The sequence below is a fragment of the Berghia stephanieae genome, chromosome 1 (assembly GCF_034508935.2).
Source record: "Berghia stephanieae isolate SIO BIC M18660-M18661 chromosome 1, UCSD_Bste_1.3, whole genome shotgun sequence".
In the NCBI taxonomy this organism is placed as follows: domain Eukaryota; kingdom Metazoa; phylum Mollusca; class Gastropoda; order Nudibranchia; family Aeolidiidae; genus Berghia; species Berghia stephanieae.
In genome coordinates, this window is record NC_088360.1 from 31,236,176 (window position 1) to 31,308,264 (window position 72,089).

The 72,089-nt window shown below is 37.4% G+C and overlaps 4 protein-coding genes and 1 long non-coding RNA gene across 8 annotated transcripts in view; 3 read left to right on the top strand and 2 right to left on the bottom strand.

Annotated features, from left to right (window-relative positions):
- The window catches only part of LOC144971724 (uncharacterized), an 11,719-nt gene extending 6,001 nt beyond the window's left edge, over positions 1-5,718 (top strand). For both annotated transcript variants that reach the window (XM_078912799.1, XM_078912805.1), the window contains 3 exons: positions 317-908; positions 3,467-3,697; positions 5,012-5,718. In XM_078912799.1, the coding sequence (XP_078768925.1) occupies positions 317-908; positions 3,467-3,697; positions 5,012-5,489 (1,301 nt within the window). In that variant the 3' untranslated portion in view covers positions 5,490-5,718. The remainder of the gene's footprint in view (positions 1-316; positions 909-3,466; positions 3,698-5,011) is intronic.
- Positions 5,719-12,533: 6,815 nt separating this feature from the next.
- Positions 12,534-17,608, top strand: LOC144963765 (uncharacterized). Its single transcript, XR_013643703.1, has 4 exons — positions 12,534-12,637; positions 14,806-15,399; positions 15,656-15,886; positions 16,792-17,608. It is a non-coding gene; the product is annotated as an uncharacterized LOC144963765 (long non-coding RNA).
- A 2,078-nt stretch (positions 17,609-19,686) lies between these two features.
- LOC144971736 (abscission/NoCut checkpoint regulator-like) lies at positions 19,687-37,983 on the top strand. Its single transcript, XM_078912812.1, has 11 exons — positions 19,687-19,842; positions 23,853-23,977; positions 24,318-24,374; positions 24,763-24,923; positions 26,277-26,353; positions 28,116-28,269; positions 29,967-30,086; positions 32,255-32,446; positions 33,767-33,981; positions 35,190-35,353; positions 37,212-37,983. Exons 1-11 carry the CDS (start codon positions 19,789-19,791, stop codon positions 37,282-37,284), a joined length of 1,392 nt encoding a protein of 463 aa, XP_078768938.1. The 5' UTR covers positions 19,687-19,788; the 3' UTR covers positions 37,285-37,983.
- Positions 37,984-52,542: 14,559 nt separating this feature from the next.
- Positions 52,543-61,389, bottom strand: LOC144971742 (uncharacterized). Of its 2 annotated transcripts, none has more exons than XM_078912818.1 (4): positions 61,221-61,389; positions 57,131-57,322; positions 55,594-55,799; positions 52,543-54,026 (listed from the first exon to the last, which is right to left on the bottom strand). In XM_078912818.1, exons 2-4 carry the CDS (start codon positions 57,307-57,309, stop codon positions 52,621-52,623), a joined length of 1,791 nt encoding a protein of 596 aa, XP_078768944.1. In that variant the 5' UTR covers positions 57,310-57,322; positions 61,221-61,389; the 3' UTR covers positions 52,543-52,620. The 2 variants fall into 2 exon arrangements, with proteins under 2 accessions (XP_078768944.1, XP_078768947.1); XM_078912821.1 differs by having other exon boundaries at positions 52,543-54,023; positions 61,221-61,376.
- Positions 61,390-66,536: 5,147 nt separating this feature from the next.
- LOC144971750 (uncharacterized) overlaps positions 66,537-72,089 on the bottom strand; it is a 17,368-nt gene continuing 11,815 nt past the window's right edge. Inside the window, exons 7-10 of one of the 2 annotated variants that reach the window (XM_078912832.1) lie at positions 71,383-71,479; positions 69,248-70,121; positions 68,524-69,062; positions 66,537-68,352 (exon numbers count right to left, since the gene is read on the bottom strand). In XM_078912832.1, coding sequence (XP_078768958.1) covers positions 69,469-70,121; positions 71,383-71,479 — 750 coding nt within the window. In that variant the 3' untranslated portion in view covers positions 66,537-68,352; positions 68,524-69,062; positions 69,248-69,468. Of the gene's footprint in view, positions 68,353-68,523; positions 69,080-69,247; positions 70,122-71,382; positions 71,480-72,089 lie in introns of both variants that reach the window. The other variant, XM_078912826.1, reaches the window with a different exon arrangement.

The window sequence follows — 72,089 nt, forward strand, 5'->3', positions numbered from 1 at the left end:
GAATTTAGTAATGTATTTACGTCTTTATTGTTTTTTCTTGTTGGCTGAAGAATGGGTTTGAGCCCAAAACGTTCCGTGCTTGGTATTTTGTTCTTTTATGAAGCTGTTATATTCATTTTTGTTTATCACTTTTTACAGTCCATAGCTTCTAGCAGCCTAGTATCACTTTGACTTGTACTAAATCTTTATGTTATACAGCCTATTTTACCGACACCAAAAAAAAAAAAAGATAGTCTATCGATGTTTTAAATAATAGATGTCATCTTTATAAAACCCTTTAAAATGTTAACAAATACCCTCTTTTTTATTGTTCCAGCAAACTCTTCTTCTGTACAAGGGCCATTTCCAAACGAGATATTCCAGCTGGAAGCAAAACCAATGTCATCGAGTAGTGTACTAGTCACGTGGGATTTGGTCGGTTACGTCACTAGGGAATGGTATTTCGACGTCTTCGCAGGAGAGCAGCGCATCTTTACCGCCAGAATTGACGCCAAAACCAAGAAACACATGATTTTGAATCTGAAACCAGGAACCAGTTATTATGTTCAACTTGAAAGTCTGACCATGAACGGTCACATGATCAGGGCCAATCCACTGAGTTTCACAACCTTACCCGATTCTACCAGACGGGGTCGATCCAGAACAAGGACTGACATTCTAATACATTCGACAACTGTCTCAAGTGCCGAGGCCACTGTGCTCACTGGGTCTACACGAAAAATTACAAATGGCAGCAATCAATACCAGCCGATGGAAACGGAACCGGAAACGAGTGAAGAATCTCACAATGGAATGTTGAAATACATTCTGATTGGCTGTGGGAGTTTTGTGGGTGCTGTCCTCTTGATCTTCTTGGTGATCGCCGTTTTCCATCGGATGCAAAAACACTCTGACCGCTTCATACTGCAGTGAGTAATTGTCATGATCCCACTTCACCTACACGGGTGCTTCAGACAGGTGACTGCTACATCCTGCTGTACTTTGCCAAATTACAATTTTATTAGAAAACCGGATGCTTGCGGGATATGAATATTTTCTGCATTGCTACCTTTTCTTGTTTACAAAGGATAAAAGGGATGGCTCAGACTTTTATTAATTTATTTATCAATTCATTCATTTTTATTTATTTATATAATTATTTAATTTGTTTGTTTTTTAATTATATATTTTTGATTAAGTTGAGCTTTTATATAACGCAATATCCCCTAAACGTGCTCAAAGCGCTTTGCAAGGGGGCCCTTCAAAAAGCAAACATTTAAATGTAGGACGAGACATGACAATACTCGATGATATTTGAAATATAATATTTTTCGTACAGAGATAGCGCTGTTAACGTCCAAGTAGATACTCATTTTACACCTGAGTATAAAATGTGAGTAAAGAGCCTTTTTCAAGGACTCCAATATCCAACGCTCATAGCGGGCCTCGAACCCAGGACCTTCCGATCCGAAGGCTATGATCATAGCACTAGACTACATTACAGCAACACATGGGGTGTTATAGACATTTTTTATTAAAGCCCTTTTGTTTGAGGCTAACCAGATGTGACAATATTATAAGACATCTCAATAGCGAAGAAAAGTGTGATGTCAAAAAACTGCTTCCCATTTCATTGGAAATGTAAAACCACTCTACCGGAGGACTGGATACAGCCCTAGTGTATTTCATCTTCTGGTTTCAGAGTGATGGCATCTTATTTTCTAGCCTAAATATATGCTGGTCGTCAATAAATATAATTCATCCTCACTTTTTACGTCCCGTAATCCCAAGAATCTGCCTATAATATCCTGCTAGTAATGAAAGAGTTATGCCGCCTTTATACAATAATATTAGTAATACAATTGCAAAGGGCAATAACTCAATAATAATAATAATAATAATAATAATAATAATAATAATAATAATAATAATAATAATAATAATAATAATAATAATAATAATAATAATAATACACCATAACAAAACCTAATCATTATCAGGACTCCGAATGACTGGTTACACAAACACACTCCCAAGGATTTAGGAACCAAAAGAGTGGAGGGTGTGACGTCACGACTTATCGTCCCCATTATCCTTTGTAAAAAAAAAAACAAAACAAAAAAAAAAAACCCAACAAAACAACAACAACAACAACAACAACAACAACAAAGTAGGCGTTCAGGAACCATTTTTTCCCCCACACGCATCCGTGTTGTTAAATATAAATTGACGCAAAACGAGATCTTTCCACAATAGGGAATGAGATTAGCGGAAGTGTAGCGTCCCTTGATTGGACATCACCTTACAGAGAGAACGTCAACATGGTTTTGTGCATGCGTCTCTCTGGTCCTCGCTTTCGGTGTAGTGTCTCGGAAGCGAGGACTAGAGAGGCATGCGCACAACCAACATGACGTTCTCTCTCTCTCTCTCTAATAACTTTTCCGCCGGTGACGTCCAATCAAGGGACGCTACTCTTCCGCTAATCTCATTCCCTATAAGAATTGGATTCAGTAGTCTGATGTCACGCAGCCCGGCAACGGCGGCCATCTTGGTTCTAAACAAAGAAAATCATTACTTTTTATTCTTCATGCTGGCTAGAACTTTTCATTCCCTTTTCATATGTCTTTTGATCAGAATGTGTAAAAGTCAAAACATGATCAAATGTATGTGTTTTTTTTCCTCTGGAAACGTTTTTATGCTCGCCGGAGAAATATTTCATACGGGCGTCCGCCATTGTTCCGATAGTTTAGCGCCAGTGTTACTAAGCTACCATGCGTCATTAGGAAGGAAGTGACGTTACGACGATTGAATCCTATTCTTAAGGTCAAATAGCTAAAGAACAATTTTCGTGGGAAAGATTTTAAATAAGACTTTGATAGAAAATAAAATTTCCTTTATGCATCCCATCTTGGAAATTTGTCTTTTGGGTCTAATCCAAGGAAAGGAAAGACTCGAAGAACCAAGGCGTCATCCGCAGAACTCGACGCAAACTGCGTGACTTGCTCGAGGCCACACAGCGCAGCGGGTATTCGAACTCGGTACCTTTGGCTTACGAAGCAAAGACCGTACCACTGAACCATGCTTGAGGCCACTGGATGGGTGAAAGGATAGAGAGCTCTCGTGTGTTTGAAATGCTGAAATCGTTCCCAGTCGTGGTCCCAGGGTTGTGTAGCGACAATGGGAAATTGTTTGAAACCCCAAACGTTGAAGTATATCATTGAATGCGTCTGCTCCGACGTGCACTTATTCGGAGGTCTGATAACCCAGTTTATTATCGTCTCATGCATTGTGACGTGTAATTATTTTCATATATGTACGGGTCGGCACAATGTTGCAATTGAAATCTCCAACAACAACAAAAAAATGTTGCAAAATATTGTCTATTACAACAATGTTAAACTAAGCCCCTAAAGCGTTCGGATATCAGACCTGCATGTGTGTACACGTTGACCCGTACTTTTTCATTATTTTTAAAATTACTTTTCAGACGTAACATGAAGAGAACAAGTTTGAAAAAACTTACGACGAACCAGGAGCAGGACAATGACCAGGAGATGGAAAGAGTGACGGAAGGAAATAAGAAAGAAGAAAAAGAAACCACAACACAGGCTGACACGAGCAGACCACGCCCACCAGCTTTCCTCGCCGTGTCGCCAGGAAACGTCAGGGGCGACGTTTGCAGTGGGGTCAGCTGGGGGTCAGAGTTCGATGTTCTCGAGTAAGACTTATTACTTATATTGATTCCAGCATGTAGTTATTAATTAGTGGGGGGGGGGGGGGGGGGAGTGGCCGAGGCGGTTAGGGGATCCTGAAGATCCCGGGTTCAAGCTCCGTTTCAGGCACTTCCTTTTTCTTTTCGTCGGGCAAAATTATGAAGGCGGACATTTAAAAAAATAGTAATTAATTAGTTTAAAAATCAAATTATCTACTCCCTAGTCATGTCCGCATGAAGGCTATGTGGTCTTGTGGTATGACACTCGCTTTTGGATCGGAAGGTCCTGGGTTCAAGCCTCGCTCAGCGTATAGTTGAGTCCTTGGAAAAGTCTCTTTAATTACATTCTCTCATCGTACTCAGGTGTAAAATGTGTATCTTGCCGTTAACAGCGTTGTCTTTGTCGGAAAAAAAATGTAATATCGCCTAACAGACGTCATGTTGATCAGGGACCCTTTGTAAAGCGCTTTAAGCATGTTTAGGGGAGATTGTAGTAAATATATATCATAAATGCTCTATTTTTCCAATGGTTTTACGGCGTTTGCAACACTTTAAGGTCATGTCAACACCAGTTGAAAGGGAGATAATAGAATAGTCAAAGATTTAGACCAAACTAGTGAGCCCCTGTGAGAAAAGGAAGACAAGGTGACACTGCTAGCTGAGATCAAAGGTGGATCCGAGAGCAATCTATCATTGTCTCAAATCATTTTCAAGTAAAAGTCCCACACTGACGCTACAACGCGATCTCCAATAAGAGGTAGACACCCGAATTGATACATAGTATATTATGTAGTCCTTCAGAGCCACTGGGATCATTGGCAAAGAACCTAACACCGTAGATGTAGCAGTAGTGGCTCTTTATAAAAGTAGTGGATTGTTTGGGTAGACAAGGCTGTGAGTTCATGTCGACATAAATAGAAAAATACTTTGCATCGAGGCATACCAAGCATTGTGAAATGTCTTTACTGTTGACATTCTTCAATTTCTTCACTGGACGCAGAAGTGATCGATAGAGCATCACATCTATAATCACTGACGGATAGAGATATTATACAATCCCCCCCTCCCCCCCCCCCCCCCCCCCCCCCCCCCACCCTTCCACCAAGGGTTAGCTTGAATTGTAGGAACTGTGGACTCAGGGCTGTATGACCTGTTGGGTGAACAAACAAATCCTCGCGGAGCCACTAAAATGTACTCTCAAAATGTTTACAATTATTATTTACATAGATCGTTATGAATTTCATCGATATTATCACCATCGTCTTTATCATTATTTGCTTCTGTATAAATGTTCTTGTTTTGTTTTGTTTTTTATTCCAGACATGGAGACAATATTTACGGCAATCAGGTTTGCCCTCCAACCCATTCCCTGCATCGATCTCCAACAAATCCCCCACCATCCGTGTCAAGAATGGACAGCACACCCACACCAGATCAACACCAGGATGCGATATACGGCAATACGAGCATCACAACAACTCCATCCTCACCAACACCCACCCCACAACGGATTAATCACAGTTCGTCGTTGAGAAGCGTACCCCGGTCCCCACCATTGCATGCCATGACGTCTCATACCCTTCCCCAAAATTACGCCAACCAAAACTCGTCCACAAATTCCTCCTTTGCGTGGAATACGAGGCAGGGTTTGAACATGGTAATCAAACCTCAGACCAGTGTCACGGAGCAACCACCGACCTACAGTAACGTTATTGCGCATGACCAGGATGACTTGTATGTGAACTCTCAAGACATATCACGTGCTACACACGGACCTCCTCCTATTCCAAGAAGATGATCCAAGGACACGTGACTTGTTGAGATTTATAACGAATGGAATATTATAGAAACTGTCAACAACTGTTATGTACATTGATGTTATTTTAATGTTTTAAATTATGCATTTCTTTCTTTTCTGTTTTTTTATATATGTATTGATAATAATAATAATAATAATAATAATAATAATAATAATAATAATAATAATAATAATAATAATAATAATAGAAATATTTATAATTATAATAATAGCCTAATAATAATAATAATAATAATAATAATAATAATAATAATAATAATAATAATAATAATAATAATAATAATAATATAATAATAATAATAATCATAATAATAATATAATAATAATAATAATAATAATAATAATAATAATAATAATATAATAATAATAATAATAATAATAATAATAATAATAATAATAATAATGATAATAATAATAATAATAATAATAATAATAATAATAATAATAATAATAATAATAATGAAAAATGATAATTATAAGGATAATAATAGTAATGTTGTTGATGATGATGATGATAATGATGATGATGATGATGATGATGATGATGATGATGATGATGATGATGGTGATGATGATGATGATGATGATGATGATGATGATGATGATGATGATGATGATGATGATGATGATGATGATGATGATGATGATGATGATGATGATAACAATTGTGATGATGAGTCACATGGTTGGGTGGTAAATCATTAATTACACAGAAGACTTAAAAGACTGAATCTTTCAAACATTTTTATTAGAGATTTTATTGATTGCTGAGTTTGATGTAAGCACGTCTTTTGTATCGAATGAACTTGAACCTGGCCAGGGAGAGAGAGAGAGAGAGAGAGAGAGAGAGAGAGAGAGAGAGAGAGAGAGAGAGAGAGAGAGAGAGAGAGAAAAGAGAGAGAGAGAGAAGAGAGAGAGAGAGAGAAGAGAGAGAGAGAGAGAGAGAAGAGAGAGAGAGAAGAAGAGAGAAAAGAGAGAGAGAGAGAGAGAGAGAGAGAGAGAGAGAGAGAGAGAGAGAGAGAGAGAGAGAGAGAGCTCTATTTATATATTTAAAAAAAATTAATACTGTTTAGGTGACCAGGAGTTTTCAATTGCGAAAGTACTGACTGGATAATAAATTATTTTTAACTACAGTGGTCGTTTGTTTGGAATGCCAGATGGTTTCAGTTTATTAAGAATTTAGGGAGCAGGCACTGGTGAAAGATAACGATCTGAATAAGTGTGTATGAAAGGTGTCACCTTTCATGCACAGTTTTTCGGTTCTTTATCTTTCAATTAGCGCAATATCCTCTAAAGAGTCCATGACCAACAGCAACACGTACCATGAGACATGACGCCTGTTAGGGGATATTACTACTTTTTTCGACAGACAACGCTGTTGACGGCATGTATACTCATTTTACACCTGAGTACAGTGAGCGAATGTGAGTAAAGAGTCTTTTCCAATGACTCAACTATGCGCTGAGCGAGGCGCGAACCCAGGGCCTTCCGATCCGATGCGAGTGTCATACCACAAGACCACATAGCCGTTACTAATTATTATGAACCTCTCAGAATATTTTCTGCACTTTTGTCCATTCCGTCCCCTTGATTATTTATTTCCAGTCAACGGAAAGGCCTGGCAAACGTTCCTTAATAGTGTAGATAAGTCGTGACGTTACACCCTCCTCTCTTCAGGTTAAAAACTCATTGGAAGTGTGTAACCAGTCACCAGAGTGAATAGTGAAGAATGAATTGGTTACATATTGAATCGTAAGGTGGCATTACTATTTTAGTAGTAGAGTGTATCTATAGGCAACTTCTCATTAATACCGTGCGAAAAAAAAGGGAGGATAGATGATCGTTTTGTCCACCAGCATTTATTTAGGCTAGAAAATAAGATGCCATCACTCTGAAACCAGAGGATCAGCTGTACATACAATGACAACAATACGTGTATCCAGTCGTCTGGGAGATTGTGTTTGCACTTCCAATTAGATTTATACAGTATTTTGGCATCACTGTTTTGTTCCTTATTCCATAGCTACCTTTAGCACATGCTTAACAGACAAATACAGGCCAATCCCACAGTTAGTGAGTATTTATCACAATGTGCTTACTTATTTACTTACTTGTGACCCACAGTCTCAAAACGGTATATTGTCGGGAAGCCCCAGACGCTAAAAAGTCAGTTTAAAGTCAAACGGATTAAAAAATGTGACATTTTGGGTTTTTGGTCATTAAAATAATAGATTCATTCTCAACAAAACATGTAAATTCCCTCCAAATCTGTTATGTTTTGGATGTAAATTCAATTTTCAGCATCTTGGTCATCTCGACATAATACCGTTTAGAGGCGACAGGTCATATAATTTATCTAACCTAGCGACCAGCTGAGCTCTCGCCCTTCGGTCACGTGCCATGACGTAGAAGTTAGACGTTTTTTGTAGTTGTTCCAGGTGACTATACAGTGTGTTACTGATGCTTGGATTTGGTGGGAGGAATGTGCATCTCAGGTCTTCAAGAGGTTGACACTCAAGCAAGTGGTGTGTTACTGTTTCATTGGGGGGGGGGGGGTTGACAAAAGGGGCAGGAAGGGGGTGTATCTTTTGTAATTTTGCTTAAATGGCTGTTGAGCGGTATGTGTTGTGATCTTTGTTGAAAGATGATGTTTTGCTGGTGTCTTCCCAATATTACGACACACCGATGAAGAAATTGCATCACTACACATGATGACAATTAATTATGCATTTCGTTTTTCATTTGTCTGCGTTATATCTGTTAGTGATGCTTAGAATCTGTGAGATGTTTGCTTTGAGTAATTGGAAAGTACATAATTTAAGTGGCTATTAGTATTAGTATTAGTCATCCTTGACGATTATCATTTGACATACGGTCTAAATATTATATCTTACTTCAAATATTCGAGCCAAAAACAAAGCCACGGAAATATTTGTTCGGCTATTCTTAAAAGAAATGAGCTTTTATATAGCGCAATATACACTACACATGCTCAAAGCGCTTTAAAGGGTTTCCTGGCCAAAAACAACGCTTACCATGTAAGACGCGACATGACGCCTGATAGGCGATATTATTACATTTTTATTATCCGTGGGATGCCATTTTCCCTCTGTAGTTTATCCATATTTTGGGGCTGGTATGAGTACAGCTGTATTGGTTTTGGCCATAAGGATTGGGTGTTGGTCAGAAAACAAACGAGAATTTTGTATCCAGTGTCAATTTCAACTGCCGATTATCGGTACATTCATGTCGCTAAAAAGGGTTTTTTTTTTAAAACTAAAATGTTTGTCGCAATAATCTCCCAAAACAAACTATACATTTGACTGTTTCCCTTCCAGCCAGGGTATCCGGCCAGGGCCAGGAACCCCACCCAGGTAGTTGTATTACAAGAACACCATACATGTCAGTCTTGGATTACAAGGACACCATACATGTCAGTAGTTGTATTACAAGGACACCATACATGTCAGTAGTTGTATTACAAGGACACCATACATGTCAGTAGTTGTACTACAAGGACACCATACATGTCAGTAGTTGTATTACAAGGACACCATACATGTCAGTAGTTGTATTACAGGGACACCATACATGTCAGTAGTTGTATTACAGGGACACCATACAGTTCAGTAGTTGTATTACAGGGACATCATACATGTCAGTAGTTGTATTACAGGGACACCATACATGTCAGTAGTTGTATTACAGGGACACCATACATGTCAGTAGTTGTATTACAGGGACACCATACATGTCAGTAGTTGTATTACAAGGACACCATACATGTCAGTAGTTGTATTACAGGGACATCATACACGTCAGTAGTTGTATTACAAGGACATCATACATGTCAGTAGTTGTATTACAAGGACACCATACATGTCAGTAGTTGTATTACAGGGACACTATACATGTCAGTAGTTGTATTACAAGGACACTATACATGTCAGTAGTTGTTTTACAGGGACACAATACATGTCAGTAGTTGTATTACAGGGACACCATACATGTCAGTAGTTGCATTACAGGGACACCATACATGTCGGTAGTTGTATTACAAGGACACCATACATGTCAGTAGTTGTATTACAGGGACACCATACATGTCAGTAGTTGTATTACAAGAACACCATACACGTCAGTAGTTGTATTACAAGGACACCATACATGTCAGTAGTTGTACTACAAGGACACCATACATGTCAGTAGTTGTATTACAAGGACACCATACATGTCAGTAGTTGTATTACAGGGACACCATACATGTCAGTAGTTGTATTACAGGGACACCATACAGTCAGTAGTTGTATTACAGGGACACCATACATGTCAGTAGTTGTATTACAGGGACACCATACATGTCAGTAGTTGTATTACAAGGTCACCATACATGTCAGTAGTTGTATTACAAGGACACCATACATGTCAGTAGTTGTATTACAGGGACATCATACACGTCAGTAGTTGTATTACAAGGACATCATACATGTCAGTAGTTGTATTACAAGGTCACCATACATGTCAGTAGTTGTATTACAGGGACACCATACATGTCAGTAGTTGTATTACAAGGACACCATACATGTCAGTAGTTGTATTACAGGGACACCATACAAGTTACAGTTTCAAAGGTGTCATTTATTTGGATGACCCGCAAAGAGGAAAAAAACGCAAAAATATGGGACGCTTTTTCGGCATTTTTTTTCGACCTTTGGTTGTATCTTGCGTAATAAGTGGATTAAAAGATTGAAACTTGAAGAGCAAATTAGGATGGTGTTTTGTAAAATACGGGAAAAGTACTCGTCATATTCATATGAAATTTTACAACCAAAAAGAAGAAATGTTCATGTATTACCTTGTCAGCGACAAAACCTCCACGCCCGGTAGTTTTAGAAATATTCTACTCCAAAGAGTAAAATCTATTTTTAACGGTCTTCTGGTAATTGCACGAGTTTTGTCGCTTGAGATAATCTAAAATGACCTTTTTTCTAACTGTGTGCCAACTTTCAGTTATATTCATCGATAAACAGCGTCGTAATTAATTTTTAAAATAGCATATACGAAACGGCTTCGTCCCATATTTTGACGCGAATTCGGGCACTTCGTGAGCGAAAAAGAGGCCCAAAGATTTGTGCACGATAGTCATTGCTATGTAATGGTTTACGAATTACACCCAAAAAAAAACCCAACAAAGACATACACACTCACACACATGTACAAACACACACGTACATCATACAAATCATAGATAATAACAGATAACATTAATCATGCGTAACACACCCAAAAAAAAAATATATATATATATAAGAATATTCAAAATGAATTGAGTCACACAAGCCTGAAGGTATAATGAATGTTTATACTGGTTGGGATCAAGTAAGCCTAAAGGTAGAATGAATGTTTAACTGGTCGGGATCAAGTAATCCTAAAGGTAGAATGAATGTTTATACTGGTTGGGATCAAGTAAGCCTGAAGGTATAATGAATGTTTATACTAGTTGGGATCAAGTAAGCCTGAAGGTATAATGAATGTTTATACTGGTTGGGATCAAGTAATCCTAAAGATAGAATGAATGTTTAACTGGTTGGGATCAAGTAAGCCTGAAGGTATAATGAATGGTTATACTGTTGGGATCAAGTAATCCTAGTTCTATAATGTAATCCTAGTTCTATAATGAATGTTTATACTGGTTGGGATCAAGTAAGCCTAAAGGCATAATGAATGTTTATAATGGTTGGGATCAAGTAAGCCTAAAGTTAGAATGAATGTTTATACTAGTCGGGATCAAGTAAGCCTAAAGGTATAATGAATTTTTAACTGGTTGAGATCAAGTAATCCTAAAGGTATAATGAATGTTTATACTGGTTGGGATCAAGTAAGCCTAAAGGTATAATGAATGTTTATACTGATTGAGATCAAGTAAGCCTGAAAATAGAATGAATGTTTATACTGGTTGGGATCAAGTAAGTCTAAAGGTTAAATGAATGTTTACTCTTATAAAACCATTTGGAGATTGGATAAGACTCGCCACATATTTCTCTGCTTTCTTTTGGGATTTGAAGTGATGTAAATTATATGTTTTTCTTGTTTTGGTTATTAGCTGAAGAACGGTTTTGAGACCAAAACATTTCATGTTTAGTTTTTTTTTCTCTCTATCAAAACTGTTAGTATGTTCAATTTTGTTAATTTATTTTGTCCAAAACATTCAACAGACAGCAGTGAGGATATTCCAGTTCACCTTAGACATCTCAGCAAACCAGACAGGGATATAGCAGTCAGACTTGAACGCTTGAAGGAATCGAATAAGCCTAAAGGTATAGTAATGTAAAGGAATCGAATAAGCCTAAAGGTATAGTAATGTTTATACTGGATGGAATCAAATAATTATCATTCATCTGTATAGCTCTAAACTTTCACCGAGGTGTGCAGAAGCACTTTACATTGTAATGGTCTACGAATTACACCCAAAATAACCCAACAAAGACACACACACACACACACACACACAAACACACACACACACACACACACACACACACACACAAACATTCTCAAATCATACAGTCATAGATAACAACAGATAACAATAATCATGCATAACACTAAAAAATAGATATAAGAATTTTCAAAATGAATTGAGTCACACAAGCCTAAAGGTAGAATGAATGTTTACACTGGTTGGGATCAAGTAAGCCTGAAGGTAGAATAAATGTTTATACTGATTGAGGTCAAGTAAGCCTGAAAATAGAATAAATGTTTATACTGGTTGAGATCAAGTAATCCTAAAGGTAAAAGAATGATAACTCAGGTAAAACCATTTGGAGATTGAACAAGACTCGCCACATATTTCTGTGCTTTCTGTTTGGATTTGAAGTGATGTTAACATGTTTTTCTTGTTTTGGGTACTGGCTGAAGAAAGGTTTCGAGACCAAAACATTCCATGTTTAGTTTTTTTTTCTCTCTATCAAAACTGTTAGTATGTTCAATTTTGTTAATTTTATTTTGTCCAAAACATTCAACAGACAGCAGTGATGAGATTCCAGCTCACCTTAGACATCTCAGCAAACCAGACAGGGATATAGCAGTCAGACTTGAACGCTTGAAGGAATCGAATAAGCCTAAAGGTATAGTAATCTTTATACTGGATCAAATCAAATAATTATCATTCATCTGTATAGCTCTAAACTTCCACCAAGGTGTGCAGAGGTGATTTACATTGTAACACACATACACACACGCACACACACACACACACACACACACACATATATATATATATTTATATATATAACACATACACACTCACACACATACACATACACATCATACAAATCATAGATAATAACAGATAACAATAATCATGCGTAACACACTCAAAAAATATATATATAAGAGTATTCAAAATTAATTGAGTCACACAAACCTAAAGGTATAATGAATGTTTATACTTGTTGGGATCAAGTAAGCCTAAAGGTAATGAATGTTTATACTGATTGTGATCAAGTAATCCTAAAGGTAGAATGAATGTTTATACTGGTTGAGATCAAGTAATCCTAAAGGTAGAATGAATGTTTATACTGGTTGGGATCAAGTAATCCTAAAGGTAGATTGAATGTTTATACTAGTTGAGATCAAGTAATCCTAAAGGTAGAATGAATGTTTATACTGGTTGGGATCAAGTAATCCTAAAGGTAGAATGAATGTTTATACTGGTTAGGATCAAGTAATCCTAAAGGTAGAATGAATGTTTATACTGGTTGGTTTCAAATAATCCTAGAGGAAGAATGAATGATTACTCTTATAAAACCATTTGAAGATTGGACAAGACGCGCCACATATTTCTGTGCTGTCTGTTTGGATTTGAAGTGATGTAAAAATGTTTTTATCGTTTTGGTTATTGGCTGAAGAACGGTTTTGAGACCAAAACATTCCATGTTTATTATTTTTACTCATTATCAATGCTGTTATTATATTCAATTTTGTTCATTATATTTTAGAGTCCATCGCATTTAGCAGCTTTTTTCCATAGGTTTTAGCAATTAGTGTGTACGCTGAATGTTTAAACTTTGTACTTTTTATTTAAAGAGATTAAGCATATGTAATGTAAGCAATAATCTCATGGTTAAGAATTTTAATAGAGGCAAGCGTATTTCTTTCATATCAAAGACATACAGCGATTTCAAAATCTTGAAGACATCCTATTTTTGATGGGACTTATGGCTTTCCATACATCAGCTTCACATCAGCTGATATAGTTTTTGTTAACGAGGACAAGAAAAAGAATTAATGACTTACCTATTTTTTTGTAAATTGATTGTTCCAATTGATGGTTCCTCCGTGACCCCTTGTTGCTACGCCTGTCAAGCTTAAGATGGATGCCTTTTCTTTTACTATAACCATTTAGTATGAGTATCGGGTTATTCAATCAACATACAATGCTTACACTATTAAAAATTATGTCAATTATCGTGCATTCTATTAATATGTCTAGTTGAATACACATTTCAGTGGTTTTATTTTTGACAAGATATTTAAAGTTAAGTATATTTTGCCCCTGATATCAACCTATAATCGTAAACAAATGACCTGAAGCCACCTTGAGTACTTACCTTTCAACCGAAGCAAACAACCCACATATCCTGATCATCACTCACAAATTTAAGAGATGATTGGAAAAATGCATAGTGTCATCAGGTGTTGCGATGCAATTCATTCATCAATGTGTAACAACAGTGTGGTGAATACTCACTAACTGTGGAACTGACTTATGTTCCTCTGTTTTGCATATGGTTTGCCATGTGTTTTTGTTGACTAGAATACATAGTCAAATGGACAGAATGGCTAAATGGCAGGAAATATTCTGATCAGTTAGTGCTTAGGAACGATCTAGTCATCAATTCAGTGTGTAAAAGACATCTGATTGATAATTATAAATAATCTTTTGGTGCTCATGAATACAAATCAACGTTTTTAGTTTTGGGTCAAATTTATTGTCATTCAAAAATTTGGAGAAAGATACAAATTGTGGTGAATAGAAATACTAATACCATACCATTTTTTCCCCCAAATATCTAATAATCCTACATGGAGGGGTGGAATTTCATTTCTTTGTATTTATTAAACTCTTTATATTTTTATCGTGCAATTACACATACTGGCAAACTCGTTGTGTTATTGGGCACAATAAAAATAACTCGCTTAATAAATACAAAGAGATGAAAGAATCGGATATTAGTCATGTTTGTAAATCCCTTTGAAATTTTAACTAATACCCTCTTTTTTATTGTTCCAGCAAATGCTTCTTCTATAACAGGGCCATTTCCAAACGAGATATTCCAGCTGAAAGTAAAACCAGTTTCATCCACTAGTGTACTAGTCACGTGGGATTTGGTCGGTTACGTCACGAGGGAATGGTATTTCGACATTTTCGCAGAAGATTAGCGCATCTTTACCGCCAAAATTGACGCCAAAACCAAGAAACACATGCTTATGGATCTGAAACCAGGAACCAGTTATTATGTTCAACTTAAAAGTCTGACAGTGGACGGTCACATGATCAGGGCCAATCCACTGAGTTTCACAACCTTACCCGATTCTCCCAGACTGGGTCCAATCAGAACAACGACTGACATTCTAATACATTCGACAACTCTCTCAAGTGCCAAAGCCATTGTTATGTTCACTGGGTCTACACAAAAAATTACAAATGGCAGCAATCAATACCAGCTGATAGAATCGGAACCGGACACGGGTGAAGAATTTCACAATGGAATGTTGAAATATATTTTGATTGGCTTTGGAAGTTTTGTGGGTGCTGTCCTTTGGTCTTCTTGGTGATCGCCGTATTCCATCGGATACAAAAGCACTCTGACCGCTTCATACTGCAGTGAGTAATTGTCATGATCCCACTTTATCTACACGGGTGCTTCAGATATTTTCCTCAATAATAATTCTTAAGGTCAAAAAGTTCAGAAACAATTTTTGTGGGAAAGATTTTAAATAAGATAGATTTTGATATGAAATAAAATTTCCTTTATGCATCCCATTGTAGAAATGTGTCTTTAGTGTCTATTCCAAGGAAAGACTCAAATAACCCAGGCGTTGACCCGTACTTTTTAATTATTAAAAAAAATACTTTTCAGACGGAACATGAAGAGAACAAGTTTGAAAAAACTTTCGACGAACCAGGAGCAGGGCAATGACCAAGAGATGGAAAGAGTGACGGAAGGAAATAAGAAAGAATAAAAAGAAACCACAACACAGGCTGACACGAGCAGACCACGCCCACCAGCTTTCCTCGCCGTGTCGCCAGGAAACGCCAGGGGCGACGTCTGCAGTGGGGTCAGCTGGGGGTCAGAGTTCGATGTTCTCGAGTAAGACTTGTTACTTATATTGATTCCAGCATGTAGTAATCAATTAGGGGGGGGGGGGGGGGGGGGGGGGGGAGTGGCCGAGTGGTTGGGGGATTAGGAAGGTCCTAGGTTCGAAACCCATTTCAGACACTTCCTTTTTATTCCTTGGGCAAGATTATGAACCCCCAATTTGTTCACTTTGGACAACATGGGTGATTCCTGTTGACATCAGACGCCCCGTTTGATGGATTATCTATAACTATATTCCTTCATGGAATGCCCAGGCGTCAGTATGTTATGATACTGCGGTGGAAAGGCAGACATTTATTTTTAATAGTAATTAATTAGTTTAAAAATCAAATTATCTACTCCCTAGTCATGTCCGCATGGAGTCTATGTGGTCTTGTGGTCTGACACTCGCTTTCAGATCGGAAGGTCCTGGGTTCAAGCCTCGCTCTGCACATAGTTGAGTCCTTGGAAAAGGCTCTTTATTCGCATTCTCTCATCGTACTCATCGTACATAAGAGTTAAAACAGAAAAATACTTTCTATCAAGGCATACCAAGCATTGTGAAATGTCTTTACTGTTGACATTCTTCAATTTCTTCACTGGACGCAGAAGTGATCTATAGAGCATCAAATCTATAATCACTGACGGATAGCGATATTATACAACCCCCCCCCTTCCCCCCCCCCCACCCCTCCACCAAGGGTTAACTTGAATTGTAGGAACTGTGGACTCAGGGCTGTATGACCTGTTGGGTGAACAAACAAATCCTCGCGGAGCCACTAAAATGCACTCTCAAAATGTTTACAATTATTATTTACATAGATCGTTATGAATTTCCTTGATATTATCACCATCGTCTTTATCATTATTTGCTTCTGTATAAATGTTCTTGTTTTGTTTTGTTTTTTTTATTCCAGACAAGGAGACAATATTTACGGCAATCAGGTTTGCCCTCCAACCCATTCCCTGCATTGATCTCAGACAAATCCCCCACCATCCGTGTCACGAATGGCCAGCACCCACACCAGATCAACACCAGGATGCGATATACGGCAATATGAGCATCACAACTCCATCCTCACCAACACCCACCCCACAACGGATTAATCACAGTTCGTCGTTGAGAAGCGTACCCCGGTCTCCTCCACCATTGCAGAGAGAGAGAGAGAGAGAGAGAGAGAGAGAGAGAGAGAGAGAGAGAGAGAGAGAGAGAGAGAGAGAGAGAGAGAGAGAGAGAGAGAGAGAGAGAGAGAGAGAGAGAGAGAGAGAGAGCGGGAGCTCTATTTATATATTTTTTATTTAAAAATTCATACTGTTTAGGTGACCAGGAGTTTTCAATTGCGAAAGTACTGACTGAATAATAAATTATTTTTAACAACAGTGGTCGTTTGTTTGGAATGGCAGATGGTTTCCATTTATTAAGAATTTAGGGAGCAGGCACTGATGAAAGATAAAGATCTGAATAAGTGTGTATGAAAGATGTCAGTGTCAGGCAAATCTTTGTCAACTTTGTCACCTTTATACACACCTTTTCAGCTCTTTATCTTTCAATTTATTGTTTGATATGATTATTGATATATAGCATTTCCACGGATTTACCACACTCAAGGCATTTCACAATGACGCATTTAATCCTCCAGCAGACCATAGGGAGCCATTTTCCCATTTCCACCCCTCCTTTTAGATTTAATTTCAGCCTTCGATATTGTAGACCACACGATTCCCTTTGGCTGAATAAAGGATACATTTGGCAATCACTGCTATGGCATACCAGAGCATACTCAATGTCTCAATCATTTCTGTGTTACATGTTTGTGTTGAAAATATTAGCTGTTAAGTTTAAATGCTGGCGAACAAACTTCGGTGCGTTTGTGTGTGTTAAACCCATGACCTCAAGAAGTCGAGGACAGTGGCTCAAGATGGACATAGAGTTTGAAACGACTTTTTTTGGGGTCCAGATCTCCCCGGCCAGACGGAGTTGTCGTACCAGTAAGGTCGCAGGTTCATTTCCCCCGTCGCCATTGTGAAGTTTTTATTCTCTGTAATCTTCTGGCACTTTCCTTCTCACTTCATTTCGTGTTATGGCAGTCAAGTGGTTGTCTAATCATTTGAAGATCCTTACTCAATAAAATGCTCATAAATGGAGGATCTTCAATCCAGACACTCTTAATTTCAGCGTGCCACAGGGATCAGTTTTGTGTCCGTTCCTGTGTAATGTCTACACCACTCATCTCACCAGCATCATTCAGTCTTACAACATGTTGCCATTTATATGCTGATGTTACTGATACTCATCTAATATTCCCCAACTTATTCCTACATCTTGGCTTCAACGAAGACTGATCAAAAACAGTTTTAGAGATTTTTCTTTCAAAGTATTATGACCTGAGTGAGCGACATTGAATGTGACCTGTACGAAGTGATTTTAAATAATCTGGCGCAATGTGACCTTTTTTGCAGGTCTGATTACCCAAATTATTATGGGCTCATTGTTGTATTAGAAATCTTATACTTAATAGGATGATAAGACTTAAGTGATATATATATTATATATATATTTTTAAATTTAAAAGGAAAGGGCATAATATTAACAGAAGACCTCACGATTTGTGCCACTGTCATTTGTTGGTCTTTATTGTAAATAACCTTGGGTTTTATTCGTATTTTGATGGGTTTATGACTATGCAACATCAAATATACAACAAAACTGTCTATAGTTGAATTCTATATTAAGAATCATGACATAATACTGTTTGGAGGTGATGGGTAACACTTATCCGAACCAGCGACAAGATGAGCTCTAGCCCTTCGGTCTTGTGCCATGACGTAAAAGTTAGACGTCTTTTATCGTTGTTCCCTGAGGTGACTATACAGTGTAATACTGATGCTTGGATTGGGTGGGAGGAATGTGCATCTCAGGTCTTCAAGAGGTTGACACTCAAGCAAGTGGTGTGTTACTGTTTCATTGGGGTGTTGAAATAAAGGACAGGAAGGGGACGTGTCTTCTGTTATTTTATGTAGATGGCTGTTTTTAATTCAGAAAAGTGAGTGGAGCAGGAACTTATGTTGATAAGAAATGAAGTGAGTAGGAAAGTGCCAGAAAACAACAGAGAATAAAAACTTCGCGGCGGCGATGGGGGCTCGAACCCGCGGGCACTTTCCTACTCACTTCTCTTGTTCTTAGATGGCTGTTGAGCGGTATGTGTTGTGTTCTTTGTTGAAAGATGATGTTTTGCTGTTGTCTTCCCAATATTACGACTCACCGATGAAGGAATATGCATCACTAGACATGATGACAATTAATTATGCATTTCGTTTTTCTTTCGTCTGCGTTAAATTTGTTAGTGATGCTTAGAATCTGTGGGATGATAACTTCTACTAATTGGAAAGGACTTAAAGTGGCTATTAGTATTAGTCATAACTTCATGGTTATCGGTTGATGTACGGGTCAAAATAGGATCTTCAAATTTTCTAATTTATAATAACGAAAAAGAAAGAAAGAAAACCTCAACGCATTTTTTCTCCATTTTAACAAACTGTAAACTTTTTTTCTTCTATCTCTTGACATACAAAAAAAATACATAAAACAAAATAATAGGTTTATAGCTTAATGAATAAACAATATAAATAGATTTCTGAATAAATTTAAAAAAAAGAGAGAAATAAATAAATGAAATAAAACAATATGTTATAGCTAAATGAATAAATTCATAAATTTATAAATAAATAAAAAAATAATTAAATAAATAAATAAATAAATTCCGTTATTACGGCCCTTGAACATTATATTTTTATCGGCTTACTCATTCTTTATGTGTAACCCCGTAGTTAGTAAGGGGACGTTACTGTGACAAATAAAACCATGTAAACAAGTAAACACCAGTACCTTGGAAGGATTTCTACGTTTGATAAAAATGCCTGGCCAATGTTACAGTTGTGGCACGGAATTTGGTGTGTTTAAAAAAGAGGTAAATGATAAAATAATATGAGTTGGGAATCATCGCAATTCAAGATCTGAACCTCAATTCTACATAATAGCCCTAGTAGTCTAGGTCTAGTCAAAGTCAAGTTAGAGTTCTTCCACTTCCACTTCCTATCTACTCTTCCACATCTCTCATAATCATACTCATTCGTCCTAAAGTGTTTCAGTCATCGTGTTTGTTGGGAAAGGAAAAATCCGAAACGTCCACATTATCTATAATCTTCGTTTTGAAGCTTCCATTTCATTTCCTATTGTGTTTCTTCCAGCTTCATCAGGTTCAAGTTCAAGCAGCAACATTTTCAAATTTTCATACTTCCCTTACTCATCATCATAATCGTACCTAACTCATAAATCTCTCTCAACCGAAACTGTACCTATTCGAAGGTCTGATAACCCAAATTATTATATGGACTCATTTATTTACTGGAAATACTTGCGCCTAAACTAACTCTCAACCCAATGTCCACTGTTGTGAAAACTGTTCACTATTATTTTATCCATCTTTTACTTTTATTGGGAGGCCTTCCATAAGCTCCCAGTGCCAAGGAAAACAACCCAAATATTCCTTTAAATAACCCGATAGTACCTTAACTAACCCTTTTAGGAAAAACAAACACCCTAGCATCTTTACTAAGACTTATAACTAACTCAAACTCTAATATATAAAAAAATCCTCCAACCTCGAGATAACCCTAATTTAATAATTTAAATAATTTAATAATTTAAACCCTAATTTTAATAGAAAAAAAAATCCCCTAGGACTGCTTTTCACTACTTTTCAATACTTCAATGACAAAATGGCGATAGAGAACCAAAACAATAATCATGTTAGGAAATTTTAAACTTTCACTAATCAAATCTCTCAAGGTTTGTTCTAGAGTTGTTTTTGTTAACGCAGTGGCTATTTTTACAGTCCCGTAAAGATGGTTCTCGGGGCTATTTTTACAGTCCCGTAAAGATGGTTCTCTGGGCTATATTTACAGTCCCGTAAAGACGGTTCTCATGGCTATTTTTACGGCGTTGATGCGATTCTGTTCAATTATCCGCATAGTTATAGATTATCATCTTTTTGCAGTATTCACAAAACATATATCATTTCTCCCGATATTTAGATGTACAGATCTAGAGGCGGTGAATGAAAGCAAAATTAATTTCATTTAACATATTTAGATCTAAAGCTAAAACTAAAATTAACAAACAATTAATGTAAAGTCAATTCTCTTAGCGATTTTTACGGTACTGTCATTTTTATTACATATAATTATTTTTTTTTTTTTTTGCATAAGTTATGTTTGCAGTACAGAACAGCCCGTTTTCTATCATCAGTGGGCAGGTTAGGTTTTATGTCTTGATTTTTTTTCTGTATATAGATCTATTATCAAACACTGAAAGTATATTTAGTTCCTGCTTGAGTCGACACCCCTCAAGATATAATACATTACAGGTTGGCTTTTGTTTATACTTTACCAGTATAACCAGTCAGGAAGGACTAACGGTTTATACAATATTAAAAGACGTAGACGTCTAACATTCAGGGTGCAGTCTTCTCACGTGAGAGTGGGTTTGAATCCAATTTCAGAAAAAAGGCCGTTCACAAACCAGACACATTTTGACCATAATTTTAGAACCCCCCCCCCCCCCCCCACCTCCCAACCATATTGTGGACAAATGACTACCCCCCCCCCCCCCCCCCCATGTGGAAGTCCATGGTAAAGATGCACATTGCGAAACACCTCATGCTTAAATATTGTTCTTTTGAATAATATTTTTAAAAAAAAGAAAGTAAATAATGATGATGATTCTCTACCATGGGCGGTCATGATCCAAAAGAATAGAGGTGCCCAAGACTGATCCTCATTGGGCGCCGAGGTGGAGAGGGCATTTTACTTTGGTCCCACCATCGCGTTGCTCCTACTCCTTTACTGATTGACCCAGTGTTTGTTCCGACCAGACAAGAGTGGTCGCTGTATTGCTGCTCCCTTCCCAGTTAGGAGGTTGTTTTATTGTTCTCCGCCAAAGCGGTGTTCACCTTGTGGTCAGACCCCTCTGCCTAGGCTTTGAGGTACCACTAGGGAAAGAGATAGATAGAGAAAAAGAGAAAGGAAAAGAAGAGAGAGAGAGAGAGAGAGAGAGAGAGAGAGAGAGAGAGAGAGAGAGAGAGAGAGAGAGAAAGAGAGAGAGAGAGAGAGAGAGAGAGAGAGAGAGAGAAAGAGATAGAAAAAGAAAGAGACTGGGAAAGAATGAAAGAAAGAGAGAGAGAGAGAAAATGAGAGATAGGGAAAGAAAGAAAGGGATAGAGAAAGAATGAAAGAAAGAGTGAGAGAGAGAGAAACAAAGAAAGAGTGTAGAGAGACCGGAGAGAGAGAGAGAGAGAGAGAGAGAAGAGAGAGAGAGAGAGAGAGAGGGGAGAGAATAGAGAAAGAGAAAGAAAGAGATTGGGAAAGGAAGAAAGAGGGAGAGAGATAGAAAAAAAGAGAAAGTAAAAAGAAAGAGAGAAAGAGAAAGAAAGAAAGACAGAGAAAGAATGAAAGAAAGAGGGAGAGAGAGAGAGAGAGAGAGAGAGAGAGAGAGAGAGAGAGAGAGAGAGAGAGAGAGAGAGAGAGAGAGAGATGAGAGAGAGAGAGTAGAGAGAAGGCGTGCTAACTAGCCGCACCTGAACTAAGTGAGTGAGAGTTTTGAGCTAATGGCGTCTACTCAGCCAATCGTTTACTATTTATAAATCTATTACCGCAACGCCGTAAAAATAGCCACAAACGTCTCTACGGGACTGTAAAAATAGCCCCGAGAACCATCTTTACGGGACTGTAAAAATAGCCCCGAGAACCATCTTTACGGGACTGTAAAAATAGCCACTGCGTTTTGCTATTGATACTATATACATTGACAAATTGAATAAATAAACCCCTGACAAAAGATCCACAGTGAAAATAATTATTGAAAGAGATGCTACCCCGAGGAGCTTACGGTATTTCTCTCTTTTTATTAGTTGTGTGTGTTGAAGTCGAAAGGGTGAGTGTCCAGTGACTGATGAGAGTGTATAGTTGGTGAGTGAGAGATAGAGAGAGAGAAAGAGAGAATAATGGTTAGTGATACAGAATGAAGAAAACAAATGTTTAGAAGGCTTGAGGAAGCAAAATGGTTTATTTTAGATTTGTTTTTCATTGTTCATTGTAATAATTCCCAGTCTTCATCATTCAGTCAGTATGAAGTCCCCCATGCCTTATAATACTATTTCTTGTAAGCTTACGTTACCGAGGTCCCTTCTCTTTCCAGACGGTGGATATCATAGATATTTATTTTTCACGATTCATCGGAGCTTCAGGACATTTTTTTTCAATCTCATTTTCGTAATTTTTTAAATGTGTCTTAACTCACTCTATCCTAGAGATTTTTGCTACTTTTCAAAATTGGAAAAAATGTATTAAGAATGAGCATGTGCATAGATAGTTTTATTCATCTACCATTAACATGCAAAAACTAAAAACATTAGCTTTGATTCTACGCCTATAATTTGTCTCATAAAATGTAATAGATAGGCATGGGGTAAAAGTAACCCAAGTAAACTACTGATATAGTCGGTGTTTGGGTTGAGTGAGTTAAATCTTACACCTGTCATTTTCCTTCCTGTTTTTTTTTTTTTCTAAAGTGTCATGTCTTTTGACTTGACAAATATTTTTTTTTTCTTTTCATCATTGTTGAGAAAGTTTTTCTTCTAATATCTATACCTAGTCGTCTAGTAATTCTAAAATCTCGACTGCAATGCCTAGATATCACTGACCTCAATAAAACAGACACTCCTCAGCTGTCACGATAGCAAACTCCACAGACCATCAGCGAAGTTCTGGAAATACCAGTTTCTGATTAGAGGAGCTCAATAATGTGCAAATGTCTTAAGAATTATTACTTTAAGCCATTGATCTAATTATCTAAAATCCAAACAGTTTCTTCCAAATTATTACTAAAAAAAGATAATTCTTGATATGTTTTACTTTCCAGCATGGATGCAAAAACTGTGGTTATGCATTTTGCAGCAAATGCCTTCATTCCAAAACCATCCCAGTTCCAAGGAAAGATAATTCTAAACATCATGTCTGTGTCCAGTGTTATAAAATTTTGACAGGGTAAGTTATCTGCCTTTTGAATTGGACTTGAAATTAACCAGTCGTTTTTAGACCAATCAATACGCGGGATTTGTGACACACCCGCAAGCTCGTTTGGACAAATATAGCTGATTGTTTACAAACAATAGAATTTAAGAAGTTGGCATCACTCTGCTCTTAGTTATTATTGTTCAATCACTAGTTGCAGATTACACATAGTTTTCTGTGATAATGCGATTGATCAGGCATGTAGAACCATTGGGTATTATACTTAAACGTGAAGTATTATTTAGCATATTAAGTACATACTGCAATATAAAAAAGTTCACTTTATAAAAGAAAACTTTGCTCCATTTTCTAGGTTGGTGAAGAAAGAGGAAATAGAGACACAGTATGAATTACCTCAAGCGTACATTAAGTAAGAAAAATTGTGGCTTTTGTAAGTTTGTGTGTGTAAATATAATGTGTGTTGAATGTAAATGACTTTAAAAAATAATGAATGTAAATGTAAGGGCTGTTGCTAGGCAGGTGTGACGTCACAGTTTTTGTCCCGATTCTCATAGACATTCATAATTGCCAATGCTTTTATTTATTGTTATGTTAAAATAAGGAAATAGATAATAAAATAAATATTATTTAATTTAAAAGATTATCATTGATTAATTATTTGTAAAATTTCATTTGCCATTATCTTTATAATGTTTCATTATTTGCAAAAGAGTATTTTTTATTTTATTTTTCTTTCTAAAATCAAACTGAGTTAAATCTTTGAAAAAAATAAAAGATGAAATGAATTTCGATTCCAGACGTATGGAAGCTTTGAAGGAAAGAGAAAATCGTGCTGCTCGTCCAACACATTCAACAGACGGCAAAATGGAGATTCCCGCTCACCTTAGACATCTCAGCAAACCAGACAGGGATATAGCAGTCAGACTTGAACGCTTGAAGGAATCCAATAAGCCTAAAGGTATAGTAATGTAAAGGAATCCAATAAGCCTAAAGGTATAGTAATGTTTATACTGGATGGAATCAAATAATTATCATTCATCTGTATAGCTCTAAACTTCCACCGAGGTGTGCAGAGGTGATTTACAATGTAATGGGCTACGAATTACAAACAAACAAAGACACACATACACACACACATATACAACACACACACACACACACACAAGCATACACACACACATATCATGTTGTTTGTTTGTTTGTTTTTAGGTGTTTAACGGCGCTTTCGACACACACACATCATACAAATCATAGATAATAACTGAAGACAATAATCGTGCATAACACACACACACAAAAAAAAAGATATAAGAATATTCAAAATGAATTGAGCCTAAAGGTATAATGAATGTTTATGCTGGTTGGGATCAAGTAAGCCTAAAGGTATAATGAATGTTTATGCTGGTTGGGATCAAGTAAGCCTAAAGGTATAATGAATGTTTATGCTGGTTGGGATCAAGTAAGCCTAAAGGTATAATGAATGTTTATGCTGGTTGGGATCAAGTAAGTCTAAACACATTATTATTCATTCCCCAAGGGTAAATTTGTCTTTAGGGTCCATTCCAAGGGAAGACTGGAATAACCCAGGCGTCAGAAGTAGAATTAAACCCAAAAACTAGAGGTGTCTACATGCGTGAATAAGATGGAGAGAAAGATAAAGTGAGTAAATGGGACTCATGCATAAGGGAACAACACAAAGCAAACGATGTTTCGGTCTTCGGCCTTCTTAAAAAAAACTCATATATATATTATATGTATTAAGAAGAATTAAGTGGTGTTACTAGGTTTTTAAAGTGCTGTCCTTGTCATCATCTAGTTTATTTCTGTACAACTTAGTCCATGAATACATTTTTACACAAGCCCTCCTTCCCATCACATACTTACTTACTTACTTATCCGAACCAGCGACCACCTGAGCTCTAGCCCTTCGGTCTTGTGCCATGACGTAGAAGTTAGATGTCTTTTGTAGTTGTTCCAGGTGACTATAAAGAGTGTTACTGATACTTGGATTTGGTGGGAGGAATGTGCATCTCAGGTCTTCAAGAGGTTAACATTCAAGCAAGTGGTGTGTTACTGTTTCATTGGGGTGTAAACATAGAGGGCAGGAAGGGGATGTGTCTTTTGTAATTTTGCTTAGAGCAGTATGTGTTGTGTTCTTAGTTGAAAGATGATGCTTTGCTGGTGTCTTCTGAGCTTATTTAGGCAATTAGTCTTTACATCCCATCACATATATTGACACATCTTTATCAATTCATAAAATTCTTAAAGTTCAACATTTAAATTTTTTGTTTCCTTGTCTTTTTTAATAAAGAAAATGTGACAAATGCCGATATCAGTGCCAGACTTGCAAATCTTCAAGGACAACCTCATCGCCCTGAACCAAAGCCAGTGAGTCTTTATCTGACACTTAGTATAGACATGTGAAAAATGTTTCCTTCAGCGATGGTTTTTTTTTGTTTGTTTGTTTTAAATTTGAGGACTCCCCACATGGGCAGTTTCATTCCCCTGACACCCGCCAAAAACCTCAGAAAAGTCTCATTTTACCCCAGAGCCATCACAGATTGGAACAATTTACCGCGGGACGTTACATCTGCACCCACTTAGATTTAAGATTTATTTACAGAGCTTTTAGATCACTGCTGAATTTTCACCGTAATGTTATTGTTCATGTCAAAATCTTCATGAGTGAAGGTGGACATTAAAGGAAGATTCAGATGTGTTTCGTTCCATCATTTTCTCCAATTATTTCCATCAATATTTCATCAAGTCTTTATTAAAGCCTTTGCTCAAGTCTCTTTCCAGTTTTCTTTCCTTTTTTAAAAAATGTCTTTTACCAGCTGGTCTCCATTTTCAGGCTCCTTGAAAACTTTTTGTTTTTTCATTCTTGTCAAATGTGCACGCCATTTTAGCTTTCCGTCCTTGATAATATCCGACATCTTTCTCCTGCCAGAGTGTCTCATCATTTCTTATCTTTTCTAAATACATCACATTACTAACAATCACCATAAGGCACTTCCTCTATAACGCATTGGAAGAGCACAGGGGGAAATTCCACATGTCACATAATCAAATTATATGAGTTATGTCCCTTAGCATATTTTCATTTGTCAAAGTTTGATATGAAAATATGAATTTACTGAAGAAGGGCACCAATATCATCATGATAAAAAGAGGAGGAAAAAAGAAAAAACCTATGAACACAACAGATTTAGTCACCTTCAAGCAAAGGTTATCAAACGACTTCATCCTAAACACCAACAATGGCTGCCACATTCAACAATTTTCTTCGCCCTCGAATACAAATACTCAGAATTCAGTCGACTTCTAATAACAGAAACCAATACAGAGAAAAAGGCTTACAAAAAATTAAAAATTGTGTTTTCCCAAAACGAAGTCAGTGACATGTGACTTTTTGATTTCCCCCGTGGTCTTCAGTTATTTACGGATTATTTATAACTCACTTTTAGAACAACTTTGATATTCTGATGTAATGCTAGGGATAATATTTGGATAAGCTTTTGATATAGAGCATTATCCACTAAACGTGTTCAAAGTGCTTTATAAAAGGTACCTGACCAACAGCAACATGTAGAATGAGACATGATGCTTGTTAAGCAATGATACAATTTTTTCCGACAGAGACCATGCTGTTAATGGGCCAGGCACTCATTTTATACCTGATTGTGGTGAGAGAATGTGAGTAAAGAGCCTTTTCCAAAGACCCAACTATACAATAAGCGAGGCTCGAACCCAGGACTTTTCTATCCAAAAGTGAGTGTCATACCACAAGACCACATAGCCACATATGCTATAATGCTAGGGAAAACACTTGAAATAAACCCCTCAAAACAAATTTCTGGAATATGACATATTTGACACCAGTCGGAGTGATATAAAGCTGCTAGAAGCTGTGGACTGTAAAAAGTAATAAACAAAAAAAGGGAATATAACAGCTTAAAAAAAGAACAAAATACCAAACACGGAACGTTTCGGGCTCAAAAACCTTCCTCAGCCAACAACAAAAAAAGCAATAAAGACATAAACTATTTATATCTGTATTGTTTTTGTTGTTGTTGGCTGAAGAAGGGTTTTGAACCTGAAACATTCCGTGTTTATCAATTTGTTATTTTTTTGGACTAATTTGACACAGGGTTACCACCACCAGCCTCCTGACCGACGACGACTTCAAGGGCAGCAGGTGGATGACTTACTGGATGAAATTGCAGCAGAGGTAGAAATCGACTCCCAGACCGATCCCGTCAATGTCATCCAGAACCGACTGGACAATTTACGTTGTAGCACAGGTAAAAACATTTGCAATCAGTGCTTAAACGTTTATGATGTCAGTAATAGTAATACTATTAAAAACTCCTCTAGAGCCAAATCATGCAGGTTAAAGAGCCTGAGTGGGGGCCCATTAGCTCAGTTGATAGATCACTCACTTCATACACAAAGGGCTTGACTGGGGGTCCTGGTAGCTCAGTTGATAGAGAACTCAATTCACAAACAAAGGGACTAAGATTGATCCTGGGGGAAGTCAAGAATGTTTTTCTGACCCCTTCCCCCCCCCCCCCCCTCTCCCTCCGTCCACCCAGCAGTGATTGAGTAACTGGATCTTTTGGATCTGGTGATAAGTACTTTGTAATAATAGTGTCCTATCCAGAGGGTAGCAAGCAATTGCTATTGTCCAATTCACATTGTAGGAATCGAGACAAAACTCTGTCTCTCTGGACCTAATGGCTTTGAAGGACCACGAACAGAACCCAAGCATATCCCAGTTTCTGTAGCTTGACACAGACAGTAATGTTGTCTGCTATCTTGATAAGATAATAATAAATAAATAAATAAAATGAATTCCCTCTATCCATCCCTAAGGGGAAATTTTTCCTTATGATCTATACCAAGGGAAGACTGGAATAACCCAGGCATCAGCCGCAGTGCTGGGCTGCAAAGTGAGCTAAGGCTAGGTGACTTGCTCAAGGCCACACAGCGCGGAGGGTAGTCGAACTTTTGAACCTTTCGGGTATAAGCAAAGACCTTATCGCTGAGCCACATTATCCCATAATATTCTGGTCTATCACAATGTTTAAAAACGACATCTAAATAAATCCAGATGTCTGCTGTGTTGATAAAAAAACAAACTTGAGCTTTTATATAGCACAATATCCACTAAATGCGCTCAAAGTGCTTTACAAGGGGTTCCCTAGCAAGCAGAAACATTTGACATGTAGGACCAGACATGACGCATGTTAGACGATATTACATTTTTATTTCGAACAGAGACAATGTTGTTAACAGCCAGGTACTCATTTTTCACCTGAGTTTGGTGAGATAATGTGAGTAAAGAGCCTTTTCCAAGGATTCAACTATGCACCACCCTGATCAGGACTCGAACTCTGGATCTCCCAATCCGAAGGAGATTGCCATTGCACAAGACCACATAGCCACATAATAATATAATATGATATCTGATGATAGATAATCAGAGTGATATAATGGAACTATTGCTGTTTGAAGCTCAAAGAAATAAATTAAAATAGTCACATGGAATGGAAACTTCAAATTAATCAACGAAGACAGATCGCTTGGATGTTTCGGGTTTCCCCTTTGTCAACAAAACAAAAATGAATGAAATGTTAAAGACGAATGAGAGACGAGAGCTGAATCAAATGACACATCATCCGTCTTTGTAAATTAAATCAAAGCTTCCAGTCAGTTTGACTATTTGGTAGTTATAGTTTCATGGCGAGAGCTTAGAGATAACTTCTGGTTTCACTTGTTTAAACACATCAATAATATTACCAGTAAAAAGTATAGATGGAGCAACAATGAGCCCATTTACTGTTGTGAATATTTGGCAATGCACCTTATACATGATCTTTTTGGATTTTTGTTAGGACATGCATTAGATATTCTTTTTTAAAAAATATAAATACACACACACACACACACACACACACACACACTCACTTTATTTTTTATACAATTTATGTTTGTGCAGATGACCAAAATAAAGGAAGTGGAAAAGCCCCAGATGAAAACAATTTGAATAAAGTCACAAGCCCGTCATCCCAAGGAAAGGATGAAATGTACAGTAAAAACATCGGGAAGATTGGCCAAGGTGAAGTATTGAATGTGTGAATATTGGCCAAGGTGAAGTATTGAATGTGTGAATATTGGCCAAGGTGAAGTATTGAATGTGTGGATATTGGCCAAGGTGAAGTATTGAATGTGTGCATATTGGCCAAGGTGAAGTATTGAATGTGTGAATATTGGCCAAGGTGAAGTATTGAATGTGTGCATATTGGCCAAGGTGAAGTATTGAATGTGTGAATATTGGCCAAGGTGAAGTATTGAATGTGTGGATATTGGCCAAGGTGAAGTATTGAATGTGTGGATATTGGCCAAGGTGAAATATTGAATGTGTGGATATTGGCCAAGGTGAAGTATTGAATGTGTGGATATTGGCCAAGGTGAAGTATTGAATGTGTGGATATTGGCCAAGGTGAAATATTGAATGTGTGGATATTGGCCAAGGTGAAGTATTGAATGTGTGAATATTGGCCAAGGTGAAGTATTGAATGTGTGAATATTGGCCAAGGTGAAGTATTGAATGTGTGGATATTGGCCAAGGTGAAATATTGAATGTGTGAATATTGGCCAAGGTGAAATATTGAATGTGTGAATATTGGCCAAGGTGAAGTATTGAATGTGTCAATATTGGCCAAGGTGAAGTATTGAATTTGTGAATATTGGCCAATGTGAAGTATTGAATGTGTGAATATTGGCCAAAGTGAAGTATTGAATGTGTGAATATTGGCCAAGGTGAAATATTGAATGTGTGGATATTGGCCAAGGTGAAGTATTGAATGTGTCAATATTGGCCAAAGTGAAGTATTGAATGTGTCAATATTGGCCAAGGTGAAATATTGAATGTTTGGATATTGGCCAAGGTGAAGTATTGAATGTGTGAATATTGGCCAAAGTGAAGTATTGAATGTGTCAATATTGGCCAAGGTGAAATATTGAATGTTTGGATATTGGCCAAGGTGAGTATTGAATGTGTGAATATTGGCCAAGGTGAAGTAGTGAATGTGTGGATATTGGCCAAGGTGAAATATTGAATGTGTGAATATTGGCCAAAGTGAAGTATTGAATGTGTCAATATTGGCCAAGGTGAAATATTGAATGTGTGGATATTGGCCAAGGTGAAATATTGAATGTGTGGATATTGGCCAAGATGAAGTATTGAATGTGTGGATATTGGCCAAGGTGAAATATTGAATGTGTGAATATTGGCCAAGGTGAAATATTGGGATAGGAAGGTCCTGGGTTAGAGCCTCGTTCTGCGCATAGTTGAGTCCTTGGAAAAAGGCTCTTTACTCACATTCTCTCACATCCTACTCAGGTGTAAAATGAATACCTGGCCTTAACAGCGTTGCCTCTTTCTGAAAAAATTGTAATATCGCCTAACAGGCGTCATGTCTTGTCCTACATGTTAAGTGTTGCTGTTGGCCAAGGACCCCTTGTAAAGCTCTTTGAGCATGTTTAGTGGATATTGCGCTATATAAAAGTTCATTTTTTTGATTTTATATGTGAAATTTGAATAAGATATGTCAGTGACTGTTGTGGTGATCGTGTAGTCAAATGAATGAATTTGCGTGAAGCCAGAAAACGATTATAAAGCGCCTCTGAGACACTATTTGCGAATGCTGGTGCTGTATCAAATAATAATGATATTAATAATAATAATAATAATAATAATAATAATAATAATAATAATAATAATAATAATAATAATAATAATAATATTATAATAGTAAAAGTAGTCCTCCAGAGCCTAGGCACATGGAGCCGGAGTTTATCCCAGTTTCTGTAGCATGAAACATGAACAATAGCAATTGCTTGCTACCTTTTGGATAGGACACTAGTCTATCGCAAAGTACTTTTTGCCAAATCTAACAGAACCAGCTACACATTCACTACTGGGTAGAAAGGGGGATCAGAAAAAAAATCTCACCGACTGCACCCGGGATCGATCTCAGCCCCTTTGCGTGTGAAGCGAGTGCTCTACCTACTGAGCTATCGGGACCCCCAATAATTAATAATATACTAGTCTGAAAATTGTAATTATGCATGGAAAGGCTGCAGGTCTCATCTTATGTATTAATTGTACACTTTTCCATTCTCAGGAGATTTTTACAATTTGTGTTTACCCTGGATGTACACTGTATAAATGCAACTTTTTTTTCTTCTATATATTGATATAACGATATTCGACCTGAACAGCAAGAGGCTCAAACTCAGATATTGACATGGAAGAAATCCAGAGACTGATGGAGAAGACAGTAGCAGAAACACAATTGGACGCAGAGAAAGCACTCAGTGGTATGCAGAAGGACAAGGAGTTGATGGAAAGACTGAAGGAGGTTCAGAAAAGGAAGCAGGAGAAAGAGAGCTCTGAGACAGCATTGGCGGGAGGTAATTGATTATTATATGTCAGATGAGGTGTGTAAGGTGTGTCGAATGAGGTGTGTTGATGGAACGGGAATGTTGTGTGTCAGATGTGTTGATGGAATGGAAATGTTGTGTGTGAGATGTGTTGATGGAACGGGAATGTTGTGTGTCAGATGTGTTGATGGAACGGGAATGTTGTGTGTCAGATTTGTTAATGAAACGGGAATGTTGTGTGTAAGGTGTGTTGAATGAGGTGTGTTGATGGAACGGGAATGTTGTGTGTCAGATGTGTTGATGGAACGGGAATGTTGTGTGTCAGATGTGTTGATGGAACGGGAATGTTGTGTGTCAGATGTGTTGATGGAATGGGAATGTTGTGTGTCAGATATGTTGATGGAACGGGAATGTTGTGTGTAAGGTGTGTTGAATGAGGTGTGTTGATGGAACGGGAATGTTGTGCGTCAGATGTGTTGATGGAACGGGAATGTTGTGTGTCAGATGTGTTGAATGAGGTGTGTTGATGGAACGGGAATGTTGTGTGTCAGATATGTTGATGGAACGGGAATGTTGTGTATAAGGTGTGTCGAATGGTGTGTGTTGATGGAACGGGAATGTTGTGTATAAGGTGTGTCGAATGATGTGTGTTGATGGAACGGGAATGTGTATAAGGTGTGTCGAATGATGTGTGTTGATGGAACGGGAATGTTGTGTATAATTTGTGTCGAATGAGGTGTGTTGATGGAACGGGAATGTTGTGTATAAGGTGTGTCGAATGAGGTGTGTTGATGGAACGGGAATGTTGTGTGTAAGGTGTGTCGAATGATGTGTGTTGATGGAACGGGAATGTGTATAAGGTGTGTTGAATGATGTGTGTTGATGGAACGGGAATGTTGTGTATAAGGTGTGTCGAATGATGTGTGTTGATGGAATGGGAATGTTGTGTATAAGGTGTGTCGAATGAGGTGTGTTGATGGAACAGAAATGTTGTGTGTAAGGTGTGTCGAATGAGGTGTGTTGATGGAATGGGAATGTTGTGTGTAAGGTGTGTTGAATGAGGTGTGTTGATGGATACTAGAGAACACATTAAGTAACAGTTGTAACGGGAATTTTGTTCACTAATCATTTTTTTTTTCCTTAGATTATTCAGTCATTCTGCAATTTCTTATCAGTTTAAAGGTAGTTTGAGCATAGGGGCTTTCGGTTTATTGACACTTGATTTACAGAAATAAAGAGAAAATAAAAAATGACATTTTGATTTTTCTTCGGTTTAGACATTTTTGGTTTAAGTGGTTTTTACTGTATTTTATCAGCTTTTATTCCTTTGTCTAACCGGCTATTCATCAGGAGCCGTCTGTGATAAAGTGAAACTAGAAAACAGCTCAGATGACAATGATTCCGAGGAAGATGATCACAAGGCGGCAAGGAGGATAATTCAAAGGTATTTGGAAGAAGCATCGATTGATGACAAGGTAGACAACTCTGGTGGTGACGAGAGGAAAACGCGGGGGAAAGCAAAACTATCTGGCAATGAAAACCCAGGGAGTCCACCTTACATTGAGGTATCTATGACATTTATCACCATAGCCCAAGTCTATTCTTTTAACTGTTGCATTTTTCACTTCCTTTATTTTTTTTCTTCTCTCCTTGCGTTAGTTTTTCATTGGTAGCTCTGACATGTGCGGCTATGTGGTCTTGTGGTATGACACTCGCTTTCTGATAGGAAGGTCCTGGGTTCGAGCCTCGCTCAAGTTCTTTACTCACATTCTCTCAACGTACTCAAGTGTAAAATGAGTACCTGGCCGTTAACAGGCGTCATGTCCCGTCCTAAATGTAAAGTGTTGCTGTTGGCAAGGGACTCCTTGTAAAGCACTTTGAGCATGTTTAGTGGATTTTGCACTTTATAAAAGCTCAATTAAAAGCTTTACATGGTCAATGTAACTAAAATGTGCGGCTATCCAGTCTTGTGGGATGACTATCGCCTTTGGATCGGAAGATCCAGGGTTTGACTCCCCCTCTGAGCTGTGCAAAGTTGAGTCCTAGTCCTTGGAAAAGGTTCTTTACCCACATTATCTCACCGTACTCAGGTGTAAAATAAATATCTGGCCATTAACAGTCCTAAAGTCCTGTTAAGTGTTGCTATTGGCTCGGGACACCTACCTGGTAAAGTGCTTTGAGCACATTTAGTGAATATTGCGCTATCTAAATGCTCCAGTTTTGGGGGAATTTTTGTTCTTTAAGACGTGGAAAATCTGTCGGTAAGACGGGAACCACTTCTTGCAACGGTTAAAAGTAGGAATCTGTCATGATTTGGACACTCGGTCAGGCAGACAAAAGAAAATCTGGGCAGGACAGCATAAAAGAGTGGGCAGGATCGACGTTCCGTCAGTTGATGGAGAAGGCCAATGACGGATATGATTGGCGCCAGATTGGATAGACTGCATCCCGCTAATTCGCCCCCCCCCCCCCCCCTCTCTCCCTCCCTCCCAATGATCATTCGATTATGAGAATGAGTGGTGAAGTCTAATGTTTGAAAAATGACAAAGTGGAAAAGCAAACTGGCACAGAAAAATAAATGATAAATTTACATCACTCGATAAATTCTTTCATTTCATCCCAGCCATATTTTATTACTCTGCTATAATGCCATCACTGTGTCTATAAATATTGAAAACAACAAAAAGATAAATTGTTGCATAACAAAATGTATCTTGTTAACACCTTTAGTATTTTTAAAATGTTTTCTTTCCTATTTTACCATTTATTCAAGCCACTCTTAAAGAAAGGACTCACTAAAAAGACTGATGACAATGATGATGATGATGATGATTACGATGACAACGATGAACTTCCGTACTGTTGTATTTGTACAGAGGATGCCGTCGTGCGATGTCGAGACTGTGATATGGATTTGTATTGCCAGCGATGTTTCAGGTTGTTATACACTCTTTCTCTCTCTCAAACACACACACTCACATCAAACACATACACACACACACACATTGACACAAATACATACACACAACAAACACACACAACACATTTACACAAATACATACACACACACACTCACATCAAACACATACACACACATATACGAGGGCTCTTTCAGAAATAACCGAAAAATGCCCATTGCTCAGCAACCAGTGGAGATTTTTTAATTCTGTAAACGACATGATATTCCTTATTTCCTTACGGATATTCCCAGAAATTATGAAGTGCATCATTTTGCACAATGAATTTCTAGACGATTTTAAAGATGGCGGCCCACCTTGAAACTTGGTCAAAGGAGGAAATCAGAACTGTCATACGTTTTTTGAACGCCAAAAGTCTGAATCCTACCGAAATTCATAAAGAACTTCAGAGTGTATATGGTGAGCATGTTATAAGCCGTACACAAGTCTATCACTGGTGTAATTTGTTTGAAGCCGGCCATTCCGACTTGACAGACAGGGAAGGGAGAGGGCGTTTGATAACTGCGACGTCAGAAGACAATGTGAAGCGAGTTGATGAGCTTATTCGTCAAGACAGAAGGTTGAAACTTCATGAAATCGCAAGCAGTCTTGAAATTTCGGAAACTTCTGCCATAGAATTGTATTTGATGAACTTGGCTACAGAAAAGTCAGCGCAAGATGAGTTCCTAAGCAATTGACAGACAATCATAAAGAACAAAGATTGGACATCTGCAGGGAACTTTTGAGAAGAAGCAAGAGCTCACCCAGGGTTCACGGGCATACTGCCAACGCCGGCAGAGACTTTCTAGGGTACGATGTGACTTTTCTTGACAGCATAGTCACCGGTGAGGAGACTTGGTTGCACCATTGCACCCCAGAAACAAAGCAATATTCGATGACATGGAAACATCCATCCTCACCTGTCGCGAAGAACTTCAAAGTCATGCGGTCAGCAAAGAAAATAATGGGAACTGTTTTCTGGGACAGTCGTGGTGTTATTCTGCTCGAAACCTTACAACCTGGAGAAACAATCAATGCTGCAAGGTACTGCCAAACTCTTGACAAGCTGATGGAGGCCATTCGCAGAAAGCGCCCAGGGCAGTTGACCAATGGGGTCATTTTGCAACACGACAACGCTACACCCCACACAGCACGAGTGACGCAAGGTTGGCTAGAGAAATATGGATGGGAGATTTTGCCACACCCACCACACAGTCCAGACCTCGCACCATCTGATTATCACCTCTTTGGGCCACTGAAACGTGAGCTGGCAGGAAAGCGCTTTGATGTCGATGAAGAGCTTGTTGACCATGTGCGGAAATGGCTACAAAACCTTGACGGAAATTTCTTCCGAGAGGGTATCTATTCCATGGTGCGGCGTTGGCAGAAGTGTTGACACACTTGGCTGTTACGTAGAGAAATGAAGGACGAGTCAAGGTATGAACACGTTCAAGAATTTTGTTGATAGCATAAAAAACGCGGATTTTACAGGCATTTTTCGGTTAATTATGAAACTTTGCATTATAAAACATAGCCAAGGAACTGATCCAAATAAATTCTACAGCCACCACCTCACACAGATGGGGATCCAAGTCACTCAATTCCCTCAGAGTGACTTTTTGGTGCAAAATATATGGAGAGTCTGATTGTTTATTATTTCTTATTATATAGTACACAAAGATGTTGATGTGACCAATATTTAAACGACTTAGGTGATTATCAACGTATTTCATATCTCGTTGTTCTTTCTCCATTGTAGTTTTTATCCTGTGATTAAATGCAATTTTCAAAAGACACTATGTATATTTATTTATCTATTTAATTTCCTCCATTTTCAGAGAGTGCCATCAAGAGATGGAGATAAGCGATCACAGAACGACGCCCTACAAACCACCAAAGGGTTATCATTAGAATTTATAAATCCATTCACACGTTTCAACTCAACATCTCTTCAGATACTTTTATTTCAAGGAATGTTTGACGATTTTATGGTCTGGTCTGGTCTGATTATTTCTGGGATGTCCTGATATCTCAGTGGGTAGAGCATTCACTTTACATGCAAAGAGACCAAGATTGATCCTGGTGAAGTCCAGCTTTTTTTCTGACCTCTCTATCCACCCAGTATTGGGTAGCTGGGTCTGTTAGATCTGGTCAAAAGTATTTTGCGATAACCTAGCACTCTATCCAAAGGGTAACAAGCAATTGCAATTATTGTCCATTTCACGCTATAGAAACCAGGATAAACTCCGGCTCCATGGGCCTCAAGGCTCTGAAGGACCACATTTGTTAATCATTACCGTCATATGTATTCAATTGTTTGTGCCACATGTCTGTGTGCATATTAGAGCATATATGTGAGGGGGGGGGTGTCTGTCTGTGAGTTTGTTGCAGGCATGAAGCAACATAGATTATAGATGGAGGCTAGTAAATATTTAAATTTTCTGTTCAGTTATGTATTGTAATCGGTTGACAATATGTGATATTATAAGGCTATTAAATATACAGGTTTATATGGTTTCTTTTTGTTTGTAGATAAGACGGGACTATTTATGCCATCAGCTGTATGAGGCTAGGATTGATTTTAATTAAAAGCAGAAAGAACTTACAAAATCTTTTGAGCGTCCATTTTTTTTTTTATCACACACTAATGAAATATAAAAATGTACTCTCTTAGAGTAATCTGCCCTTGTATCTAATCAGAGAATCATCCAAAGTCAGGGAATTTCCCTCAACAGAGATGTCTACAAATATCAGTATCGATAATATCATCATTGTCTGCTTTGACATCTCGGCGACTATTCTATTTAGCTGTTAATAATTTTTTTAAACCTTGAAATGTTATACAGCGCAATATCCACTACGTGCTCAACGTGCTTTAACTCACTCAATCTCAATCCTAGAGATTTTTGCTACTTTTCGAAATCGGAAAAAAAATGAGCATGTATAGAGTTTTTTTTCAACAATCATTAACGTGCAAAAGCCAAAAATATTAGCGTAGATACTACGCCTATAATTTGTCTCAGAAAAATGTAATAAATAGGTATGGGGTAAAAAGTAACCCAGGTAAACTATGGATATAGTTGGTGTTAGGGTTGAGTGAGTTAAAAAAAGGGGTCCCTGGCCAACAGCAACACATAACATGTAGAACAGAACATTGTAATTAGGCGATATTACAATTTTTACCGGACAGAGACAACGCTGTTAACGGCCAGGTACTCATTTTACACCTGACTACGGTGAGCAAATGTGAGTTAAGAGCCTTTTCCAAGGACTCAACAATGCGCCAAGCGAGGCTTGAACCCAGGACCTTCCAATCCGAAAGCGAGTGTCATACCACAAGACCACAAAGCCGCACACACTATAAAACCAGGATGGGGTCCTTTGATCTCCTTTTATCTGTTTTCTGTCTTTGTTTTGGAATTGCATTGCTTGGTTTAGTCCTGGCCCTTGCCCGAGCCCTTAACTGGGAGGGAAATAGTCAAATATTAAGTATTAGTTTTGGGAGGTGATTTTATTTTTCATTGTAAATCATCTGTTATGTATTGTTAGTTGTTTTGTGTATTAGGTATATTCTGTAAACATTTGAGTGGGATCCTGTATTGGCGTCTGGATCAGACGTTTAGTTTAGGTGATCTCAAACTCAGTACGCTAAGTACACCGATAGAATCTACATCTGTTCCTTATTTGAACCAGTCCCCGCTTTCTTACATTTTCTTGGGTACCTTTACTTGTAAATTTTATCTCGTTCCATGTCTTATCACTTCTTTAATTCTTCTCCATATTCCCCGTGGCCTTCCCCTTGATCTTCTGCCCTGGGGGTTCCAGTCCACTACTTTCTTTATTATAGTGGAGTCATTCTTTCTAAGGGTTTGTCCAATCCCCCTCCATCGTCTTCTTCCTACTTCCTCTCCCACTGGTTTCTGTTGTGTTCTTTTCCATACTTCTATCCAATTATTTTATTCTGAGTAGCTTACGCATGCACCTGTTTACGAAAATCTGTATCCTCCTCATACATGCCTGCGATACATTCTGATTTCATATATATCCTGTAGGGCTGACTTCACGTGAGTTGAAAAATCTTAGCGCGGGTGGTTGGATGGGAGCATCACCCTTGAATCATATACCTATGATGTTCGCATGGGTGTACGATCCGATAGTGATGTCGTTTCTTCTTCTCTTTACTAGCCTATCCTGCTTCTTTGGTTTGTGATTATATTTTTGACAGGGGATAATTTTTTTTCTGTAAATCTTCTGCCTGTTTGTTCTTGGTTATTTATAATTTAGCTTATGATATCTTTAGGTTATGATTTTGATTTACATTTGTACTATTTTTGTTAGATTGCTTGTTTTTTTGTTTCAGCGGTCTCTCATATAACCTCAATTGTGTTGGAAGAGACCTAAAGCAACAAACAAACAAACAAAAAAAAAATCTTAGCTTTAGTTGAAGGGAGATATCTTTTGTTCTTTTAATTGGACATCTAGAATGTTTTTACTATCCATTTTTCTTCCATTTTTCTGGCGCTGATATGACCTGAATGTTTTGCAAGTGCCGTAAAAACCCTTAAACACAAAAATAAAACAATCAGATGTCAAACCAAAATGATTCAAACTTGAGCATTTATTTAACGAAATATCCACTAAATGTAGCAATGCCTATCCCGCTCAAATCTTTGGGCCTCTTTTTCGCTCACGAAGTGCCCAAATTCGCGACAAAACATGGGAGGAAGCCGTTCCGTACATGCTATTTAAAAAAATTAATTACAAAGCTGTTTATAATTGAATATGACTGAAAGTTGGCACACAGTTAGAAAAGAGGTCATTTTAGATTATGTCAAGCGACAAAACTCGTACGATTACCAGAAGACCGTTAAAAATAGATTTTTACTCTTTGGAGTACAATATTTCTAAAACTACAAAGAGGAGAGATTTTGTCGCTCATAAGGTTATATTGCACATTTCTTCTATTTATATTTCAAATTTCATTTGATTATGATAAGTACTTTTCCTGTATTCTCACAAAACATCAACCCAATTTGCATTTCAATGAGTGAAAATATGGAGACGGCCATTTTGCTCCATCATCGCGCGACACGAATATGACGTGAGCGAGGCAAGGCTGCCAGGTGGCCAGACTTTAACCTGACCAAATTCGACTTCAAAAGTGGCTAAATAGAAAATCATATGGCGTATTAAGACTGGCCCACTTAAAATGAACTAAATTTTAACAAACAGAAAATTGAATAGACTAGGATAAATGTCACTGAGACAAAAATAGATGAATAAAATTTAATAAAAGAAGCAAAATTATATATTTGGCCACACACGTGGCCATCTGGCAACCTTGTGAGCAATGACTGACGACACAAATCCTCGCACGCTTTTTTAAAATTAAGGCATTGTTTCATTGTTATGTCATAGGGATAGTAGATTAACACCCCCCCCCCCCCCCCCCCCCCCCACTCTGTCTCTCTCTCTCTCTCTCTCTCTCTCAAATAAATACTAGAAATAACATAAGCCATGGTCTCACGGGACGATTGATAATAAGTTAGCAGGCATTTTTCGTGTCATTTGTATGGGTTGTAGACAAAATTACACTTCGGAAAAGTTCCAACTGATCAATGTTATGTATATTTTAAAACAAAATTATAGTTGACCCTAGCCATACAGCTCTAAAACTATACAAGTTAGAACTTTTCTGATGTCTTCATCATATTTTATGATAATTTTGCCATAACATTGCCAAGTTTTATTATCTTATTCCACGTATTAAACGAGATACAGCCACAAACCAGAAAAAAACGCAGAAAAAGCGTCCCATATTTTCCTTATTTTTTTCTCTTTGTGAGTCATCCAAATAAATGACAGCTTTGAAACTGCATAACTTTGTTATATATTAACGGATTTTCAAAATTCAAAAAGATTTTTACTCAGTGGAGATAGGGATTTGATTTAAGAGGAGTATTTCCTACAAAAATAGAAAACAAAAATTTTCATAGTTATTGCTACTAAATGTAAACATGCTCAAAAGTGTTTACTAGGGATCCCGAGCCAACAGCAACACTTAACATGTGGGACGAGACATGATGCCTGTTAGGTGTAAATGTTGCTGCTCGAAGCTCGAAGAAATAAATATTAATGTGAAGTTGAATGCAAGCTTCAACTTCAATTTAATTACAAAAACAGATCAAATGAACTTTTCGGGTTTCCCCTTTATCAACAAAACAGGTTGATTGATACACCACAGATGAATGAGATGATGTGGTAGTGGCGTAGTTAAGATGAATAAACAAAACATGCCTGTATTTTACACCTGAGTAGGATGAGACAAGGTGAGTAAAGAGTCTTTTCTAAGAACTCAACAATACAGTGAGGCTCGATCCCAAGACCTGCAGGTCAAAGGTGAGTGCCACATCACAAAACCACACATAGTAAGTATGAACTCTTAATTTTTCATACTTGAATGAAATTCTCCTACACACTGGAATTCTAATAATACTAATAAAGCCAACATTGCCAGACCAGAAATATTGATTGACTTTATCCATTATCAATGGAACATACTTAAATAAAGAAAAGAACATTTGGGGCCTCAAGAGGTGTTGACTTTATGGGATTCCACTGTAAATTGGACCTCAGTCTGTATTTTTAATTAAATTGTTAGTATCTAAATGACGCCAACATAACACACAATGATTTTAGCCACTGGGTCATATTTTATAGATGACACAGCTAGACTTTACAAAAAAAAAAAGGAACAGCCATATTAAGCTATCTTTATCAAAGTATAATTTATTTCAATAGTTGTAAATTCACAACATCGGTACATCAATGCATAAGACCAAAGAATAAGTTAGGACAACAAAAGAGATTTGGTACACATACAACAACATCTAACACTGACACTCTTGAGGTGGCAAAACCTCCCAAGACTCATCCAGACTACAGCACACTATTTATAATTAATCGTTGAAAATATTTCACTCGCATGATATTATTTTCTCCAGAAAATTTATTGCACTTGCCACACTTGTAGGTCATATCAGTGCCACTAAAAAGGAAAAGGTAGTATAATAAAAAAGATTATGATAGACTAGTAATAGATCAATAATTTTTCTTCCTTTGAAATCTTCCACAAGTCAATAAAACAACAGAGATCACTTTCTGTGTGTGTAATGAGACCACTTGTTGCATTTACAGTTCATTTCCTTCTACAGTGATGATCATGGCATGAATGCCAATTTGTCAAAAAGGAGGAAAATGTATCTTTCCATCGGTTAAACTCAGGATGGTACTGAGCCACTCGGAAAAATTTCAACTTTCTTGACATTGTGGCTTGCACTGCACAGGAGGAAGAGTTGTTTTTTTTTTTTGGTCTTGTGGAAGTTTGAATTGTTTCTGACAAACCGTAGACAAATTATTGCTGATATTGATAGATCGTTATGTCGATAAAACCGTCATCTGGTGAAATTTATGTCAATATACAAAATCCTTATTCAATAATGTGATATAGCACAAAAAATATAGACAGCCGCTTTGCACAGTAAAAAAAGGAAACAAATGTTTGGGGATTGAGAAGATAAGAAGAGTGACCAAGACCCACCATGGGAGTCAAAATCCCACATGGAATAGAAACGAGAAGATCCAGCAGACGCCAACGCTCGTCTGCCCCGATGCCAACACTCGTCTGCCCAGATGCCAACGCTCATCTGCCCCGATGAGATTTCAATCCCCCATTAACCATATCCCAGTTAGAAAGCAGCTAACATTGAAAATGTGACAGTTTAGTTCCACTAGAATGACATTGTGGTCAATTCCCGATGTTTTCACTCACATTCTATGTTATAACGATGCAAAAACTTTTATGAGGTATTCAATTATTTTCTATAAAAACAAATTTGTGTAGCAGCATGTTTGAAAATATTTTCAATGTAAATACTGTAAAAGGTCAAAAGTCAAGAAGTCATCAATTATCACATAATTTTTTATCATATAAAATATCAATAAAATAAAAAGGAGTACAATAAAAACTGGCTGGCAATTTTTGTGTGGCTAAACCTGAGATAAAAACAATGTAAAATTAATATTTACATCTCAGTTAAAAATAAAGCGTGATACGAATGTAAAGAAAATAAAACAGGCATCTGATCATTCCAGAGGATAAAAAATAATTCAACTGAAATTTACCAGAAATAGCTGTCCTTTGTCTAGTAAAGTAAAAACTGTGTTATTTATTTCTATAAATATAAATAAATTATAAAATCAACTTACACAGACGTCATGCTGTGTTGTACATGTTGAAATGTTGCTGTTGGTGAATTAGGGACTCCTTGTAAAAAGCTTTGAGCACTTTTAGAGACTGCTTTGCTATATAATATATGAAATTAATATACTATATATATATAATATATATATAATATTAATATAATATAATATAATATATATATAATATATATATATATATTTATATATATATTATATATATATATATATAATATATATATATATATAATATTAATAGCCCATTATAGCCACCATGCCTTATCCTACATGTGAAGTGTGCCATTGGCTTGGAATCCACTGTGAGTACATTAAGTGGATGGACAATAACAACTCACGATATTTTAATAATACAACAGTCGGAAACAATAAAAGTCTACTGAGGGAGGAAATGAGTTTAAAGAAAAGGTGATTTTTCTGTAGCTCCTTGAGATTTCTTGATATCAATATTCCTTAAAATTCAATGCAAAATGGAATATTTTGTGTTAGAATTTTGCTCTTTTTTAAAGCCTTTAATTATTCTTTTCCCTGACAAAACATTTTAAAAACCAAATTCTTAAATTTATGTCTTTCGTCAGCATTTCAAATAGTATTCAACAGTCAACAACGTGTGAGCAACAACAACAACAACAAATCTGAGAAGATGATGAAATCTCTAAATATAACAATAATAATAATAATAATAAATAATAATAATAATAATAAATAATAATAATAATAATAATAATAATAATAATAATAATAATAGCAGGGCAATAATAATTTATAATAATGAAACTAAGATCACATATTGTGTGGCTATGTGGTCTTGTGATATGATACTTGTTTTCGGATCGGAAGGTCCTAGGTTCAAGCCTTACTCCACGCATAGTTGAGTCCTTGTCCTTGGAAGAGGCTCTAAACTCACATTCTCTCACCGTACTCAGGTGTAAAATGAGTACCTGGCCATACAGCATTGTCTTATTGTAAAAAAAAAGGCGACATGTCATGTTCAACTTGTTACGCGTTGCTGTTGGTCAGGGACGCTTTGTAAAGCACTTTGAGCAAATTTAGTGGATATTGCACTGTATAAAAACTCAAGCTCAAGCTAAATGTTCACAATAATAAGAACACTTCCACGACATTGTAAAAATTCAAACAAGTTTTGAAATAGTTTCAGATACTTTTAATTGTGTGTGTAGACACGTATATTGTGCTGATAACAGTGCATTTTAGATTATAAAATACTTTGTTTTGTTTGTTTTTAAGGGTTTTACGGCGCTTGCAACACATTAAGGTCATATCAGCGCCAGTAAAAAGGAAGGAAATGGGACAGTAAAAAGTTCTAGAATTACAATTAAAGCACAAAAGAAAAGGTAAGACAAAGGGGAATTGGTTCAAATAGGAAACAGATGTAGATTCCAAGAGCACACTGTCAAAGTACTTAGTTTGAGATCACCTAAAAGTCTCATCCAGACACAAGCACAGGTCCCAACTAAGAGGAATACACTCAAATGTTTACCAATCATATAATATAATATGTAAACTAAACATAATACAATGCATAACAGAGAGATGATTTACAAGAAAAAAATATCATCTCTCAAAACTAACTATACATTCGACTGTTTCCCTCCCAACCAAGGAACTCCGGCAAGGATCAGGACATAGACATAGCATGTACCTCCCTGCCCACTATGGGAGGTCAGGACCCCCACCCAGTAAAATACTTTGAATGACAAATAGTTTTGCAACAAATTTCAAGAAAAGTACAATCCTCATTTTGATGACAACAAATGATAAAGTCCAACCATTACACAAACAAATTATATTGTACTTGAAAATGTGTACAGCATGGTACCTGAGCAATGAGAACTTAATTGTTGAAGAGCTCCACATACCCTTAGTATTTTTTACTAGACTATTTTCTATCCAAATCGTAATGGGATATTGCTTGTTATGTTATTATAATAAATAAAGACAACATGCAAAAGTTTTAGTTTGTATTGTGGAATAAAAAAGTTTTAAAGAAATTTACAATTTATCACAAATCAATATCACAATATAAATACTTATTCACAAAATGGAACAAGACAAAAACAATACATAGTCATTTTGTATAAATATATTATGGTACACAATAAGAGTCATAACTAGTCGCATTTGACACCAGGGTTTTATGAACAATAATTGTATAGCGGATAAGGAAAAGATTTGCATCCAAATTCGAGTCTCCTTTGAACACCGGCTGAAATGTCAAAATAGACAAGATGTTAGTTATAAACCAAAATGAACATAACAGGTTCAAAAAAGAACAAAATACCAAACACAGAACGTTTCAGGCTCAAAACCCTTCTGTAATGTTTCCAAGTAATTAATTTAATGAATTACATCCCCTGTTTTATAATTGACTTTCACTTTCAATACTTCCAGTCTTCTACTTTCACTTCCTGTTTTGGTTATCTTTGTATCCTGCCGGCAAGCAGCAACCAACTCTGTATCATGCTTATCAATAAACTTTAATCTTCATCCATCCATCTTTGCATTATTAAATTATCATTTTATACCCATTCAAACATTACATTGGCGACGAGAGGGTACATCCACGCAAGTATTTACTACTTCAAATAGAGTATTTTATCAAATGCTTAACCTATAGTTCATCACAATCGTGTTTGTAAACAATGGCTTCTCTAGGCTTGCCTACCTAACCAACATTCGACCGTGCATCAGCAGGTCGAGCTGTAAGATGGCAGAAGTGGGTCTCTCGTTTGAAAAACTTGTTTGTTGGCTACGGAATAGAGTCCGTTGAAAGACAAAAAGCGCTGCTACTCACCTTTGCCGGTGACGAACTCAATGACATCGTTGATACCTTCACTGAAGAACAACTAACTCCGAGAGGCAATGAGACACACTTTTCAAAACTTTGTGATACAATCACCAACCATTTTAGCCCACAAAGCAATAGGGAATACCAACGATATGTTTTTCGACATACACACCAGTCATCTGATAACATCGAGGAATTCTACGCAGAACTGAAACAGCTATCTCTCACTTGTCAGTTCCGCGACGCGGATGCCGAAATTAAATCGCAGCTAATATCAGGATGTAAATCGCAAAAAGTACGTGAAAAAGGTTTATCCAGTCCAGACATTAGTTTGGCTGACCTTCTGACTTATGCCCGCACCATGCAACTAACCACAGTCCAGGCAAAGCTCATGGCATCAGATTCTCCTATAAACGCAATCAATACGAACTTCGGTCAAAATCACAATCATCAAAGACAACGATCTACCCTACCCGCAATCAACGTCATCATCATGGCAAATGCAACAATTGTGGAGGTGAATGGCCACACATTGGAGGTCAAAACCACTGTCCCGCTCGAAACAAAACATGTCGTGCATGTAACAAACTGCATCATTTTGCCTCGGTATGCAAATCTACTACAACACGTCATCAAGACCAGCCATCTCAATCGCAATCTCATTCCAGAAGACAAGGTCAAAGTCACAACCTAAGGCGTCGCGTCCACGTCATAAATTCAGACTCAGGCTCGGACACTCCAGTCAATCGTCTCAACACCACCGACACGTACAACTACAATGATACAGAATACGTGTTTGCCACAAACAAGGGAAGTAACCTTCCTCACTTCGCTGTCTCGATAAGAGACCATGAATTTCAGTTTCTTGCTGACTCAGGTGCTACGATCAATCTCTTAGCAAAGGTTGACTTTGACAAGTTAAATCCCAAACAGATGCTACAAACATCATCCAAACGAATTTCAGCATACGGCTCTCCTTCACACATTCCTGTGTTGGGCGTCTTCCATGCTACACTGCGACATGGTACCACATCAACTACGGCTCCTATTTACGTCGTCGATCGAAATGAACGCCCCATCTTAGGCTGGCAAACATGCCGTGATTTGCAATTGATTGACACCATCAATCATATCTCACCAAACCAGAGTGCTCTCGTACAAGAGTTTTCAGACTTATTTACCGGTCTAGGCTGCTTGCAAAACACTCAAGTCAAACTACACATAGACCAAAACATTCAACCTATAGTGCAGCATTACCGACGTATTCCATTTCATATCCACCAAGACGTTGAAAAACAACTCAACAAAGATGAAGAACAGGGTGTCATCGAGAAAGCTACTGGCCCTACCCCATGGGTATCTCCTATCGTTGTTGTAACAAAACCCAAGCAACCTGGTAAAGTGCGTGTATGTGTGGACATGCGCTCTGCCAATACAGCCATCAAACGTGAACATCACGCGACACCTACACTCGACGAGCTAAAAACTGAACTATCCGGAGCGAAAATATTTAGCAAAGTAGACCTGAATCAAGGATACAACCAAATTGAATTAGACGAGGCATCAAGATACATCACAACATTTGCCACGCACAAAGGATTCTACAGATACCGCCGTCTTTTCTTTGGAGTAAATTCCGCAAGCGAAATCTTTCAAGAACAGATCAGACAAGCACTCATCGGTCTGCGAGGCGTCATTAACATCAGCGATGACATCCTCTGCTTTGGCAATTCGCAACAAGATCATGACGCCAACCTACGGGCATTGCTCCACCACTTACGAGAAAAATGTCTCACTATCCACAAAGAAAAGTGCAAGTTCAACCAAACATCAATCGAATTTCTTGGACACACCTTCAGCAAAGACGGAGTCACTCCAAGCCACGAGAAGGTCAAAGCAATTCTTAACCTAGCTACACCCACAAATGCTTCTGAGGTGCGTAGCTTACTCAGCATGATACATTTTTGCGGTGCACACCATATTCCACACTACGCATCACTCACACACAATCTGCGCCTACTCACCAAAAAGACCGTCCCATTGGAGTGGACAACCATCCATACCACCGATTTTAACTCTCTAAAAGCAACTCTGAGCAAAGCAATCACCTTAGCCTACTTCGACCCAAACAAGCAAACCGATATTTATACAGACGGAAGTCCCATAGGGCTGTCATCTGCATTTTTTGCCAAATTGAGACCTAAAATTTGCCAAAATTTGCCAAAAGAAACCCCAAAATTTGCCAAGAAATTTGCCAAAAAGGCCAAAATTTGCCAAAAAATTTGCCGAGGAGAACTAATCGTTTCAGTAAAAATTAACATGCGATACAGAAAAATATATATATACAAGACAATTTATTACATTTAAGGAGGCTGCATTTATTAATTTAATGAAATGACCGTGAATAGCATTGTTACAAAGATTTTAAAGGATCATTATCTATAGAGAAGCTTCCCTTGGTTTGGGCCCAGGCAAAGCTGCAACATTTTTCAAGTTTCGCACTTTTTTTTTCGTATTTTTGTTTTCGTTTCTTTTTTTTTCCCAAAATTTGCCACGCGATTTGCCAATTTTCCCAAAATTTGCCACGATTTGCCAATTTTTGGAAATTTGCCAAAATTTGCGGATTGCCCTGATATTTGCAGCCGCAAATAATGCAGATGACAGATAGGGATATCGGCAGTACTTGTTCAAGATGGTCGCATTATACAGTTTGCAAGCCGCCCACTTACACCAACCGAACAGAGATACTCGCAAACAGAACGCGAGGCTCTCGCAATAACTTGGGCGTGTGAATATTTTCACATTTACATCTTCGGATCACCCTTCAAAATACACACCGATCACAAACCTCTTACCACCATCTTTTCAAATCCTAAAGCCAGGCCATCGCCAAGGATTGAACGCTGGATGCTACGCATGCTACCATACCACTTCACCATTTGCTACAGGCCAGGATTTGACAATCCTGCCGACTTTTTAAGTCGTCACCCAGTCACACACTCTCAAAGCTGTAGAGAACAAACCATAGCCGAAGAATACATTAACTACCTCACACACACATCCACACCAAAATCCATGACCCTAGAAGAAGTGGCACACGAAACATCACAAGACCAAACCCTAATGCTCGTTATCCAATCAATACGATCCAATAATTGGTACACCAATTCTCAAGAAGTCAACCAAAAGCTTTTTCAAACGCTCTATCTCTGCCGCTCTGAACTCGCCATTGCAGACAAACTCCCTGTCATACTAAAGGGTCATCAAATCGTCCTACGACAATCGCTTTATGAAACAGCCATCAAACTAGCACATTCTGGACATCAAGGCATAGTCAAAACTATATCCTTACTTAGGGAAAAGGTCTGGATACCAAACATGCATAACAGAGTAGAGAACACTGTAAACAACTGCATGCTGTGTCAAATTTCTACACCGAAAACAACAAGCGAACCGTTACAAATGTCCTCGCTTCCATCAGCCCCGTGGACAGAACTCTCAGCAGATTTTGGTCATCTGCCTAATGGCCAGTACATATTGGTCGTTACAGACAAATATTCCCGCTACCCCATCGTGGAAATACTCGACTCCATTCCAGGTCACAGCATTATTCCCCGCCTGGACAAAATTTTCTCAGAATTCGGCATCCCGGAATCATTGAAAACTGATAACGGTCCTCCCTTCAACGGACATGACTTTTCCAACTATTGTCACCACATGGGCATCAAACACCGCAAAATTACCCCATTGTGGCCTCGTGCCAACGCCGAAACTGAACGATTCATGAAAACGGTCAAAAAAACACTCCGAAATACCCCAACTCCACAGCTAAAACAACAACTGTACCAATTTCTAATATCATACAGATCAACTCCACACTGCACAACAGGCGTTGCTCCTGGTACCATACTTTTCGGCCGACAACTTCGAACAATGCTCCCACAAACCACCAAATCCTTCGAAGATAACTCATTGCGTGAACGAGACGTCCACCAAAAAGCCAAAATGAAGCATTACGCTGACAACAAAACATATGTAAAGCCTTCAGAGCTCAAAATTGGCGATCCCGTTCTCCTAAAACACAACAACCTTACAAAACGCGACCCCCCATACGAATCACAACCTCTTGTTATAACCCAAAAGAAAGGATCCATGATCACAGCTGCAAAAGGTCAACAGCAAGTTACTCGCAACAGTAGCTTCTTCAAAAAGTCGCCTCGACCACCAACAACAGCTGAAATAGAACCAGATCATCCCGATCCAGACTCGCCAGACAACACTACCCAAAATACCAATACCCTACCGCATGCCCCACCTGCACATTCATCACCCGAAAATTGTGTAACAAATGGTCCCCCGATAAGACCACGTCGCAACATTCGTCGTCCCAAAAAATTTGACGATTTTGTACTAAATAATTAATTGTCTTAATTAAATCCTCAATACGTAGTGTTAAAAGTTGAAACCAATATTAATCATATATATATATATATATATATATATATATATATATATATATATATATATATATATATATGGTGGATAAGAATAATTAAATAAAAAACCTTGTGCCCGTGTCTGGAAGGTTTTTTTCATTAAAGTGATAACTACAAGCATTTAAAGACTATATTTAAGATTTAGTCTTAAAATCTTGGCATGACATCAGTTCCCACTACACCATAATGTGAAAACCTTGTGCCCGTGTCTGGAAGGTTTTCTAATAAAAAACTAATACATATATAATATGTGTGTTATCAGTTATTCAAATACTCAAGTTAGCAGTGTACCACTATCATTAAACTCATCTTATTCATACTATTATTTCACCCTGAGGAGGAAAGATCTATGCTATCATTGGAACAATATCAGAGTATACGACATCATCAAGTCTGAGACAATTAATTTACTTTGCTTTTCCTGATCTAGACATAACTGTAAGATGTTTGCAATTTATTTGTGAATCAATTTATTATTGCTACTATATTATATTCAACTCAATTTCCCTGCTTTATCTTTAAACATTTTGTTGTTGTAAACATATCAATTAATCAACTACATTTTCTTTATTAAAAAGGGGAGTGATGTAATGTTTCCAAGTAATTAATTTAATGAATTACATCCCCTGTTTTATAATTTACTTTCACTTTCAATACTTCCAGTCTTCTACTTTCACTTCCTGTTTTGGTTATCTTTGTATCCTGCCGGCAAGCAGCAACCAACTCTGTATCATGCTTATCAATAAACTTTAATCTTCATCCATCCATCTTTGCATTATTAAATTATCATTTAATACCCATTCAAACATTACACCTTCTTCAGCCAACAACAAAATAAACAATTAAGACTAAATTCCAGATATGGGACAGAGATAATTGGTAGGTCTTCTCTTGTAGAAAAATCTTGGAAAGTAAACACGTTAGTCGTTCAGTTTTGGACAATGTCAAAATTGTTGAAGGTTTTGGTGTGATAAAAGCTGGAAAACTTTTTCAGACGGACAAAACATGTTTGTTTAAAACCCTATTGATCGGTTCATCTTAACACACCTGAGGCTATTCTGAGGGCACAGATGAGATAATATTAATAATAATAATAATAATTAAAAAAACTGTCTCACTGTTGCTCCTAATGTCGTTATATGAGATTCATATGGGTATTGAGGTTGTTATCAAATTAAGAAATTAAGGAGCAGGTGTAAGATAAAGAACTGAAAAAGTGTGTATGAAATGGGCCAGACAAAGCAAAAAAGAAAAATACAAGAAAAAAAAACGTCCCAAAAAATCAGTGGACCTCGAGGTATTTGTCTTTCTTGCCTCGTCCGATCATCAGTGCCTTCATTTGTCGAGGCAATTTGGTGCTGGAGACTACAAAGATGTGCCGTGTGCATTTCTTTTGGAGATGAGACACGGTAGTCACCTCTATCTCAGTTTGGACCCAAACAATTGTAAAAAAACGTAAATTGAATACGAACTTAGGTTGATAAAATGGTCTATAAATAGAAGAAAGAGCAAAAAGGAAATTGGTCTGAACATCAAACATATTTCAACTTACAGGAAAAAACAAAACAAAATACTTTCATACAAAAATATATTTGCTAGATGACTTTTACTAAAATCTACAAAACTCTGAGCTTTGCTTGGTGTCTGCAAATTGCAATTTAACTTTTATCGAGTTTGAAAAATAAGAACCTCAGAGAAATCATTTGTAATATAAATCTTATCGTCTTTATCAATAGCAATAGCACAGGGGTCGGTCAGGCCATCCTTTGAAGTCAAAATGTCCTTGACCTTCTCTCCTGTCGGTGTCAAAAGTGTGACACACTTTGCCCCCTTGTTCAGCACATACACATGACCAATGCTATCACAGGCAACTCCTTGAGGTGATTTCAACTCATGGCCTTGGTCACTGGGAGGATATCGAAACTTGACTTTCCCAGCGTTGTTGATACTTAAAAGCTTTGGAGCTGATGTTTGGTCGATGACATAGATGACCCCGTCTTCAGATGTGGTGATGAACTGTGGCTTTTTGAATAAGATTTTATTGGTAGTAAGGTCCTTTTCGATGGTTTCACTGATGAAACCATTGAGACCTACAAAGTCAACAGAAGGCGGTGATTGACAGGTTAGAAGCAGACTTGATTCACTGTAAGCAGCAATTCCTGAGTAGCATTTCCCAGTGGGAACGGTCTGTTTCAATATAAGTCTTTCTCCTGTGACTCCAACAATATAGAAGCAAAATTTTCCTACAATAGCCACGTAATGTGGAGAAATGGCCACAATGCATTGCGGCTCTGAGTCTAGTTCAATGTGACTGAATATGGTGTATCTATCTCCCGTATCTTTGGCAGCTGAGACTCCGTTGTGTCCGTAGGCCATCATGATGACACTCCCAGACGGCATGACAGTCAACCCAGAAATCTGCTGAAAATTGCCTTTACTCTTCTTGGCAGAAATTGCTGACACAAACTTTGGCTTTGCCAATATTTTTGCATCCTGTCCAAGTTTTATCTCATAACTCTCTCCAGCTTCACCCTCTGTCTCTTTGTCCACTTCCCCAGCCGTACTCACAGTGACCGACCCCAAATTCTCAATCAAATTCAGGATGGACCTTCCTGCTTCTAGTTTTTGCTCAAATCTAATGCTGCGGGCGACAAGTTTTGTTGGTCGTATTTCAACCTCCCTGATCTGTTCCTGGACAGCTTCCAGCATATCCGCAGTGATGCTTTTACTTAATGATTTTTTCCCCAATCCTGCCAAAAGCTTTTCACAGCTATTCAAAGATTCTAGATCGTGTTTATAGCTTTGCTTCGTCTGCTGAATTCTTTCTTTCTCTTCTGCGTAGCTCTCCTCTAATTCTTCAAGAAGTTGAATTTTTCTACTGTCGATTAATTCTTGGATCTTTTTAAACGACATCTCTAGTCTCTTCACTTGAGTTTGGTGAGTCGTTTGAATTTCATCCAAGTAGTAACTTAATTCTGCACTCTCTTTTTTAGCCGTATCTTGTAAATTTGCCAATCTTTCCTCAAGACTTGATGAAGTATTTGAACCAGAGCCACCATCCGTTTCATCTACTGAAAGAAAAATTATATGTATATATTATATTAAGTTTTTTCAATCGTGACAATCTGCAGAAATACATTACTATTTTTAAATGTTGTCTATTTGAGTTCATCAATCATGTACATTTTATGTATTTTTTATTTTAACTATAAAAAAACAATAAATTTATGGAAATATTTTTTTAAAAATTACAGTGCAGCCTCGATATAACGACATCGTCGGGACCGGGAAAACGTGTCGTTATAGAGGGATGTCGTTACAGAGAGGTTTCCTATGTGTGTATATCAGGAGGTGTTTTGGGTCTTGTGTAGTGAATGTATACTTTTTCATTTTCCCTCTGTAGTTTATCCGGGCTTGGGACCGGCAATGAATGGAGAGTGGACAAAGGATTTATAAACAGTCCAGTGTTGACCTGTCACAGGCATTCATTGGGTGAAAGGCGAGCCTTCTGATTGGTGAAAGGCGAGCCTTCTGATTGCCTGCGGTGTTGTACAAATGTGACTATTGATTGGCTGAAAAAGAAGCGTTTTCATTGGCTACAATAAGAACTAGCTCTGGGCTTATTACGAGTAGACAACATACATAGAATGGAAGATACCACTTGTAATAGTTACGAACAATTTCATGGTAGACAATCACCTTCAAGGTTTGTCGGACCAGAAATGTCGTTATACAGGGGTTTTGCTGAAATGTACGTCGCTATAGAGGTTTTTTTTATTACTAATGAAATATAGTAAAATAAAATGGGACCTGAGTACTATGTCGTTATACAGGGAATGTCGCTATAACGGATGTCGTTACATCGGGGTTGCACTGTAATCTCTATCAATCATCACACAAGCACAATTCACAGGTTTCACAAGAAATACCCATCCTTGCACCACCATCACTACCCTCACAAAACAAAATGAACAGATTTTAAAAACTCTTGAACACATGAAGACTAAACTTGTAAAACATTTTAAAAACTCTGTTGTTATAAAAAACCAATCCTCATCTCTGCTACTGCTACAGTAGATCCTTGATTCGGTTTAAAACTATCAGTGACGAATCGGGTGATTTCAATGGTGAAAATGATTCTCTATTTCCACAGTAAATCCATTGTGACATTTTATCATAGATGAGAATTGTGAATTCACACTAAAATCATATTTATTGATTATTTCCTGATACCATTCCATGCAATATTTCCGCATTTTGTCAGACTTGTGATAGCCCACAAGTGATCAAAGATCATCCTACATTTAATACCCAAATGAACGACAGAAGATGAAACAGAAAAACATGAACTTATATAACAAAAGACATAAAGCTGCAGATTCCTATCACACTGGGTCCTTGGAGGAGACCCTTTACTCATCCCCATAATCAGGTGTAAAAGGAAGACCTGGCCATTAACAGTACAGCATTGTCTCTATCGGAAAAAAATGGTAATATCGTCTGATATAATATGTCATGTCTGGTCTTGGATGTTAAGCGTTGCTACGGCCAGGGACCCCTTGTAAAACGCTCAAAGCACTTTAGTGGATATTGCGCAATATAAATTCTCTTGTTTTTGTGTGTTTTTTTTATGAGTACCTTCAACAGATTTGCTCCTGGGAGAAAGGTCATCAGGTCGGCCTCCCCTTCTCTCCTTGGCAGCCTTGACCTTTTCCCCATCCTGGCTTTCACCCTCAGCCTCCTCTGCAATCGCTTCGATCATTCCAGTCAGAACAAAATTTGTTGGGAATTGCGAGGCCCACCTCTCCACAGCTTTACTAGGGTCTGGCACATAAATTTTTTCTCTATATTAAAAAAAAGAAAAAAAGAAGAAGAAAAAAAAGAAGACTATAATCCTATGTATACCTACATAAATAAATAATAAAAACAAAATAAAATGAAATCCCCTTTATTCATCCCCAAGGGGAAATTTGTCTTTTCTTTAGCGTCTATTCCACGGGAAGACTGGAATAAACCCAGGCATCAGCTGCAAAGTGAGCTAGGGCAAAAGGCCACACAGCGCAGCGGATATTCGACCTCAGTACCTTTTGGGTACGAAGCAAAGACAATACCACTGAGCCACATTGCCCCAAGGCCCATAAAACAGGAGTTTATCCCGGTTTTATAGTGCAAAATGGACAATAGCAATTGCTTGGTACCCTTTGGATAGGATGCTAGTCTATCCCAAAGTACTTACCACCAGATATAACAGATTCAGCTACCCAATCACTGCTGGGTGGACAGGGGGAGGGGGGGGGGGGGCCAGAAAATAAATCTCGACAGCACCCGGGATTGATCACAGTCCCCTTTGCATATGAAGCGAGTGCTCTACCAACAGAGTTATCGGAACCCAAAGGCGGAGAATAAGGAAAGTATTAACACGCGGTTGTAATGGCAAACACAATCAGACTCACAAGAGTCAAATGTCATTTTTATGTTTAGAGATCTGACAAATTGTGTGTGACACAGTGCCAGACAAAGCAAAAAGACAAATACAAGAAAACAAAACATCCCACAAAATCAACCTGTAATGTTTTATACTCACTTCTTCTGATCTTTATCTTCCACCAATGTCTGCAGGCATAAAAAAAAATAAATGAGCTTTTATAGCGCAATATCCACTAAGTCTGCTCAAAGCGCTTTACAAGGGGTCCCTGGCCAACAGCAACATTTAACATTTAGGATGGGACAACGCCTGTTAGGCAATGCTACAATTTTTTTCGGACAGAGACAACGCTGTTAACAGCCAGGTACTCATTTTACACCTGAGTATGGTGAGAGAATGCAAGTAAAGAGCCTTCTACAAGGACTCAACTATGTGCCGAGCATGGCTCAAACCCAGGACCTTGCGATCCGAAAGCGAGTGTCATACCACAAGACCACATAGCCACACAGGCATAGGTCTAGTTATATAAAAAATATCCTAGAATGGACAGATATGATTGGAAGAGAGCTTTACAATAACGTATACAGACGGAAGGAATGGGCAGCCAATGTCAATGAGGATGACGGTGGATAGTAAGTGGTAAATGCTTGCAGGCCTAATTTGTAACTGAAGTTTAGTGATGAAAATAAACATGGCATTCAACAGGTTAAATCTAAGACTTGCAATGTCTTCTGATGACACTTTACGTACCTACAGTCTGGGCAATTGAATGTGGTACTTTTCCCCCCATCCATTTCCTTTTCCAAGTAGGCACCGAGGCATGACTTGCAGAAATTGTGTAAACACGGCAGAGTCTTGGGCTGGTGGAACGGGTTGGTACACAATGGGCAGGTCAGGTATTCAGCTTGTAGACGCTCCGAAGTACTCATGGTTCAAACACAACTGGTGATGGTGATGGGAGATTTATGAGTTTTTAAAAGTTAATTCTGGTGAATATCTTTTGACAGTTTTGTCAATGTTTTCATTACTTTCTTTTCTGACATAGAACAAAACTAACAAATAACATGAAAATGAAACTCCCTCATCTAGTAAAATAGATTCTTGACACAGACCAACCATTTTCATAGTAGCGTGCCAATTAAGTGGTCAATCGTTAACTTATCAAGACACTATGAGAGTTTATCAATCATAATCTGGATTAAGCGATTGATTTCCAACAGAATTATTGAAAGACATTCCTCAAGCTACTAATGATGGACTTGTTCTGACATGTTTTTGAAAAAAAAATTTAATTAAAAATTTGTAGAATTGATTGACATGGTCAAAATAAAACTAATAGAGAGAAAGGATACAGATAGATATCAATCTAATTCTTACAAATTCACAGACTAATGAGAGAATTTTGTGTCAATATCAAAATGTAAGGAATCCTTGTCGATGCCAGTGCTAAACAACAGTATCACACCAAAATACATCACTTAGCGGTTTAATGTGTCCGCCATTTTAGGGGGATATTGTCTATGTTGTGCTTGCTAGGGAATGATAAGCATTTCCGTGTTGTGTGTTTGTGTTTATTGTCTCAATCGAGGTTGTGAGCTGTTTCTGTGTTGTCGTAATGTTCCATTTTCGTAAATGTGCTTTTCTCATGAATTGTGACATCATGCCTTATATCAGGTTATATAAGCTGTCGTCCCCTTTCACTCTGTATTCGTTGCATATAATTTGAAGAATCATTCCCTGCGGATTAGCAGTATAACCAAACCAAGGTATATGTACTTAGTGAATCACGAATCTACCGACTCAGTTGGAAAACATGCCTTGTGCATATCATTTATTTACTTTATTCGAAGTGACTGTTTCTCTCAACAAATAAACTTGAACTCTATTTCTCCTCACAGTTTTCAGTTTCCGTTCTCAAGACTTTTTTCCGACCTATTTGCGAGAGTTCGGTGCTATCTTTCATCATTCTGCAACTTCTACAATGACCAAGAGGAAGCAGCCATAGAGCTAGATATTACCCCTACCACCAAAAAAGTCAACGAATTTTTTTTAGATAAAGAGAAAATTGAAGAAAGGAAAAAAAAAATGAAAATGAAAACTGAAACAAAACATAAAATATAAATAATTTTTGTGTTGGGTGGCTGACAACTTGCAATCTCTGTCTTAAAATAAGTACAGATGATGAACAAAAACTCGCCCTCTCAACATAAAAGCTATTCGGATTGGAGTCTGTATAACCGTAACATTATCTTACAGAATATTCGGGAAAATAGAGTTCAGCATTAGGTTGGCCGAGCATATTTGAGAATTAGAGATCAAGTTTATTTCCTTAACCATTCGGAGAAATAGAGATCGTTTTTAGCCAGCCATTTTCATGAGTAGTCCTATCCCCCCCCCCCTGTCCACTCCCCCAAAATAAAAAAAGTAAAATTTTTGAAACTAAGATAAATTTGAAGAATGAAAAAAAAATTAAAGAAAAGATAAATAAAATTAAAATAATTTATGTATTGGACAGAGCTGACTACATGCAATCTCTCTTTTCTCAACAAGAAAAAACAAATAAACAATAAATAAAGAAGAAAAAACTCGCCTTTTCAACTACCGGCTATTCAGATTGGAGTCTGTATAACTCTATAACCATAACCTTATTTCACCGAGTAGTCGGTAAAATAGAGTTCAGCCTTATTCTGCCATGCATTTGAGAATTTGAATCTAGAGTTTTAGTTTATTTCCCGAGCGTTCGGAGCACAGTGTTCAGAGAAATAGAGGTCAGGTTTATTTTCCCGAACGTTCGGAGAGATACAGGCGGCCTATTTTATAACCCATCGTGAATGAGATGTAAAAATCTATCCACGACACATTGCTAAACTTGTTCATAGATCTCCATGCATTCTGAAACGGAAAGTTAAAGGCGAATAATAATAAGGGCAGTCAAAGTCAAACGTTACATCTTTATGATGAATGCACAATTCCACCTTTAATATTTTCATGTTAGTGTTACTTCAACTTCAAATTTGAAAACGATATTTTTCTCAGCGAAGTGACTATTCTCACCCCCCCCCCCCCCCCCCCCCCCCCCCCCCGATGCTAGTCTTCATAATAGTACACCCCCCCCCCCCCCCCCCCCCGGATGCTAGTCTTCATAATAACAAGATATGAAGTGAGTAGAAAAGTGCCAGAAGACAATAGAGAATAAAAAATTTTTTCGCGCGGTGGTGGGTTTGAACCTGCGACCTTATTGGTACGACAACTCCGCCTGGCAGGTGAGAGCGTGGCTCTACCGTGTGAGCTATCCACGAACACAAAAATATTCGTTTCAAAACCCAAAGTCATTTCTAGATCCCTCTCTCACCCACTTCTTGAGATCGCCGATTCGTTCGCCACCATCGCGAAGTAATTTTGACCAGCAGTTAAGCTTAATAGCCAATATTCTCATCACAAACATATAACATAGAAACGATTGAGACATTGAGTATGCTCCGTGTATGGGGTGAATTTTTAATTCAGAAAAGTGAGTGGAGCAGGCACTTATGTTGGTAAAAACAAGATATGAAGTGAGTAGAAAAGTGCCAGAAGACAATAGAGAATAAAAAATTTTTTCGCGGCGGTGGTGGGGTTTGAACCTGCGACCTTATTGGTACGACAACTCCGCCTGGCAGGTGAGAGCGTGGCTCTACCGTGTGAGCTATCCACGAACACAAAAATATTCGTTTCAAAACCCAAAGTCATTTCTAGATCCCTCTCTCACCCACTTCTTGAGATCGCCGATTCGTTCGCCACCATCGCGAAGTAATTTTGACCAGCAGTTAAGCTTAATAGCCAATATTCTCATCACAAACATATAACATAGAAACGATTGAGACATTGAGTATGCTCCGGTGTATGGGGTGAATTTTTAATTCAGAAAAGTGAGTGGAGCAGGCACTTATGTTGGTAACAACAAGATATGAAGTGAGTAGAAAAGTGCCAGAAGACAATAGAGAATAAAAAAATTTTTCGCGGCGGTGGTGGGTTTGAACCTGCGACCTTATTGGTACGACAACTCCGCCTGGCAGGTGAGAGCGTGCTCTACCGTGTGAGCTATCCACGAACACAAAAATATTCGTTTCAAAACCCAAAGTCATTTCTAGATCCCTCTCTCACCCACTTCTTGAGATCGCCGATTCGTTCGCCACCATCGCGAAGTAATTTTGACCAGCAGTTAAGCTTAATAGCCAATATTCTCATCACAAACATATAACATAGAAACGATTGAGACATTGAGTATGCTCCGGTGTATGGGGTAAATTTTTAATTCAGAAAAGTGAGTGGAGCAGGCACTTATGTTGGTAACAACAAGATATGAAGTGAGTAGAAAAGTGCCAGAAGACAATAGAGAATAAAAAATTTTTCATAATAGTAGTCCACAATTGTTGTATGTTTAATCCAAAGGTTGTAATGCAGTAATTTGTTAAGTTTCTTGTCACAAGTTGCACAATTTAAAAAAAAAATCAATCAAATCCAAATCGCAAAAAGCCGCGACGTTTTTTTCGGTAATCCAATCGGCCGGGGGGGGGGGGGGGGGGTGAGAATAGAGGCAGCCTTTTCTCAGACATCATAAAACCATCCAAAATCGAACAAAACTGATCTTATAGATATATAGTTCGTCTTTAAAGCACTGCAGTGCAAAAAAAAAAAAAGAAAAAAAAGGTGGGGGGGGGGGGGTTATCTCTTGTCTCTTGGACTTGGAGTTGGGAGAGGAAAATGTAAACAACTAAAGAACTCATAAAACTCCTAATACTACAGAATGCAGATCAGGAACTGAATGAAATGGCCGACCATTGCATTGGGATTGACTTACCAAACGTCCTGAGACGTTCCGATGGTTATATTATTAACAATATATTCAATAGTGATCACAACATAAACATTAATTTATGGATTTGTGATCTGATGTCGTTTTCTTCTTTCACATAGGCTACCACTACGACGAGATATCATCATCGCAGGATGTTGATGTCAGGGGAGTCGAGTGGGGAGCAGGGTTGCCAGATTAATTTCAGGCATTCTGCCAACTGGATTAGAAAAATCTGCCAAATACCACAAAAATCTGCCAAACCGTACCATTCATTCCTCGGCCTCGGAATATAAAATCTGCCAAATATATGCCAAACTGCCAAACCGATTTTTTCTCTGCGAGACGACTTCAAATTCTGCCAAGAAAAGGACAGTTGGCAGAAAATCTGCCAAATTGGCAACCCTGGTGGGGAGCACAGACCACAGATTACACAGGACAGACGATGACACGGACAAGTGTGTGTAATCTGTGGTGGGGAGTGGGGTGCCAAGCGGTGGCAGTGGGCTAATAAAGTAATAATATACTGTTTAACTTTTGGTTATAGCCAAGTAGGTACTGCCTTTTGAAATAACTGTCTCATGACACGAGAGATGTCTACGTGACAGACTTCTTCTCTTCTTTTCTTCTTCTTCTTCTTCTTCTTCTTCTCTCTTCTTCTTCTTCTTCTTTCTCTTCTTCTTCTTCTTCTTCTCTTCTTCTTCTTCTTCTCTTCTTCTTCTTCTCTTCTTCTTCTTCTTCTTCTTCTCTTCTTCTTCTTTCTTCTTCTTCTCTTCTTCTTCTTCTTCTTCTTCTTCTTCTTCTTCTTCTTCTTCTTCTTCTTCTTCTTCTTCTTCTTCTCTCTTCTTCTTCTTCTTTCTTTCTTCTTCTTCTTCTTCTTCTTTCTTCTTCTTCTCTTCTTCTTCTTTCTTCTTCTTCTTCTTCTTCTTCTTCTTCTTCTTCTTCTTCTTCTTCTTCTTTCTTCTTCTTCTCTTCTCTTCTTCTTTTCTTCTTCTTCTTCTTCTTCTTCTTCTTCTTCTCTTCTTCTTTCTTCTTCTCTCTTCTTCTTCTTCTTCTTCTTCTTCTTCTTCTTCTTCTCTTCTTCTTCTTCTTCTTCTTCTTTCCTTCTTCTTCTTCTTCTTTCTTCTTCTTCTTCTTCCTTCTTCTTCTTCTTCTTCTTCTTCTTCTTCTTCTTCTTTCTTCTTCTTTCTTCTTCTTCTTCTTCTCTCTCTTTCTTTTCTTCTTCTTCTTCTTCTCTTCTTCTTCTTCTTCTTCTTCTCTCTTCTTCTTCTTCTTCTTCTTCTTCTTCTTCTTCTTCTTCTTCTCTTCTTCTCTTCTTCTTCTTCTTCTTCTTCCTTCTCTTCTTCCTTCTCTTTCTTCTTCTTCTTCTTCTTCTCTTCTTCTTCTTTCTTCTTCTTCTTCTTCTTCTCTCTTCTTCTTCTTTCTTCTTCTTCTTCTTCTTCTTTCTTCTTCTTCTTCTTCTTCTTCTTCTTCTTCTTCTCTTCTTCTTCTTCTTCTTCTTCTTCTTTTCTTCTTCTCTTCTTCTTCTTCTTCTTCTTCTTCTTCTTCTTCTTCTCTTCTTCTTCTTCTTCTCTTCTCTTCTTCTTCTTTCTTCTTCTTCTTCTTTCTTCTTCTTCTTCTTCTTCTTCTTCTTCTTCTTCTTCTTCTTCTTCTTCTTCTTTCTTCTTCTCTCCTTCTTCTTCTTCTTCTTCTCTTCTTCTTCTTCTTCTTCTTCCTCTTCTTCTTCTTCTCTTCTTCTTCTTTCTTCTTCTTCTTCTTCTTCTCTTCTTCTTCTTCTTCTCTTCTTCTTCTTCTTCTTTCTTCTTCTTCTTCTTTCTTCTTCTCTCTTCTTCTTCTTCTCTTCTCTTCTTCTTCCTTCTTCTTCTTCTTCTTCTTCTTCTTCTCTTCTTCTTCTTCTTCTTCTTCTTCTTTCTTCTTCTTCTTCTTCTTCTTCTTCTTCTTCTTCTTCTCTTCTTTCTTCTTCTTCTTTCTTCTTCTTCTTCTTCTTTCTTCTTCTTCTTTCTTCTTCTTCTTCTTCTTCTTTCTTCTTCTCTTCTTCTTCTTCTTCTTCTTCTTCTTCTTCTTCTTTCTTCTTCTTTCTTCTTCTTCTTCTTCTCTTCTTCTTCTTCTTCTTCTTCTTCTTCCTTCTTCTTCTTCTTCTTCTTCTCTTCTTCTTCTTCTTCTTCTTCTTCTTCTTCTTCTTCTTCTCTTCTTCTCTTCTTTCTTCTTCTTCTTCTTCTTCTTCTTCTTCTTCTTCTCTTCTTCTTCTTCTTCTTCTTCTTCTTCTTCTTCTTCTTCTTCTTCTTCTTCTTCTTCTTCTTCTTCTTCTTTCTTCTTCTTCTTCTTCTCTTCTTCTTCTTCTTCTTCTTCTTCTTCTTCTTCTTCTTCTTCTTCTTCTTCTTCTTCTTTCTTCTTCTTCTTCTTTCTTCTTCTTCTTCTTTCTTCTTCTTCTTCTTCTTCTTCTTCTTCTTCTTCTTCTCTTCTTCTTCTTCTCTTCTTCTTCTTCTTCTTCTTCTTCTTCTTCTTCTTCTTCTTCTTCTTCTTCTTCTTCTTTCTTCTTCTTCTTCTTCTTCTTCTTCTTCTTCTTCTTCTCTCTTCTTCTTTCTTCTTCTTCTTCTTCTTCTTCTTCTTCTTCTTCTTCTTCTTCTTCTTCTTCTTCTTCTTCTTCTTCTTCTTCTTCCTTCTTTCTTCTTCTTCTTCTTCTTCTCTCTTCTTCTTCTTCTTCTTCTTCTTCTTCTTCTTCTTCTTCTTCTTCTTCTTCTTCTTCTTCTTCTTCTTTCCTTTTTCTTCTCTTCTTTTCTTCTCCTTCTTTCTTCTTCTTCTTCTTCTTTCTTCTTCTCTTCTTCTTCTTCTTCTTCTTCTTCTTCTTTTCTTTCTTCTTCTCTTCTTCTTCTTCTTCTTCTTCTTCTTCTTCTTCTTCTTCTTCTTCTTCTTCTTCTCTCTTCTTCTTCTTCTTCTCTTCTTCTCTCTTCTTCTTCTTCTTCTTCTTCTTCTTCTTCTTCTTCTTCTTCTTCTTCTTCTTCTTCTTCTTCTTCTTCTTCTTCTTTCTTCTTCTCTTCTTCTTCTTCTCTTCTTCTTCTTCTTCTTCTCTTCTTCTTCTTCTTTCTTCTCTTCTTCTTCTTCTCTTCTTCTTCTTCTTTCTTCTTCTTCTTCTTCTTCTTCTTCTCTTCTCTTCTTCTTTCTTCTTTCTTCTTCTTCTTCTTCTTCTCTTCTTCTTCCTTCTTCTTTCTTCTTCTTCTTCTTCTTCTTCTTTCTTCTTCTTCTTCTTTCTTCTTCTTCTTCCTTCTTCTTTTCTCTTCTTCTTCTTCTTCTCTTCTTCTTCTCTTCTCTTCCTTTCTTCTTCTTCTTCTTCTCTCTTCTTTCTTCTCTTCTTTCTTCTTCTTCTTCTTCTTCTTTCTTCTTCTTCTCTTCTTCTTCTTCTTCTTCTTTCTTCTTTCTTCTTCTCTTCTTCTTCTTCTTCTTCTTCTTTCTCTTCTCTCTTCTTCTTTCTTCTCTTCTACTTCTTCTTCTCTCTCTCTCTCTTCTTCTTCTTCTCTTCGTCTTCTTCTTCTTCTCTTTTCTTCTTCTCTCTTCTTCTTCTTCTTCTTCTTCTTCTCTCTTCTCTTCTCTTCTTCTTCTTCTTTCTCCTCTTCTTCTTCTTTCTTCTTCTTCTCTTCTTCTTCTTCTTCTTCTCTTTCTTTCTTCTCTTCTCTCTTCCTTCTCTACTTCTTTCTTTCATATCTTTCTTGTCTTCTTCTTCTTCTTCTCTTCTTCTTCTTCATTCTTTCTCTCATACTTCTACTCATATCTTAATTTCTTCTTCTTTTCATCTTCTTCTTCTACTTCTCTTCCTCTTCTCTGTCTTCCTTTCTATCTTCTTCTCTTCCCTCTTCTTCTTTTCTATCTTCTCTATCTTCATTCTTCTCTTTTCTTCTACATTTTTCCTCTTACTTATTTTTATCTATTCATTGGAAAATCATATTATCAAACCAGCATGTAAATGTAAACACAAGTGATTGATGAAATAAATAAAATCAATAAGTTTATTAATTGAAATGAACGAATAAAAAGCACTTATATTCTTGTAAATTTATTTATTTCTACTTAAAACACAATGCAAATATGACATGAACCATTGTAATTGACATTTCGTTTATAATATTTCTGAAAACGTATCTTTAAGCTGTCTAGCTAATCCTTTCCCTGCACCATGTGATAAAGGAAATGTCAAAGAGTTAAAGTTAAGTTATATTTCTTCGATTACATGAACTATTGCAGTAACTGCAGAAAATATAAATAAAGGACATTGTCTACTTCCAAGTGCAAATACTAGTAGGTCTTATAGCCGAGCGCAATTATGGGCCTGATTTAACATTGTTGTAATGGACAATATATTATTATTACGTTGGTTTGGGAAGGCCACGAGGAACATGGAGAAGAATTAAAGAAGCTGATATACAGAGAAGTGGTAAGACCTGGAATGAGATAAAAAATTGCTCGGACTAGGAAGGATGGAAACTGTTTGTCTGTGGCCTATACCCTGACCCAGGGTGAAAAAGGCAATGATGATGATGATGAACACTTTGGATTATAAGACCTACAAATATTTACACGTCGGTCTTTCTGATATTGCTTGTAACATGTATTACCAATTCAGAAAAAATGAATGGAGCAGGCACTTATGTTGATAACAACAAGAGATGAAGTGAGTAGGAAAGTGCCAGGAGACAATAGAGAATAAAAATTTCGCCGTGAAACTTTCCTACTCAACTTGTATTACCACAGCATCTAAAAACAGTATCATGTCGCGGCGATATTTTTGTTTGTTCATATTTGTTTGTTCTTTTTTTTTTTCTTCTTTTTTTATCTTTTTTTTTTTTGTTTGTTGTTGTTGTTTTGTTTTTTGTTGTTTTTTTTTTTTTTTGTTGCTTTTTTCGTATTGGGCTTTGTTTTTGGTTGATTGTTTGTTCTTTGTTTTATTTTGTTTTCGATTGTTTATAATTGGAAAGGGAGGGAGGGGGGGGGGGTTCGTCTTCATCCTTTTCTTTTTAAATTGTAGAGCAGGATGATTATTTAATTCACTTAATATAACGATATTTTTTATACTTCTGACCGTTTTAACGTAATATTCACTTTATGGGCATCTGCTCCACTCCGAAATACTAGTTTGACGCGGTGGGTCACCAACACGCTCACAATTTTATTTCATCTCTCACGTTCTCTTACGATACACCCATGCATAATGCATTGTGTTACCAGAGTGTCTCTGTTGTATAGTTTACAATTCTAATCTGTGTTACTCAACACTAGTATGTTTGTTTTTGTTGTTTGTTTTTTGTTTTGTTTTGTTTTTTGGTTTGTTTGTTTGTTTGTTTTTTTGTTATTTTTGGTTTTGTTTTTGTTTTGTTTTGTTTTGTTTTTTAAATTATTTTATCAGTCTTTGTCTGTATCTTGGGGTTGCGATAGCCCAGTTGTTAGAGCAATCGCTTCACACGCACTGGAACCGAGATCGATCCTGGGTGAAGTCGAGATTATTTTTTTCTGACGCCCCCTCCCCCCCCCCCCCACACACACACACACACACACACACACACACACACACACACACATTGACCACCCAGCTGTATTTTGGGGTAGCTCGGTCAGTTTAATCTGACGAAAAGTACTTTGCGATAAACTTGCTTCCCATCCAAAGGGTCGCAGCCAATTGCTATTGTTCGTTTCACTCTATAAATAGAAATCAGAATAAACTCTGGCTCCAAGGGGCAATAGCTCTGAAGGACTACTTGCCTGTAACCTAGTGCTCAATAATAATAATAATAATAAAAAAAACTAAAAACAACAACAAAAAACAACAAAAAAAAAAAACAACAACAACAACAATAATATTAATAATCAACAACCGGGTTTAAGGGCGCTAATGTATTATGTGTGTACAGGATAAAGTAAGCTTAAAGTGCTTTGACCACGTTTAGTCGACATTGTTCTATAACTGTTCAGGGTTTGTTTTCAAATTCAATTGATTTTATACAAGGTCTTTACCAGATAAAGTTAAATGGAGTTATGAAACATAGCATCATTATTCAACATTTATAGTAAGTGTAAGGCTTTCAATACATAAAACAAAATCAAATAAATGAAAAAGCAGACGAGATTAGCATTGGGCTGCGTAGATCGGAATCAAATATTTACTGTTCTCTTTTCAAGAGAGTGGTTCCTGTTGGAACTAAACATTATTTCATCGGAGAATAGACTTCATTTTTATGTACGAAAGTTCTACATTCAAACCCACTGAATATGGAGTTGATAATAATAATAATAATAATGCGTTTGTTGCTACTTCTGTCGCCTCCGCTTTTACTATTGATAATGATAACAATTGGGAAGGGGTGGTGATAGTGGTATCAATGATGAGAATGATGGTGACGACAACGATAGGGTTAACGACGATGATGGTGACGATGCTGACGATGATGATATTGATGGTGGTTATGATGATGATGATGATGATGATGATGATGATGATGATGATGATGATGATGATGATGATGATGATGATGATGATGATGATGATGATGATGATGATTATGATGATGATGCTGATGACGATGATGCTGATGATGATGATGATGATGATGATGATGATGATGATGATGATGATGATGACGACGACGACGATGACGACGACGATTATGGTGATGCTGATTGTCACATTAACGATGATGCACATTTATTTTATTAAAGTTTTAATTTATTAAGAACGGAGTTCATCTCACTCCAGTTATATTTCGGTAGGCTTAGAAAAACTTTACCTTCTAATTATTAGATCATCTTTCCTTTAACTCACTCGACCCTAACACCGACTATATCCGTAGTTTACCCGGGTTACTTTTTCCCCCTTGTCTATTTATTACATTTTTCTGAGACAAATTATAGGCGTAGTATCAAAGCTAATGTTTTTTAATTTTTACATGCTGATGGTAGTTGAATAAAACTATCTATGCACATGCTCAGTTTTAATACACTTCTTTCTAAATTTGAAAAGTAGGAAAAATCTCTAGGATTGTGAGTTAATAGCCTTCTCTTTGAATTCATTTCAAATTAGTGAATACTTTTCGTTCTACCTTCTGTCACGTAACCACTTATTATAAAAGCTGATCGATTTAATCTTCCTCACTCACTTCTCACCAAAGAAACCTGGCGAAGGACCATGGAGAAAGAATTAAAGGAAGCAGGCCTGTCCTGGAATACAGCCACCGCAAAAGCAGCCGATCGCAAAAAATGGAGATGTCTGGTGGATGCCCTATGTGCCTCAAGGCCCGAAGAGGATTAAACTAACAAACTAACTCACTTCTCTCAATAACTTATGCACTGACGGCCCGACCACTCCACTCCTCATATAATTTATAGTTCAAATATTTTTATCTTGCTATTTGGACTTGGTCAAAACTCCAGTATTGGATTCTAATCTCAAGACGCCGGAACTTTACCGTTTACCTTTGCCAACAACCGTGTCCTCTGCCTAGGAGTAGGACCTCACGAGTCTACACACCTTTATCCTTAAGATCCAGTAGTTATGTTATATTGTCATCTTATCATTTGTAACTCTGTGATCATTATTTATTTAGAATAACATTAATTTATTTAAATTTTATCTTTCTATATTCTCATCATTTTAAATCAATTCGTCATTTGTTCTTTATTTTAAAAGTAACTAGTAAATTCTGGGGGCCTTTTTTTTTCACATCTATATTTTATTAATGTAGTCGAGTTAGCTCTTAAGCACTCAATTAGACCATGACAATGATGATGATGATGATGATGATGATGATGATGATGATGATGATGATGATTATGGTGATGATGATGATGATAATGATGATGATGATGCTGATGATGATATACGTCTATTGCTAACGGGATCCCCATTCAAAGTTTATATCCGGAATGCCACTCAGCAGCTTTCATTTGGTGAAATTAGACCATGACAATGATGATGATGATGATGATGATTATGGTGATGATGATGATGATGATGATGATGATGATGATGATAATGATGATGATGATGATGCTGATGATGATATACGTCTATTGCTAACGGGATCCCCATTCAAAGTTTATATCCGGAATGTCACTCAGCAGCTTTCATTTGGCTAACTGGATGCCCCCCCCCCCCCCACCACCACCCCAAATATAAATTTTAAAAACCTGCACTCAGCACTTTAACTTACTTTATGCTAGGTTAAACTGGAGCAAGATATTATGGTATCAAAAATCAAATCATAGCATTCAATTATAATTCATATTCCAAATTATCAGTATCTTTTTCGTTAGCATAGACATGTGAACCTCGTTGCGGTAGTTCTGGTGGTTTTGAATCTGGGACAGATACAGAGTTGAACGCAGCCAGATGAGAATTATCAACAATTTCATATATGGCACCACATTCGTCCTCCTCCTCCCTGACGATTTCCTTGACAACCGGAGACTTCCCCACAGACACGGAAACGGGTTTCAACTTGACTTCAGTGAATAACTCTGGCTTTGATGTTGGCGATTTTTTATTTTGTGGGAAAATCTTGGATGGAAGTGGACGTGTTTTACTGATTTTGTTCGTTACCGTGGCAACAATTTCGTTCGTTTTAGTCTTCGCTGGTTTTGATTCCTTCGGAGCTTTTCCTTTTCCTTTGGACAACGGTAGAGGTACAGTATCATGTTTAGGTGGGTTAGGTGGACTAGGAGGCCTTTCTCGGGGTACTGATGAACGCAGTTCTCTTTGTATGGCGTTTATTTTATCATCGTCATTGGAACTAAAAACGGGCTCGAAGTACACATTTGCTTCATCCTCTATTTTAGTCGTTTCATTCAAGTACGACACAACACCTGCCGTCTTTCTGCTGGAAGTTGCTGGCGTGGATACTGCTTCGTAAGGGTAAGTATTGCGACCTGAAAGGAATGTATAGAAGGAAATACAATAAATATATGTATTTAAAAACTCTGGAAATAAAAACACATGAATATGTTTTGACCAGAAAAATCGTCCTTTAAATATTGATCAATTAGTCTCAGTTTTGAGAGTTTTTAACATGATGAAGGTCATCTTTATCGATCAATATTTGAAGGACGAGTTTTCTGGCCAATAATAATATTTGTAAAAAATGTTTGATTTTTTTTTTCATCAGAGTACGACGGTTTAGTGTCAGAGCGCTTTTCCATAAGTCTAACATGCTCAATACACTTCACAGTGCCTCATTACATTGGTTCAGTTCTTTACGATTTAACAGTTCGCGATCCATCGCCTTGATCTTGTGTGTATGTCGTGCTGCACCAAATGGTCTACATCAAATTAAAGGCATACATTATTAAATATGGGTTAAATTCTTTTTTTGATATCATATTATTTTATACGAAAAATGAATAAATTATGCAACTCGCCAGGTGTCATATCGGGATAAAGCATATGCAGGAAAATGTAATTGGAGGTTGAAATTATCAGGAATACAAAACGTAAATCCTTTGCAGTTAAAGGAATTATGACATTATTTTCCTGAGTAAAACATAAATTTAACCCAAGTCTGATAATTTTGACTATGGATTTAATATAAGTCATTTAATCAAGTGGCAAAAGAACCCACAGGTTTGGGGCGTTGGTTAGTATGGACATCTATCTATGTACTTTCTTAATCCGTAAGAGACTCAAATTTTACGATTCTCATGATCTCGACTTTGAATTGAAATTTCAGTCTAATATTTTGCCCACCCTTATATCGTATGATGTAAATACCACAGCTAATCACAATACGATGGAATCCCATGTGACGTGTACACAACATTAAAAACTATTCTTCGCTTACATGGCTCGTTATCTGCCTGAATGGGTATGGTTTAGTCCCCTATCAAAGCTTTATGGTGATAAAATATTCAAGTCAAACAGGATTTGTAAGATTCTCATAATAGCGGCAAACATTATTCATTTTGAAGATTACACACAAATGAGTAGATAACGCAAAAAAAAAAAATAATGATAAAAAAAGAAGTAGAGGACAAGAGGCCAAGAACATGACAAGACGACATCAAGAGCTGAACTGGATTGACAATTGAAGAACACACTACAACTACAACAACCTGGTTCAAGAATGGCTAGACGTCTAGCCATTTTCAGTCCACCTCTTATTATGAGATGACACAGGAAGTAAATAATTCTTACCATCAATGGCGTCCGCTTCTTTCTGTTCAGCACACTTGATTCCCATTTCCACAGCGTTCTTCCATTTATCAAGGTCTTCTTTGTTATCAGCCTGAAACTTTTAACCATAGATTTAATTAAGTTTCGTCGAAATATTTTTTTTAAACTTAAGCATTTATATAGCGCAAAGTCCACTAAACGCGCTCAAAGTACTTTACAAGAGATCACTAGCCAACAGCAAGACTTGACATGTAGATCGAGACATGATGCCTGTTAGGCGATATTGCAATTTTTTTTCCGACAACGATGTAAACGGCAAGATACTCATTTTACGGCGTGTTATAAAGTACTTTGTTAAGACTAGTGTCCAATCCGAGCGATGGCAAGCAATTGCTATTGATCCTTTAATACAATAGAAACCAGATATATCTCGGTGTTTTAGAGTCGGATTTAAAATACCTTTATCTAACAACAAAGAAATAAAATGTATATACTTGTATGTTTGTGCGTGTTTGAATTTGTATGTGTTGTGTGTGAGAGAAATAAGAATGCCCTTTGTCGACACTACTGATAGAATGTACCTATACAAATGTGCGGCTATGTGGTCTAGTGGTATGACACTCGCTTTCTGATCGGAAGGTCCCGAGTTCGGCGCATAGTTGAGTTCTTGGAAAAGGCTCTTTACTCACACTCTCTATACCGTACCTGGTCGTTAAAAAAATGGAATA

Coding starts and splice junctions, on each gene's coding strand:
- LOC144971736 (XM_078912812.1), top strand. CDS start 19,789: ATGCCTGGCCAATGTTACAGTTGTGGCACGGAATTTGGTGTGTTTAAA. Junction 24,375..24,762: donor TTACCTCAAGCGTACATTAA/GTAAGAAAAATT, acceptor TTTCGATTCCAG/ACGTATGGAAGCTTTGAAGG. Junction 33,982..35,189: donor GGAGTCCACCTTACATTGAG/GTATCTATGACA, acceptor CATTTATTCAAG/CCACTCTTAAAGAAAGGACT.
- LOC144971742 (XM_078912818.1), bottom strand. CDS start 57,309: ATGAGTACTTCGGAGCGTCTACAAGCTGAATACCTGACCTGCCCATTG. Junction 55,800..57,130: donor TTCAATTGCCCAGACTGTAG/GTACGTAAAGTG, acceptor TTTTTAATATAG/AGAAAAAATTTATGTGCCAG. Junction 54,027..55,593: donor CAGGAGCAAATCTGTTGAAG/GTACTCATAAAA, acceptor TTTTTCTTTCAG/TAGATGAAACGGATGGTGGC.